This window comes from Cibotium barometz, chromosome 32 (genome assembly GCF_041138505.1).
Source record: "Cibotium barometz isolate CiBa-2024 chromosome 32, ASM4113850v1, whole genome shotgun sequence".
NCBI classification, from domain to species: domain Eukaryota; kingdom Viridiplantae; phylum Streptophyta; class Polypodiopsida; order Cyatheales; family Cibotiaceae; genus Cibotium; species Cibotium barometz.
The window spans coordinates 608,720-680,808 of record NC_141077.1 but is presented as its reverse complement, the minus strand read 5'-3'; the positions used below and the strand labels follow the sequence as shown (position 1 = coordinate 680,808).

Genomic DNA, 72,089 nt, shown 5'->3' with positions numbered 1-72,089 from the left:
CATACAAGGGTTCTCTATAGTGTGAACCCAACTAAATGAGCTGGCGCTATAACTATGCCAGTCTCTAGAATGGCTGTCACACAGCCTGTCATCCCACTAGCCGCATATCACCCAAGATCTCACCAACCATGCCAGTGGTGTAAGTGTGGGGCCTATCCCCCAGGCGGGTCATCAGTGTCCACCGCCTCACTAGATGAGCTTGATATCTCAACACTTCCCCTCGAGCTCAACTCCATCTCATGTACACCAAGTGAAGCTCTGAATCTGTGGAGCTTCTCTGTACCCAATGCTTTGGTGAAGATGTCAGCTACCTGATCCTGTGTGCTGACATAAACAAGGTCAAGGTCTCCTGCCAAGACCTTCTCTTTGACAAAATGGTAGTGGACCTCTATATGCTTTGTGCGAGCATGAAAAACTGGGTTCCTGGCCAACTGTATACTGCTAATGTTGTCATAGAAAATGACAACTTGTCTACACTGATAGACCCAAACTGCAAGTAGCTTTCTCAACCAAGCTACCTCACATGCTGCCATAGCAGCTCCTCTGTACTCGGACTCTGTACTGGATAGAGCAACCGTAGGCTGCTTCTTGCTGCTCCAAGTCACAGCAGCACTCCCCAAAGAAAACATGAAGCCACTAGTAGATCTTCTATTTGAGATACTACCAGCCCAATCAGCATCTGTGTACCCATGTACACATATCTCTGTCCCAGTCTCATAAAATAGTCCACAATGCAAAGTAGACCTCACATACCTCAGTATGCATCTCAATGCATCCAAATGCGGTTTTCGTGGAACCTGCATAAACTGACTCACCAACCCAACAGCATAGCTCGTCAGGTGATTATCATGTAGATCAAGCTTCGTACTATGCGCCTATACACATAGTAGGATCCTCCAAGATCTCTCCTGAATCTGCACTCAACTTGCCATTCTGATCCAATGGCACGAAAATAGGCTTATAGCCTATCATACCATACTTGGACAACATGTCCAAGCCATACTGTCTCTGCAGTAATCCAATACCATGTGGTGACCTAATCACCTCAATGCCCAAGAAATATCTGAGCTCCCCCAGATCCTTCATCTCGAACTTCTGTCTAAGCAAGATCTTTACATCAAAGATCTCTGCATCATGGTCCCCCATAATGATCAAGTCATCTACATAGATGACAACAAGCACAACCCCTCTATCACCATGTCTCACATACAGCGAGAAATCTGCATTGGCTACATGAAAGCCAATAGTGACAAGATATTTAGAAATCTTGTCAGACCATGCTCTTGGTGCTTGTTTTAAGCCATACAAGGCTTTCTTCAACCTGCAAACATGCTTGGGGTGACTCACATCCTCATAACCAGGTGGCTACAACATATACACCTCTTCTTGCAAATCCCCATGCAAGAATGCATTCTTTACATCCACCTGATGTAAAGACCATTGCTTTGATGCAGCCATTGCTATCACAACTCTCACTGTGGCCATCTTGGCAACTGGGCTGAAAGTTTCCTCATAATCAATGCCATATGTCTGCGCATACCCTTTGGCTACCAATCTAGCCTTATACCTGTTTATGCTTCCATCACTGTTATGTTTTCCTTTGTACACCCACTTGCATCCAATGGCTTTCTTGCTTTCAGGTAATTACACTAAATCATCCCAAGTTTCATTTCCATATAGTGCATCCATCTCCATAGCTTTCTCCCAACACACATTTCCAACAGCCTCATCAATGCATGTGGGCTCTATAACCTGCACACCCTTTGCCATATATGCATAGTGATGTGCCACATAACCATCATAGGTGAACCTCTGCACAGGGTTTTTCACTCTCCCAGATCTTTGCAGCTTTTCATTCATGGCTTCCATAGCCTTCTTTACACCAGGTGTTCTCATATAGCTGGGATCCCAAGCTCTTCATCAAGGCTCATATCTGAGCCACTAGACTCTCCATCAACATGAGATTGCCCTGCAGAAATGCCAGGCATACCAAGGGGCTCAACCACTTTCTCTTTTCCTTTACATGATGTACTAATCACATTTGCAGGACTGGTATTATGACGTAGCCTGCCACTCCATGGTCTATTAAACACACCCACTAGATGAGGACTCTCCTGGTCCACTCAAAGACTGTGATTGCTGACCTGCATTCTGTGCAACCACACTTCCACTCACATCAGCCCCAACAGCTTCTTTTTTAGCAGCATACACGCTGCTCATCTCATCAAAGACAACATCCCTGCTTACCCTCAACTCACGTGTAGCAGGGTTATAACACCTATATCCCTTTTGCTCAAGGGAATATCCAATAAGCACACATTTTTTAGCTTTTGGATCTAGCTTAGTTCTCAACTCATCTGGTACATGCACATATGCAATGCATCCAAAACTTTTCAGATGAGACAAATCAGGTTTTCTGCCAGTAAACCTCTCCTCTGGAGTTACATCATGTATGGCTGCAGTTGGAGTCATGTTCATGATGTATACTACTGTAGAAACAACCTCAGCCCGATAGCTATGCGACATATTCTTCTCTTCCATCAATGCTCGTGCAATCTCAGCAATGTGCCTGTTTTTCTGCTCAGCAACTCCATTTTGCTCGGAGTGTATCTGCATGTAAACTGTCTCCGAATACCATTCTTCTTCAAAAATTCAGAGAACTCATTGGAGAAGTACTCTCCCCCTCCATCTGACCTTAGGCACTTTACATATTTCCCTGTTTGCTTTTCAACCAAAACTCTGAAATTCTGAAAGTGAGTGAACACCTCACTCTTCTCCTTCATGAAATATACCCACACTTTCCTTGTGTGGTCATCAAATGTCACATAATACCTGCAGCCTCCCATAGACATGGTCTTCGTAAGACCCCATACATTTGAATGCACAACATCTAGTGCATTTCTGCTCACATATCTGCCCCCTCCATCTGACCTTAGGCACTTTACATATTTCCCTGTTTGCTTTTCAACCAAAACTCTGAAAATCTGAAAGTGAGTGAACACCTCACTCTTCTCCTTCATGAAATATACCCACACTTTCCTTGTGTGGTCATCAAATGTCACATAATACCTGCAGCCTCCCATAGACATGGTCTTTGTAAGACCCCATACATTTGAATGCACAACATCTAGTGCATTTCTGCTCACATATCTGTTACATGGAAATACATGCTTTGTTTGCTTTCCAAATTGGCATGCTTCACATATTCTCTGCATACCTTCCACTTTAAATTTTGGCAGCCCTGTCACAATTCCTTTAGTCTGCATAGACTTCATTCTCTGCACATTCACATGTCCAATTCTTTTATGCCAAATGTCTGTGTCTGCAACAATTCCTGAACCATTTGCAAACATCGCAGCACTCATTTCAGGCATGTCTACATTCAACGTAAACATTTTGCCCACTCTATTGCCTTTTGCAACCAACTTGCACTTGTCTTTAAAGTCTTCAACATAACAACCATCAGGGTTAAACCGAACCTACAAACCCTGCTCAATCATCTCGCCAACTGAAACCAGATTCTTTGTTATGTTCGGAACGTAAAGTACATCTACAAGGTACTTCACTTTGCCATCCTGCATAGACAATGGCACATCTCCAACATGGGCAATTGGATGAGCAGTGTCATCCCTTGTTTCCACAAAACCTGGTAGTTCAAGGTTTTTCATCTCCTTGAACCACTCCCCATGACTTGTCATGTGGTTCGAAGCACCTGAATTCACATACCATACATCATCTTTTTGTGCTGCTTCAACATTTTCAGACATGGCATTCACGACATGCTGCATAACAAACAACCATTCATTATCCTCATTGTTTCTGCTTGAGGATGCATAGTTGTTCTGCTGCACTTTCCCATTTTGCATGTCAGCCTGCTTCTTATAACATTCTGCCTGCACATGTCCAGGCTTACCACAATAAAAGCATTCACGTGCATCATTATATTGCCTTTGCCAATTTCCACATCCTCTTTGACTCCCCGTGCCTTTGAATTTGCCTCTTCCACCTGTGTGTTGTTGATGTTGTTGTTGTGTATTCTAGGACTATTGTTGTTGCTGCTGCTGGCCATAATTCTGATTACCTGTTCGGCCACCTCCTTGACCGCATCCACGGCCTCCTCTACCTCGTCCTCTACCTGAACTTGTGTAGAAGGCCTGTTGCTCTGAACTGTTTTTGTTTTGTGAAGACTATTGGTCTTCACCCAAGCTCTTCTCTTCTATAATCAGCATAGACACCAAATTTGTAAAGTTGGAAATGTTTTCGCGAGTCTGAATAGAGGTCTTGAACACCTTGTATTGTGGCCCGAGGCCACGTAGACAGACTTCCACCTTATCATCATCATCTACTGACAAACCAATAGATGCAAGGGATTCCACAATACCCTTTATCTTCAATACATAGTCATTCATAGACATGCTTTTTTCTCCACAGTATGAAGTTCATTCTTCAACTATATCTTACGTGCCTTGGTATTTGTTTCATAGAGTTTTACCAAGGTGTCCCACACCTCCTTGGGGGACTTGGCATCCTATCATGGTGTCCTGTATACTAATGGAGAGCCAATACATAACTTTCCTGGCTCCTTGGTTCCAGTCTTTAAACTCTTTCACATCTGCAGAGCAGTCGGGTATCTCCGGTGCCTCTTCATGCTCACCTTCTATGTAGTCCCAATAGCCCTTTCCCATCAGGAAATTCGTCAACCTGAACCTCCAAGCATGGAAGTTGTTCTTATCAAGTTTCTCAGCCACCACAATCTGGGTTATGCCATCATTTGACATCTTGCCAGACACACAATTTTACAAGAAACAACACTCTGGTTTGTCCTGCACAAACTGCTATATTTTCTGCAGCGGTACTGTAGTACTCTCAAATGTCACAACCAGTGACTTTAATATGCATACATACACCCAATGGCAACTGTTGACCTTACCCCCGCAGTGCTCGAAAACGCCTGCTTTCTGAAAAATGGAGGTCAAGACGCGCCCGAAACACATTTTTGGCCTGAAAAATTTTGTCCGATCTGTCTGATAGGATAGTATAAATGCCCTATAGCTTTACTCTCGCGAAGAAAGCTCCTCAATCAGAGATCATTTGTAGGTGCCTCCCGTAGAGCTCCCGACAAGGGTGTAGTCACCAACCAACACAAATAGGGAAGAGTAGTTGAAGCTCTTACCCTCGTACCACTTCCTATGGTTCTCTTGCTCGCAGCTCAGCCCTTAGCACAAACCAGGCTCTGATACCATGAAAAGATGCAGGGGGGAAGAGAGCTTGAGCTCTTGCAAGCACACACACACTCACAAAACCCTAATAGAGAACACACAAGGTGAGAGGTTCAAAATCTTCTTCTACTTCACTCAACACTCAACATACTATATACAAGATAAGAGTACACACAATATGAAAGGTGTTGAAAGATCGGTAGAGGGGGAGGAGACACACACATAGGAGCAAACCCTAATGTATATTCCAAACCCTAACCATAGAGGGAAGCCATGTCCACTCTCACACAAAGCATAATGCACTAATCCATAATCCACACAACACACAATGAGTTGTGTCCACACTCTACTAACCCTAGCTAATGTCCACACACTATGACCAGCTGGACACGCGGTCATTTATGTCTCACACATGTTCCTACCTAATCTGCCAGCACATAGCATAGCTGGCTCACACTGACATCGAGCTTGAATCTCAACAGCCCCTCTCAAGCTCATGATGTACTGCCGATGAAGATGTAGATGAGCTTGGGATATCAAGACTCTCAACACTCCCCCTCAAGCTCATCCCATGTACTCCCAACATAGTCCGGAAGTACTCAAACTTCTCCCTGCTAAGTGGCTTCGTAAAGATATCAGCCACCTGCTCATCAGTCTTCACATACTGAAGATCAACTGAACCATCCAGCACCTTTTCTCTGACAAAGTGATAATGGACCTCTATGTGTTTGGTCCTCGCATGAAACACTGGATTCTATGCCAACTGTATACTGCTCATGTTGTCACAATGAATGACAACTTTCCCATCAAGAGGCTCACATAAATCTGCCAAGAGACTCTTTAACCATATAGCCTCACAAGTAGCAATGGCTGCACCTCTGTACTCAGCCTCTGTACTGGATAAAGCAACTGTAGGTTGCTTTTTGCTACTCCAACTCACCACAGCACTTCCAAGTGTAAAAGCATATCCACTAGTAGACCTCCTGTCATATGCGCTACCTGCCCAATCAGCATCTGTGTAGCCATGTATGTCCAAGCTTTTACCACTCTCATAAAATAAACCATAATGTGCTGTGGTCTTCACATATCTCATGATGCGTCTCACTGCATCCAAATGTGGTTTCCTGGGGCTCTGCATAAACTGGCTGACTAGCCCCGCTGCATAACTCAAATCTGGGCATGTGATAGTCATGTATATGAGACTACCAACCATCTTCCTGTACATAGAAGGATCATCCAATTCCTCGCCATAATCAGCCCGCAACTTCACATTTTGCTCCAATGGTGTACTCATAGGCTTACACCTTGTCATGCCATACTTTGCCAACATATCCAATGCATATTGACGCTGTACTAACCAAGTACCTGCATGATCTTTCACCACTTCAATGCCAAGGAAGTATCTCAACTCACCAAGATCTTTCATGTCAAATTGCCCACTCAAAGCTTTCTTGACATGCATCACATCTGCACCATGATCACCTGTGATAATCAAGTCATCCACATAGATGACTAGTAAAACAAGCCCATGCTGTGTCTTCTTCACATACAGTGAATGATGTTGTATGCCCCAACCCCTGCCGGCATCACGTGGTGCATGTCAATCGCCACCTTTTGACTAAGAGCATTCAACTCCAAGTCCTTAATCACACCAAGACACTTCACCTTTGAGCTATTAGCCATCCTCACGCTAAAAATTGACTTCCCCGTGATCTCCAATCCAAGCTCATGCATAGCCTCTTCAATTATGATGCAAACTTGAGATCCCCCATAAATATAGACCTTTCTCACCTTCCTGCCATGAATACAAACATCAACAATAGGCAATATGTCAGACACCTTATTCAATTGAATAACATTAGTGTGAGGCAATTTGAATCTGACTCTCCTGACACTAGCAAGTTTATGCCACTGTCTCCTCATACTAGAACTCACCTATAAAAGTTGAGCATAAGTGATATCAAGCCTTCTTATGCTTCACATCATTCAAAAGGCTATAAGGAGGTTGCCCTTCGCCCAATAGGAAGTCATCCATATCAAAATCTTCCTTCTCCTGGCCCTGGTCCTTGCTTGCTTGCTAGATTCCCCCTCTTCCATAGTCTGCTTTCCTTTTTCTTGTCTCTTTGTGGCTCTAGTCTCTCTACCTGCATCTGACCTTTGAACCCTTGTCCTTTTTTGTGCAAGTATATCAACCGCTTCCTCATCTTCTACAACTACCTCAATCATACCCACATTACCTTGCGGAATTCGAGGTTAACCTTGTCCTTAATTGCCATCTCTATTTCATGCATCTCGATTATCCTCGGGTCTCTGTATAATAGGATACATACCTCCCAGGTTCTCTTCGTGGGTTGAGGACATTAAGGTGCTATATGGCCTCTCTCTCCATAATTATAGCAAGATTCAAGTTTCCAATCTGCTCTATCAATATTTGAATTTCTTGATGAAGATCTTCTTGGCCCCTATTTGGTTCAATGGCTCTTGGAGCCTCCACACAAAACTCTCTTTCCACATGCATGTCTACAGGTAAAGGCTCTACCACCAATCCTCATGTTGCATGATCGTGCCACCCTTGTAAACCTATTCCTCTCTCCTTCTTGGCTAATTATTGCTTCCTTACCTTCTTTCTCCATTGCTTTATAGCCATTCTCACAGCCTCAGCGTAAGTATTTGGATCTTTAAGCTCCACTCTTTCTCTGATGATGCTTCCATGGAGCAATCCCACAAACTTGTCTTTGTTCCAAAAATCAGGCGGTACTTGATTTTCTCCCAAATCCCTTTAAACCTATTGACAAAGGCTGGAATTTCTTCCTCCTCGCCTTGATACAATCTGCTTATCTCTCTCCAAAGATCCTCTAGATTATTAGCCTTTCCATACCTTGTTCTCAATGCTCCTCTCAACGGTTCTCAATTCTCTCTTTCTTCATTCGTAGCAACATCTTCAAACCACTCTTTGGCTCTTCCTTCCAATAACAGACCCACCATTCAAACTTTGTAAACATCATCGTCCTTGTTACTGTGCTAAAGTGCTATCAACTTGACTCTTCTCCAAAACTGGTCTATATCTTCACCTTTCTCCCCTTTGAATGGCTCATATCCAATACATGCCATGAGTCTTGAGCTGATCTTTAGATGGATTCCAATCTATTGATCAAAGTCCTGTATAAGAACTCTCTACTCCTCAGTGGGGGCACCAGAGTGTGTGATGATTCTGAGAGATGGCCTCTATAACACCTCTCACAACTTCACAAGAAAAAGAACCAAGGATAAATATTCACAAGAACTTCAATCAAATCCTTTAAGAGAAGCTATAGATGTATGAACATAAGATAGAAGCAAGTATTATTGAGAGACTGGATACAAAGCTTCATAGGCAAGAATAATACATCAAGCAGCTGTAGATAAATGACTATATGAAATAAGATTGTGAGAGAAGGTAGAATAAAGAGAGCTTAGATCAGCTTCAACCAACACTTGGGTCTCCCACAGACCAAAAGAACTCCATAAATTACAGCATCATTGCTCTTAGGAAAGCTCCACTTCTGGAAACTACATCAGAGGGTTGTCCACTGCTCAAGTTACAACAATGAGACTGTAATAGACCAAATCAACAAACAAAAGCATGATCCAAAGACTCTTTTATTTTTCACAAATCTACTCAAATCTGTTCTCTTGCAAACCAACACAATCTAGTCAAAGCTATCTCTAGAGACCTGCAATCTTCTATGTAGAAAGAGGGTCGTGGTGTTGCTATAGAAACAAAAACAAACTTGAACTCAAAAAATTGACTCCACCATCACGTCTAGAGCATGCCAAAACCCTAAGATTGACTCTTGGTTCACCTGTTTTGACTCCGGATGAGAAATCTGTGAAACTCTGTATTCCTACCCTTCTTGCAATTGTGACGCCCTCTACTTCACTTCCACGACTTCTTCTCCCCTTCTTCCAACTTTTTTTCTCTAATTTTAGCCCCACAAAGTTTTTGTTTTACTTGCTCTAGACTCTTTTACTCTGCATGCTATAAAAACCACCCAAAATTGCATTAAAAATTTGCTAAATACATAAAATAGTAGCTACCTACTTTCTAAAGATGAAAACCATATTATTTCCATAATTGAAGACCTCTAAATACATCACCCTTGATGTCTATTATTCTTTCTAGAACAAAACACACATGACCCCACGACAATTGTTGCCACCACCGCAGTGTGTTAACCTGCTCCTCTGACAACCAAAACTATTTTTCTTGTTGTGGGTTTTGCCCAAAACCCCATCTTATGAGGCACAAAAAACTCCTCACAATGTGAATTGAGATGAGTAGTTGGTATGCTGTTGAAAAAGATGTTGTTGGGGCTGATGTAAGTAGAAACGTGGTTGCACAGAATGCAAGTTAGCAATCATAGTCATTGAGTGGACCAGGAGAGTCCTCATCCAGTGGTTCTATTGATAGACCATGGAGTGGCAGGCTACGTCATAATACCAGTTCTAGAAATGTTGTTGGTATATCACATAAAGGCAAAGAGAAAGTGGTTGAGCCTCTTGGTATGTATGATATTTTTGCAAGGCATTCTCTTGTTGATGGAGAGTCTAATGGCTTAGAGATGAGCCTTGATAAGGAGCTTGAGATTCAATTATGTGGCACATCACTATGCTTATATGGCAAAAGTTGTGCAGGTTGTAGAACAACCCACATGCTTCGATGAGGCTATTGGAAATGTGTGTGGTGTTGAGAGAAAGATATGGATGAGGAGATGGATGCATTGTATGGAAATGAGACTTAGGATTTGATGCCATTGCATGGAGGCAAGAAAGCTATTGGCTATAAGTGGGTGTATAAGGTGAAACATAACAATGATGGTAGCATAAGCAGGTACAAGGTTAGACTGGTAACCAAAGGATATGCGCAGACACGTGGGATGGATTTGTTGAGATATCAATCTTAACATGAGCTCACACTCATGAGGCGCCTGCATGACTATTCGACATTTATATCACTAGTAGGTTTGGTAGTTGGCACCGACATATCTTTGCCAGATATTTGACAGCTAGACTACTCCACATCTACCCACTCCTCTTGTAAGATTCCTCCCCAGCCTCTCAAGATGTCCAGTATCTTCCCTTGTAATCAAATCCCTCTTCAGAAATATAAAAGATCTTGTTTCTACCTGTTTTTACCTAGAGAGAGAAAATGTTCTAGAGAGAGATTATTCAGATTTTAGATATTTTTGGATGGAAAAATCTCTTCTTAGTAAAATAAATTCCCCTGAAACAGAAGGTCAAAAAGATTTTCAGAAGGTGCATTAGAAATCAATTATAATATGTTCAAAAGGCTTTATCCTAGGGGTCCAAATTTTTTGAAAATTTTAAATTACAGTTTTGAGGGGCCAATCAGATTCATCCAAATGTGTGGAGGAGATAAATAGAAGAAATAAAGAAAATCCCCCCAAAAAATGAGTAAATACTCACATAAGATGAAGAGTGGACTAAGGACCAAAGGAAATACTAAAAAAATGAATTTTTGACACCTCAGATGTGGGGATTCCCCCTCATGAAGGAGGCGCCTATTTCACATGTGTGGTGGAGTTTTAAATTCCCAAAAATTGAGATATTTCATCTCTCCTCTCTCCTAATTCAAGTCTAGTTCCAAAAAGTAAGCTAAACTGACCCAAAAATTGAGATATTTCATCTCTCCTTTCTCCTAATTCAAGTCTAGTTCAAAAAGTAAGCTAAACTGACCCAAAAATGGTCAAAAATTGACCAAACTGATCTAGAAAATTCTAGAATCAGTTTGCTTGGTTAGAAGCTCACTTTTTCCTATAAATAGAAGCCTCCCTCTTTGTTGAAGCTTAATAGTGTTTTATGCACTGTTACTCTACTCCACTCCAGAGTCAAGAACTGTGAATTTCTTAATAATTCACTAGTTTTTGACTTTTCCCTCTTCTAAAGAACTGGTGGCCACTCTTGTTGCAAACAAGAGTAGATCCCTCAAACCATCAAGCCAAAGGAAAGCTCCCACATTTTCATGTAAGTTAGAAATCCTACTTTTTCTTATTCTTTTAATGGTTTTCTAATTTTTTTTGTTATCTTAAAATGATAAACAGATGCTATGCCTTGTTGGAAAGGCTTTCCCCCTCTCTTCTTTCTTAAATTCAGTCCTTCTTTATCCTAGTTAAGTAATCTAATTGTTGAGACTAAGTTGAGACCTTTGATTTTGATCCGAGGATCAAGAATTCAGAATTCGAGGAATTCTGCTTGGGAATCCAGACCTGTGATCTAGAAGTCTTGGGATACAGAATTAAGATATACTCATTGTATTCAAAAGAAAATCAAAAACTGAAAACTTGTATAGAAACCTTGTTTTCTTAAAGGACTGTCTTACGCCAGAATGCTGGAGGGAGCATTTGGTATATGTGTTTTTCTAAGGGAAGTTCGGTTGCAACAGCTGGCGGGGAGTGTTCAAAGGATAGCTCACGCGGCAAAGCTTTGACCAGCCTCAGTATGGTTAAAATGGTGTGCTTCCGGTGGTACGATGGACGAGGGCCAACGAAGCGATCCCTGAGTGAAGTGCCAGGACACCTAAGGAGGATCTTGGAGGGTTCTAACCAGGTGATGCACGAACTCACGGTGCCGAGGACACCCATGCGTATGTCATGGAAGATATTATATGATGGATCAATGTTTATTGTAATCTATTACTGTATCTCGTTGCTGGTCTCAACGGAGAGTCCAGAGTGATACTGTTTTGTGAGAAACAAGGATCAAATAGAAATTTTGAGTTATGATATCTGTAACCAATAATTGTTCATCAATGGATTGTTTTATAAATTAAAGTTTAAAGAGGAGTGTGTGGGTGCATATTTGTATTCTAAAGCAAAAGTTAAGAAAGGCATTTAATTATGGGTGGATGAGTACTTGTATGGGTCTACCAATTCCAGTGGGTGGTGGCTAACCCATGGGCCAGATGGGGTTAGGCTCGAATCAGTAGAGTTTTAATAATAAAATTGATCAATAGGAATACGGTTAGAACTCGAATAGTTAAATAATAACCTAAAGACTTTTCAAATGAATAGATCAACGGCTGTGCCTGATTGAATTGGGAAAAAAGCGTTGATTCCTTCAAGTTAAGTCTGTAATAGTTTTCCTTATATCTAGTTTAATTAGATGAAGGTTTACTCAGAAAGAGGTTTTGTCCTCCGGGCTTCCTTGAAACTAAAATGAATGAGTTCTTGAAACTAAAGCAGGATAGTCGGATAATTGAAGAGTACCATCAAGCTTTTGCCCTTCTCCTCAAATATTCTCCTTAATTGGATGAAGAGCAGCTGATGGTGGCCAGGTTCATTCGAGGAATGAACGAGCCATTGAACACCTTAGTAAAGAATGCCAAACCTGTCTCAATGGCTGAAACAGTAAGAATGGTAAAAGACTTTGCCAAAGCCTTTGTTGTTAAGGTCCCGCCAAAGCTTGCACCCTCTAACTTTAAAATATTCCAAACCCCAGGAAGTACTTCAAACTTTCCTCCCCCAAAGAGGCAACAAGGCCCAATTCAGAATCAAGATGCGGGAAGATTCAGAAGTGAAGGAAGACCCTTCCCCTAGAACACTTTCTCAGGAGCCCCACGTTTTTCAAGGATTCATAGGGATGAGCTCAAAAGTGAGAACAGTTGTTTTGGATGCCAGGGTTTTGGTCACCAGCTGAAAGACTATCCGACTCCTACCATGTTGAGGGGACAGGGAAGTCAAGGACCGAGAGTGCAGAGACCAACCCCTTCCTATCATTCAAATCAGGGTCCATCTCGCCCAAATCAAAGGAAATCCCAAGAGAACTCCAGCTCACCCATTTGCCTCTATTCAGAGTAGCCTCAGAACTCCTTCCCAGAACTGGGGCAACCAAAGAGAAAGAGCTCCACCTCAGAGTGCAACAGCAAGAGCAGTTAAAATAGCAGAAGTAGTGGAAGAAGAAAGAGGACAGATTTATGCAGCAATTGAAAACCAAGGGCCAAACCGTCAATTCTTCGTCATTCATACTCCAGCTGAGAACCAGGGTAAGCCTTTTAAGCTAAATTTGATTGATTCAGGCAGTACTCATTCTTTCATTTCCCTTGGATGCTTGCGTAAGCTAGTCTTAGATCAAAAATCAGGGAAACCTATGCAAGTTGAATTGGCAAGTGGGAAGATTCTTTTCACTCACCTTGAGATAGACCGTATTCAGCTCAATTTAGATGGGAATTTAATTGACTGTCAGTTCTCAGAGTTATACCTTTGGGAGTTTTCGATGGGATCCTTGGAATGGATTGGCTCCACAAAAATCAAGCTGACATTCACTGTCATAATGGAACCATTTCCTTCCGTGACCTTCACGGAAATAAAGTTCAAGGAATCGGAATTTCAGGATCCCCAAGTCTACCCTTAGTAAAGGCTTCTAAGTTACTAAAAGGACTTAGAAAGAAGAATCTCATTTATGTTGTTAAAATAAATCCAGACACAAAATTAAAAGCTAAAGAACCTGAATGGTTAAGTGAATATGATGATTTATTCCTAGCAGAATTAACAGTGATGCCTCCCATTCGGGAAGTAGATCATGTGATAGAATTAACCCCTAGAGCTTAGCCACCAGTAGCCCTGTGCACGTACAAAATGCCAGTTCCTGAAGCCATCAAACTCAAGGAACAGCTTAGAAAGCTGTTAGAACAAGGGTTTGTAAGACCTAGTGTTTCACCTTGGGGTGCGCCAATTCTCTTTCAGAAAAAGAAAGATGGAACGCTAAGACTCTGTGTGGACTACAGAGGTCTCAATCAGCTGACAGAGGTCTCAATCAGCTGACAGAGGTCTCAATCAGTAGAGCTGACAGTTAAGAATAAGTATCCTATCCCTAGAATTGATGAGCTTCTAGACAGGCTAAGTGGAGCCCAGATCTTCACAAAGATAGATCTCAAATCAGGGTATTATCAGATCAGGATTAATGAGCAAGATATCCTGAAGATAGCCATCAATACTCGGTATGGGCATTATGAATTCACTGTCATGCTGTTTGGATTGACAACCCAGCTACATTCAATCGATTAATGCAAGACATTCTCAGAGAATACTTGGATGATTTTGTTCTTGTTTTCTTTGATGATATTCTGATTTACTCAAAGAATGCAGCTGACCACCATGAAGCTCATGTCAGAAAAGTTCTTGAAGTTCTAAGGAAGCACTAACTCTTTGTTGCAAAAAAGAGTAAATGCACTTTCTCTGTCGAACCATGTTGAATACTTGGGCTTTCTGGTATCAAAAGATGGAATTTCTCCAGATTCCGCTAAAGTCCAAGCAATCATAGATTGGCCTAAACCAAAGACAGTGAAAGAAGGCAGAGAATTCTTGGGATTGACTGGTTGGTATAGAATTTTTATACCAAAGTATGCTCTCATAGCTTCCCCTCTGACTAATCTCTTCTCAAGAAGAATATCCCATTTCAATGGTCTGCCAGGTGCCAGAGTGCTTTTGATAAACTGAAGACCGCCTTGGTAACCAATCCTGTTCTAAAGCTGCCAAATTTCTCTCTACCCTTTGAGGTAGTGATGAACTGATGCTAGTGGTTTTGCCTTGGGAGGTGCACTCATGCAGGAAGGTCATGCAATGGCCTATGAATCCCGAAAACTCAGAACGCATGAGAGGAATTATATTGTCCATGACCTGGAACTACTTTTAGTAGTATATGCCTTGAAGTTGTGGAGACATTACCTACTGGGTCAAAGATTCACTTTGATGATAGATCATCAGAGCTTAAAGTGGATCTTCATTCAGAAGGATCTCAACATGCACCAAAGACGGTGGATGCAGATCCTGCAGGAATTTGATTTTGAAATCAAGTACCGCCCAAGCAAAGAAAATGTGGTAGCTGATGCCCTCAGCAGAAAAGCCTCCTTGCTTGCAATTACTGTAGTGTCAAATCCTTTGATTATTGAAGCAAGTGAGAAGATCATGTAGGATAGATTCTTTGGCCCTATTTCTACCCTACTTATGCAAGAAAGCAAAACTCCACAAGAGTTGAACCGAGTTCAAGGGTACAGCCTGGATGATGGAATTATGTATTATAATCTCGCAGGCTATGCATTGATGAGGGAACTAAGGGTCAAATTCTGAATGAATCCCATGACAGCCTTATTGCAGGACATCGAGGTTTCAGCAAAACCTACATGTCTGTGAAGAAAAGCTTCTTTTGGCCTGGTCTAAAAAAGGATGTGCTTAATCATGTACATTAATGTCTGACCAGTCAGAAAGTCAAGGCCGAGAGAGTAAAATGCCTGAGAAGTTACATCCATTAGACATCCCCCAGATGAAGTGGGAATGCATCAATATGGATTTTATTACTGGATTACCCTCAGTGCAATGAGGTTACAACTCCATCTTCGTAGTAGTTGATAGACTAACCAAAGTTGCCTATCTGATTCCAGTAAAAGAAACCTACACTGCAATGGACGTGGCCAGAGTGTTCCTCAAAGTTGCCTATCTGATTCCAGTAAAAGAAACCTACACTCCAGTGGACGTGGCTAGAGTGTTCCTCAAAGTTGCCTATCTGATTCCAGTAAAAGAAACCTACACTGCAGTGGACGTGGCCAGAGTGTTCCTCAAAGAAATCTTCACATTGCATGGCCTACCCAGAAGAATAGTAAGTGATCAAGATCCCAAGTTCACGTCAAGATTCTGGACTGCATTTTTTTGAAGAAGTAGTAGGAACTTTCTTGGATCTCAGCACAGCTTACCACCCCAAGACCGATGGTCAAACTGAAAGGGTGAACCAAGTAATCAAAGATATACCTCGGTCATGCTGTGGTGGCAGGGAACCCAAGAAGTGGCTAAGTTATCTGCACCTAGTGAAGTTCACCTACAATGCTTCCTATCACAGAAGTATTGGGATGAGCCCTTTCAAAGCTTTGTATGGACAAGATTGCTTAACTCCATTAACTTGGTCCGACCCATTGATTAGGGTTGAGATGTCCAGACAGATGCTTGAGGACATGGAGCAGCAGATGCAGTCAATTCGCAAAGATATAAAAGCTGCCCAGATAGACAAAAGCAGTATGCAAATAAGAAGAGGACAGATAGAAAATTCAAAGAAGCAGATATGGTCTTCATTCGAGTACGCCCCAAAAGAAGTTCTCTATCTCTTGGGAAGTACAAGAAGTTATCCCCCAGATATTGTGGACCATATCTGATTACAAAGAAAGTAGGTGACTTAGCCTATGAGCTTCTTCTGTCTCCTCATCTCAAAGTACATAATGTATTTCATGTCAGCCTTCTTAAAAAGTATATACCAAGCCCGAATCATGTGCTTGATGATGAAATCTTAACTTCTTCAACCCAAGGGTAGATGGAACTCCAACCTGAAGAAATCCTTGATGTTCGAGAAAAGGTTCTCAGGAACAGAATTCTGAGAATTATTGGTCAAATGGAAGTTCTATCCTTTTGAAGATGCCATCTCGGAGAAAGAAGCCGAGCTGTTACGAGATTACCCCCAGTTTGCAAGATGAGGACATCTCGCGTTTTTCAAGTAGGAGAGAATGTAAGATTCCTCCCCAGCCTCTCAAGATGTCTAGTATCTTCCCCTGTAATCAAATCCCTCTTCAGAAATATAAAAGATCTTGTTTCTACCTGTTTTTACCTAGAGAGAGAAAATGTTCTAGAGAGAGGTTATTCAAATTTTAGATATTTTTGGATGGAAAAATATCTCTTCTTATTAAAATAAATTCCCCCAAAACAGATGTTCAAAAACATTTTCAGAAGGTGCATTAGAAATCAATTATAATCTGTTCAAAAGGCCTTATCTTATGGGTCCAGATTTTTTGAAAATTTTAATTTAAGGTTTTGAGGGACCAATCAGATTCATCCAAACGTGTGGAGGAGATAAATAGAAGAAATAAAGAAAATTTCCCCAAAAAATGAGTAAATACTCACATAAGATGAAGAGTGGACTAAGAACCAAAGGAAATACTAAAAAAATGAATTTCTGACACCTCAGATGTGGGGATTCCCACCTATTTCATATGTGTGGTGGAGTTTTAAATTCCCAAAAATTGAGATATTTCATCTCTCCTCTCTCCTAATTCAAGTCTAGTTTCAAAAAGTAAGCTAAACTGACCCAAAAATGGTCAATTTGGAAAATTCTAGAATCAATTTGCTTGGTTAGAAGCTCACTTTTTCCTATAAATAGAAGCCTCCCCCTTTGTTGAAGCTTAATAGTGTTTTATGCACTATTACTCTACTCCACCCCAAAGCCAAGAACTATGAATTTCTTAATAGTTCACTAGTTTTTTACCTTTCCCTCTTCTAAAGAACCGGTGGCCACTCTTGTTTTGCAAACAAGAGTAGATCCCTCAAACCATCAAACCAAAGGAAAGCTCCCACATTTTCATGTAAGTTAGAAATCCTACTTTTTCTTATTCTTTTAATGGTTTTCCAAATTTTTTTGTTATCTTAAAATGATAAACAGATGCTATGCCTTGTTATAAAGACTTTCCCCCTCTTTTCTTTCTTAAATTCAACCCTTCTTTATCCTAGTTAAGTAATCTAATTGTTGGGATTAAACTTTTCATATTATTTCTCTTTTAAAAGTAGAAATTGATTAGTTTAGAATGCTTTAAACCAATTGGGGTTAATTTTTACACCTATCCACTCCTCTTAGCATGTTCACAATATGGACCACTTGTATATACTCTATTATGTGTGTTAGTCACTTTATCTTCTTTGTAGACCTCTTTTGTTATGTGAAGAAGAAGAAGAATTTTCAGCCTCTCACCTTGTGTGTTCTCTTCTAGGGTTTGTGTGAGTGTGTGTGTGCTTGCAATAGCTCAAGCTCTCTTCTCCCCTGTATCTTTTCAATGCGGATGCTAACCCCATCGTCCCCTATGCTAATGTGTTTAGAGCATTGTTTCTTTTGGGATGTGGCCTTCTTTAGCATGTCCTACAACCGCGTGATGACATTCAATGGGATAGTGGATATCTTTCCATGTTAACCGCTCAACACGTTGAGGGAGGGCATGCCTTCAATTGTGGAGTGAGAAACTAATTGTAAAGGGTAATACTTGAAGTAATGGTTAATTCCATAGCCATGACATTGTGGTGTCACTGGAAAGAGTTTATTTTAAGGGCATTCAGCCACTCTATGGGGTCCTTGGTAGAGGAAACATAGAAGAGGTGGTCTCCCTACAGGTGCACCTATAGTGTGCACAAGTGGTTTCTCGGGGGGTTCACTATATGCTATATCAAGTGCGTTCAAGGCCTATTTTAAAAACCCCTTATTTGTAAATTTTTCATGAATAAATCACACCCTTTTACTATTCAATCTGTAAATACCTCCTTTAAATGCTACCCTTCTGTATGTAAAAATTGTGTAAAAATGAGACTTTTAAAATCCCTTCTGCTGAACTCACGTGCTATGCTTACATATTTATGAGTGACCCCCCCAAGAGTGGTTTAGGGTCCATGTGAGGCACTGGAAAAGGGAGATGATGTGTTAGGGGTGCCTTAGGGATGGTGGAGCACATGGGCTTCATAGGTTTAGCAATGGATCTAGTTGGAATCTTTCCATGAGCAGTAGGGTGCACCCGGAGAGGCAATGGTTGGAATGGAAACATTGGTATTGGAGAAGGTCACGGTGGTGCTATGTGTGAGTAGCTAGTTTGGGGTGGTGCCACTAGTAAGGCTTGGGGCCCAACAAGAGAGGGAGGTAATGTTAGGTTATCATTGGCGTAGTGGACAATTTTATGGAATAGCTTTCTTGCATGTTGTCATCAAAAAAGATCGCCCATTTATAGGCCTGATCAAAGGTGGAGGGGTCCTTGACCAACATGTGGTCATGTAGCCTTGGATTGTGCAAGCCCAAGAGGAAATGGTTCATTCAGTTCTTGTCACTTAATTTTTCCTCTCTTCAAAATGCGAATCAAAGTATTTAATGTGTGCGATGTAGTCATATAATGTTTCCTCGGGGTTTTGTCCCAATCGGAACAATTGTATGATAGGGCTCCATTTGGCCCCATATGGTGCAAAGCCAAGTATAAAGGCCTTTCTCACTGATTTGAAAATGCCTTTGTGCTGAGGGTCCAAGGATTGGAACCATTGCATTGCCTTGCCCCATCAAGGCTGAGTCCAAGGAGATGGACTTTGGTTGCATCGTCAAAAATTAATGCCTCACATATTCGGTTAAATATCTCGATGTGGAATACAAGGTCTCCAACTCCATAGAATTTTGGTAGAAGTTTGAAAATTTTCACCATCGGTTTTGTATGTGATATTTGTGGGTGCAAGTGTTGTGACACTCTTCTTCCTAGAGCTTATGCTAAGCTCAAAGTCCATATTAGGAAATCTGGAAAAATCTCAATTTCCATTTTCATATGTTTAGGACAAATTAGCTAATAATAGGTCAATAAAATGTATTAACTTCTTTTATTCAAAGTGCATATTTGTGATAGTGAGGCTTACAATACTCAAAGTATATTATATTTAAGGACAATCTTATAGGAATGCTTTATTTAAAATGAACATTGCATACCACAAATTTTGTGATCACAAATCATCATGTTGCCTCATAATACATCAAAACAAAATATAGAAAATTACTTTACTTTCTAATTAATTACTCATCATTGAGTGTGTCAACTTGATGACATCATTATCTCCATTTATATAATTACCAATATTTGTTGAGTTAGCCAAATATAATAATGGAGATAGAAAAAATGACATATGCAAATCTAAGAGAAAAAATGATTGTTCATTAAAGATAAGGCTTTAATAATGATACTTACAAATTGCCATGGCTATACAAGACCAATGCTCATAAAAATATAGTTGTTGTAGATAGACCAATTATTAAAAGATAATGCCTAAACAATGACACTTACAAATTGCCATAATTATCAAGGACTAATACTCATTTTAAAAAAATAGATTGAATGAAACATAATGACAAATGATGGAAACTTAATATTGATAACACATTGCAATCAAAACTCATAATTCAACAAAAACTTGTGATTTGGGTGATTAGAGAGCCTAATCAAGAGGGTTTTTGCTTAAACCTATACTCTTTTTATTAAATTTTAGCTTAATATTATTATTTTTGCTTAATTCCTTTGCATAGGTAGGTTAGCATTATTAGATAGAATACTAATCAAAGAAAAAAACCATAAACTATCTCTTAATTTTCACTAATTATCACTAACCTATTGGTAGTGTGATCAGTGAAAATTAAGGGATAGTTTATGGTTTTTTTTGTTTTGATGAGTATTCTTTCTAGTAATGCTGGACTTAAAGAGAGCAAAAAACTAGAAAATTGATTGGTCTGGCATAAGTGTTCTAAACACTTGTCTTGACTCAAATCCATGCTTAGTTTACTCCAATTAGGCCTTGATTAGCAAGAATTATAACTAATTTGGTCTCTTTTATCTAATTTTTCCTCTTTTGAGTGGATTAATTAGTGCCCTAATTAGTGAATTTATTTTGGGATAATCACATCTTTGGATTAGCATAAACATTGCTAATCCATCTACCAAATCTCTATGCTTAAATGCCTCACCAATTAGGAGTAATTTAAGGGAAAAGAAGAGGGTTAAGGAGTGATTAACAATGAGATTAAGAGAATTAATCTTTAGTTAAGCTAGAGTGCCTCTAAATTAGTCAAAATCCACTAATTTAGAGGTAGCCTCTAACTATAGCCCTTACCCACCTACTAGCATTAATAAGGGGGTCTCAGTTGTCTCCCACTCACTTCCCTCCAATTTGAAATTGAAATTGAAATTTCAAATTTCAAACTCAAACTCAAATTCCAACTTGCCACGGCCATTCCAAACTAAAGCCACGGGCGTTCGCTTGTAAGCATATGACCATAGCTATAAAAAAAAATTCAAAAAAAAAGTTTGAAGGGCCGTTCCACACTTGCCACCGTTCCAACCTAAAGCCACGGGCCTTCGCTTGTAAGTGCCGTGGCCGTACCCAAAAAATATTTAAAAAATTCAAATGGTTGTTCCACACTTGCCACGGTCATTCCAAACTACAGCCACGCGCATTTGCTTGTAAACGTATGACTATACCCAAAAAAAGTTTTTTTTAATTAAAAAAAAGAACGGCCATTCCATGCTTGCCGCGCCCGTTCTAAACTAAAGCCACGGGCATTCGCTTGTTGTAAGCATACAATCGTATCCAATTTTTTTATTTAAAAAAAATCGAACGACCATTCCACACTTGCTATACGGCCATTCCAAACTAAAGCCACGGATGTTCGCTTGTAAGCGTACGGCCATACCCAAAAAAACTTTTACAAATTTTTTGAACGCTCGTTCCACACTTGCCAACAGTCGTTCCAAACTAAAGCCATGGGTGTTTGCTTGTAGGTGTACGGCCGTACCAAAAAAATCAAAAATTAAAAAAAAATTGAATAACCGTTCCACAGTTGCCCACGATCATTCCAAACTAAAGCCACGGGCGTTAGCCTATAAGCTACGATCATACCCAAAAAACTTTTTTTCTCAAAAATAAATTTTGAATGACCATTTCACACTTGCCGCTGTCATTCCACACGAAAGCCATGGGCGTTCGCCTTGTCAGCGCGTACTACCGTACTTAAAAAAATATTTTTTTCAAAAAAATTAAATAAAAATAAAAAAATTTGAATGACCGTGGCACACTTGCCGCGATCGTTCCACACGAAAGCCACGGGCATTCGCTTGTAAGCATACGGCCATACCAAAAAAAGAAAAAAAAAGTTTTTTTTTCCAAAAAGAAATCAAAATTTTCCAAATTTCCAAATATTTAGAGGTACTTTTGGTCTACCTTGCTGACTCATTACGGTGGTTTTTACATGCATAAAACGCCTCAAAAGACCATTTTTTACCTTAAGGGTGCGTTCATGCGCAAGGAAAAAGTGAGGTAAAACTCATATTTCGGGCTTGCGCACGCACTGTTAAAGCTTTTTTAAGCTTCCCCGCATGCCATGGACACCTTTCAATTATGGTTGCAGGCCCCCAATGCCTCTGTTCCATTTGGCGGCACCCTGATCTCAATTGCTCATTCACATGTGGTTTCCATGCCACACATGCTTGGCCATTTTGGCGAAACGATCTTTGAGGAGCCCTCATCTAGTGGGGCCCCTCCATACATGCACCCTGGTGTGGATAGATGCCCTGAACACATTCACATACCCTCTTCTCTATGCACGATGGATCTATTCCCACCCCCTACCCTTGCATCACCTCCCCTTACGCCCACAAATTGACATTCTGAGCTTAAGGAAGGGGAGTGCCACAACACTTGCACCCACAAACATCACATACAAAGCCTATGTGGGCGAAAATTTTTAAACTTATGCCAAAATTCCACGGAGTTGGAGACCCCGTATTCCACATTGACATCTTTAACCAAATCTGTTGTTAGGCATTTGAAATTTTCGACGATGCAACCAAAGTCCATCTCCTTGGACGTAGCCTTGAAGGCAAGGCTGTGCAATGGTTCCAATCCTTGTACCCTTGGCACAAAACCCTTTCAACACAGTGAGGGAGGCCTTCATTTTTGGATTTGCACCTTATGGGCCCAAATGGAGCCCTGTCATCCAACTATTCCAATTGGAACAAAAACCTGAAGAAACATTACGTGACTACATCACTCACATTAAGTACCTTGATTCGCATTGCGAAGAGAGGGAAAAATTGAGAGAAGCAATTAATGGATCATTTTCTCCTGGGCTTGCACAATCCAAGGCTTCACGACCTCCTATTGGTCAAGGACCCCTCCACCTTCGATAGTGCCTACAAATGGGCGATCTTTCTCGATAACAACATGCAAGAAAGCTATTCCACGCAATTGGCTGCCGCACCAATAACAACCCAAATCTCATTTGTAGCGTTACCTTCCTCTCCTCCCAGGCCCCAGTCCTTACTAGTGGCACCACCCCAAGCTAACTACTCATACAACGCGCCACCATGACCTTATCCAATACCAATCTTTCCATCCCAACCGTTGCCTCTCCAGGCACACCCTATTGCTCATAGAAAGATTCCAACCACATCCATTGCTAAACTTGTGGAGCCCATGCACTCTGCCATGTTGAAATGAGTGATGCTAGAGTGCCAAGTTGGCATGGCAGGAACTTAACAAGATTTTTACACCAATTCAAAGAGCTCAAAGATCAACCTTCCCAGACAGTTCTACAAGCTCGCCAAGAAGGAGACAAAGACCATGGCACAACACATCAGTAAATTCAAAGAAGAAGATTGCTATCACAAAAAGAAGCTGGAAAACTACATCGAGGTCAAAGTTGTCCCAATTGAAGATGAAAGATCCCTCTCCCCTCCGCGCAACAAATTCTGAGGTGCTAGCAGCGGAAGTAGCACTTCTTATGTGGGGCAGGGTCCCTCACTCGGGGCCTTGCCCATGGATATCCGGACAAGAGACTAATCTCTCGGTTCTTCCAAAACCGAACCCGAAAAAATTTCCCTCGCCCGGAAAGCACAGGCGATTCCTCCAAGATATTTTTACTCTAACGTAGACAAGGTCATCACTAACCAAACTGATCCGATCGAACCTAAAAAGACACTCGATCAGATCACAGAAGAAACTTGCACTTGGATCATAGAGACCAACGCTTTTTTCCTCATTAAGAGGCTCAGCTGTTGATTCTTTTCCATAGAACAATTTTTATCTGGGATCTACTTCAACTATCGTACCATGATAGAAATTGAGTCTCATTTTAGGGGTCCATTAGTCCAACCTAACCCCATCCAGTCCCGTGGGTTAGCCAACCACCCAACCATTGTAGTGATGGGATCCATTTAAGAATTTGGTTAGGTTTTGTCTCGGGTACCAGGGAAAAGAGTTTCCAGGTCCCCTAGCTAGATATTCATGCAAACTTAAAACTAGACACACTACTTACACACCCAATATGAAATTGCCTTTTTCACAGATTCAGCTATCTTTAAAATAATCTTTTAATGAAACTATACTATCACTGATCATAAACCTCCAAAATATTCGGTTGAATCCTAATTTTCAATTTTTCCTTCATTGGAGTACCTATGGCATCATTGGCAACTAGAACGCTCACCACCTGACCACTCAAGGGCCTTTTCGATAGTTCCTAGCTCATAGTACCCGGGAATTTATTCACTTATAAAAATCAAAATGGAATCTCCGTTGAAAATCAGCAAGATCAACCAATAGATCCATATAAAAGAGCCATGAACTCATCCGTTGAGGACCAGCAAGGTCAATCAACCAGATCCATGCCTGAATTTAGAAAACAACTCTTACTCCTTGTTCCAATATCTTCCACGATGCACGTGTGGGTATCTTCGGTGACCCAGAGCCCGAGCACCGTATGGTCAGCACCCTCTAGGATCCTTCGCAGATCACCTAGCGCTTCACTCATAGGCCGCTTCCTTGGTCCCTCATCCACCGTACCGGAAGCTCACCATTTAAATCGAACCGAGACTGGTCAACAACTCGGCCCATTGACTCTCCATCACAGTTGTTACAACTTTATCAGATAGGTCTCCACGACCTCATTCACAAGACGGTCAAAATGCTTCCCCAGCATTTTTGACATAAAACAGTCATTTAAAAACAGGTCATAAATACAATTTCTATAACGAACTCTCGTCTTTCCATATTGTTCCACATCAATTCTCATTTATTTCATATGTATTCCCATTCACATCACATCATTTTCCATCTCATCACATCTTTTCTCATTTATCCGCATCAGTTCTCATCACTCACATCTACCCATATCCACATCTCATCACTCACATCTACCCATATCCACATCTCATCACATCATATTCATTCACATCACATATCACATCTATCCCAATTTACATCACATCCTGATTCACATGACATCACATCTCATTTATTCACATCCCGATTCACATCACATCACATCTATTCACATCAATTCACGTCTATTCACATCCATCACATTCATTTACATCATATCGATTTACATCCATCACATCACATTCATTCATATCCATCACATTCATTCATTCATATCCACCACATTCATTCTCATAACCATCCCATCACATACATTCTATCCACATTATATCACATCACTTCTATCCACATCATATCTCATTCATACACATCTCATCTCATTCACCCACATCCATCCAATCGTTCACATGTATAACTACTCACATCTATCCATACATTCATATCTATCACTTCACATCCGCATACATTCATGTCACATCACATCTCTTCATCACATTCTTTCACATACATCCACATCCATTCTTTCACATACTCATCCACATCCATTCTTCACATACACATTCACATATGATTCCATTCTTCACATACACATCCACATCCATTCTTCACATACACATTCACATCCATTCTTCACATACACATCCACATCCATTCTTCACACACACATTCAGATCCATTCTTCACATACACATCTACATCCATTCTTCACATACACATCCATATCCATTCTTCACATACACATTCACATCCATTTTCATAACATATCATCCAGTCACATCCCATATCATTTATTTACATCCTGATTCACATGACATCACCACATCTCATCCATTCATTCACATCTATTTGATTCACATCACATCTCATCATATCTATTTCACCTCACATCTCATCACATCTATTTCACCTCACATCTATTCACATCACAGCCCATCCATCCTATCATTCACATCTATTTGATTCACATCACATCTCAGCACATCTATTTACATCACATCCCATCCATTCATTCATTCACATCTATCTGATTCACATCACATCTCATCACATCTATTCACCTCACATCTCATCACCTCTATTCACATCACATCCCATCCATCAATTCATTCTTATCTATCTGATTCACATCACATCTATTATCACATCTATTCACCTCACATCTCATCTACATTACATCCCATCCATCAATTCATTCACATCTATCTGATTCACATCACATCTATTCATAGAATTTAAACATAGAATTTAAGAGAATTCTAATTTTGATATAAAAATTCTTTATGCATCTATTTATGCATAAAAATCAACTTTAATGAGAAAATAACACTTTTGTAATAAAAAAATTCCTTTATGCATCATTCTATGCATAAAAATCAAATTTAATGAGAATAACACTTTTAAAATAAAAATAAATCCTTTATGCGTCTATGTATGCATAAAAATCAATTTGAATGAGAATAACACTTTTGAAATAAAAATAAATCCTTTATGCATCTTTCTATGCATAAAAATCAAATTTAATGAGAATAACACTTTTGAAATAAAAATAAATCCTTTATGCATCTTTCTAAGCAATAAAATCAAATTTAATGAGAATAACACTTTTGAAATAAAAATAAATCCTTTATGCATCTTTCTATGCATAAAAATCAATTTTGATGAGAATAACACTTTTGAAATAAAAATAAATCCTTTATGCATCTTTCTATGCATAAAAATCAATTTTAATGAGAATAACACTTTTGAAATAAAAATAAATCCTTTATGCATCTTTCTATGCATAAAAATCAAATTTAATAAGTAGAATCAGTTATATCCATGCATATTCATAGGTGAATATGTACATGGAGTAATTAGAATGTTTCTTTTAGATGCAAAAATGGTGGGAATTACTCTTTTGGAATAACATAAAAACAAACTTTCTTTTCCACAAAATTCTTGAAAATTTTGCCATAACCTCCTTTGTATGGCTCACCATTTCTCATTTTTATCATTCTTTATTTAACTTAAATTAGCCCAAATTAGATTTATAGAACTCTAATCTACACAATTTTCTAAATTCAAGAGAGTAAACAATAAAAAAAGTTTAATTAATCCTTTAGTTAATCTTTCTAGGATTAAGAAAGGCTGGAATGTAAAGAAGAGAAGGGGGTGATCTTTTCATCATCAAGGCATAGCATTTGAATTTAATTCAATTAACTGTAAAACATAAAAATCAAGAAAACCATATATTTAAAATTAAACAAGTAAGAAAATTCACTTTGGAGAGGATTAGGCCAAAAACAATTGAATTATTAAAAAATTCAATGTAGATGGCTCAGGACAGGAGCATAGTAACAGTGCATGAACATCATTAAGCTTTTACAAAGGGAGAGGCTTCTATTTATAGGAAAAAGTGAGCCTCTAACCAAGCAAACTGATTCTAGAATTTTCCAGATCAATTTGGTCAATTTTTGACCATTTTTGGGTCAGTTCAGCTTACTTTTTGGATCTAGTTTTGAAATAGAAGAGTGGAGAGATAAATATCTTATTATTTTTGAGTTTAAAACTCCTCCACACATGTGAAATAGGTGCCTCCTTGAAGATCCCCCTTCTCCTTACCAAGGTGTCAAAAATGTATCATTACACCCAAAATATCTCTTTTTTTATAGTAATATTCATAGTTTTTTACTAATAAACCTTGTATTTAGTCAACTCTTCATCTTATGTGAGCATTTACTCATTTTTTGGTATTTTTCTTTTATAAATTAGATTTATCTCCTCCCCACACTTGGATTGATCCTATTGGCGCATAGAAACCTTAATTAGACCATAATCCAAAAATTTCTAAAAATCTGGACCCTTAGGCTAAGGTCCTTTATACCTATTTTCAATTAATTCCAATTGCACATTGGAAAGTTCTTTTTGAATTTCTGCTTCACGGGAAACCATTTTAGACGCTAGGAGAAATTTTATATCCAAAAATATCTCAATTTTGAATTACCTCCCTCTAGACATTTTCTCTCTCCAGGCCAAAACAGGGTAAAACAGGATCTTTCTTTTATTTCAGAAGGGGGAATAATTATAAGATCAGAAGGGGAGGTTCTTACACCTATACACCTCAAAAGCTGGAGGGAGGAAACTTACAGAAGATGTGCTCTTCTAGAGAAAGAACCATTGTACTTTTCACCCCTCTTGTCTCTACAAAAAGTGTGATGTAATCAGCCTCTGAGGCCATATGATGCACTCAAGCTGAAATTCGTGGCCAAAGTATGATGCCAAAGAAGCATAAAGGCCAAGGGATCCTAGCACAAGGGGAGAGAGAGGAACAATGATGATTCTTGTATAATTTTTTTTAATATCTTGTCTTCAGCATTATTATACTGTGGAAAAGAGGTTGTTTTAAACGAACCTTGTGAAAAGCCCAAAATTAAGCAACATGTTTATTTATGTCAAACAGTGTGGTAAAGTTAATTAGAAAACAAATTGATGTGAGTAGGGTGGAAAGTGGGAGGATGGAATGCCTCGATGGCACCATCCTATGGACGGGTGGACCCGATTAGTTGGGTAGCTTTCCAACAGATTAAGTGAAAGCCCTATGCTAGATAAATAGGTTCTCAGGCAACTCTATTCTAGAAGACTAGGCTAGCAGCTGTGCCTTGCATGGATGAGGAAAAAAGCATTGTCTCTAGGAATCAAGATTAGTAGTTGCCCAAATTATGATCAATTACCCTATGGGTGATTTGATTTTTAGAACACCACACTGCCCCTAATACGAGATAGGACTAGGTCTTACCTACAAATCCTATCCTTGAATCTTGCATGGTCAAGGTGTTGACGAGTATGAAATTTTCTCCAACTTAAGACTTAGTAGACTATCTTAAGTGTTTCCCCTATTTTGGAAGCGGGGAACCTTAAAACAAAATTTGAAATGTAGGTAGTTATTATAATTATGCTTATGGTTATGTGTGTGGGGGGGACGCGGCCTAAAAGAAAGAAAATGTGTGACCGACCTTTGATGATTTAACATTAAAAGTCACTATCTCACAAGCTTTGGCCTAAAAATTGAAAAAAAGAACGTTTCACCCTTTGCCTTTACACAGCGTGGAGAAGAAAAACGCATAGCGAAGAAAAAAGCAGGGAGGAGAAGAAAAACATAGGGAGAAGAAAAAAGCAAGGAGAAGAAAAAAGCAAGGGTGCAAAGCAAGACAGGCATAAGTAAATCATCCTCTCTCTCTCTCTCAACTTTCCATATCAAATCGTCTCAACTCTCTCTCTCTCTCTCTCTCTCTCTCTCTCTCTCTCTCTCTCTCTCTCTCTCTCTCTCTCTCTCTCTCTCTCTCTCTCTCCCTAGAAAATTGTCTCACCCTAGCAGAGCCTTGAGACAAATTGCATGATGGTAATGTTGATTCCCTAAACCAGAATCAATCTTTCCCTCCCTCTTTCTCCACCAAACATAATGTGAAAAATATCTTGTTGTGTAGAGATTTGGTAGAAGGAGAGTTTATCTCCTCTCTCTCTCTCATTCTCTCTCTCAAAGCTTTGGCCATGATTCTCTCTCTCTCTCCCATGCACATACATTAGGGAAGCTACGTGCCATTAATGAATTTTTAGTAACTAATCTATATTTATAATTTATATTATCAATAATTATACTAATTAATTAATATTTATTAACTATTTAAAAATTAATATATTAATCCGATTCATCACTAACAAAATTGATTATACTAACTTTTCATTCGTAGTCACTAATTTCATTAACTTGTGAGATTAATGCATTTAATCTATCACTATTTGTAAATGCATTTCATTAAATTGTCTCGAATCTATAATATATTGGCAAATCATTTAATCTAAGATATCCAGAGATGTACCGAGATCGCTATCGATAATGAAGCTTTATACGATGTGTGTGCATAGGACAAAGCCCAGTGAGATTTCTAGGTGTTGTGCAAGGGTGAGGGAAAAAGGTGTGCCCGTGGTCATAATCACCTCTAGAGACTCTCTCTCTTCTTCTTCTTTTGACAGATGTTTATTGGTCAGCATCTCTAAAGCGAGTTTTGTACTAAGTAGCCCATTTAGCTAGATTTGTGAGATTACTACTATGAGTGTATCTTTGAGTGGTTGGATAAGCTCGGGCATTTGTAGCACTGCCCCTTGGATCGGTGACAAAGTTGAGGGGCGGGGTGGAGTGTCATGATGATGAGGCTCCGTGGGTTGAGAGGGTTGGGAGAATTGAGCTTTGATGTGCCCATGGGTTGGGTGTGGTCAAGTCCATAGGATTTTGTTGTGAGGAGGGGACTTGCCTGCCCGTTGGTTGCCAAACCATCTTTGTTGATTGGACAGGTACTAGCATGGTGGATGTAGTTTGGGAGAATTGCTGAGGGGTATGCCTTGGGAGACAAATGATAGAATTTCCCTCATGGAAGCCTTGAGCTTCTAAGAGATATTAGGGCACCCAATGCTATTGAGTGTGCTGAAGGTACGTGGTTGGCAAGGCTTCTGTCGAGGATTTGAGCTATAAGGTGATTGTTGACATGAAGAAGAGGCTTTTGATTATGGCTTGGGGAGCCACAGGTGTGTGTTACCTTCATGGAAGCCTTGTGCTTTGCGCACATTGGTAGGCACCCACAACGCTGTTGGCTTCATTGTGCTTGGGGTTGCGAAACCCGTGGTTGTGGGACATTTTGTCACAATTTCTTGGGGAGTTGTTGTGGTGAATGAGCACAAGCAGCATGCTTGGGTAGCCAGAGGTGAGTGATGCCTTCATAGTAGCCTTGTGCTTATAACAGGTGGTCAGAGACTAACCAATGTTGAAACTTTGTCTTAGGGTTTGTGTTTATTGGCTTAGTTATCTTTTTGTGCTTGGGTTTTAGAGATGGATGTCTGGGGATCCATAGTTCTGTGTAGCCATCGTAGAATCCCTAAGCGGCAAGAAGATTATTTGGCACCCACCATTGATTGTCATGATCAAGATATGAGGTCAAGGTGCTTGCAGTGTGGGTGGCTGAGGTTGTAGAGTTGAGGGTCAATGTCGACGACAAGGGTTAATTGTCATTCATGGATGGTGTCGACATTGGCTGATCGACCGATTTTGATGATTCATGGGGTGTAAGAATAGGAGAGACTACCGGTGATTAGGATGGGGTGTGAGGGGGAAGGGCAGTTGGGGGTGAGGGTGTGTGTATCATTTCCTCTTGGGGACACAAGAGGACAATGGCCATTTTGCCATTGATTTCCATGATGGTCGTTTCTTCGCGCGGCCAATTGATTTGGAAGTGAGTGGCATCAATCCACTCTTTTCCAATTATTATCCGGCCTTGGAGTGCTCTTGCATCTATAACATGAAATCTGCACTGCAACTGGTTATTTCCAATAGAAATTTTAGAAATGAAATACCCAACACTCATGAGACGCATTTCATGTGGGATTTGAATGTAAGTGTCTTCTTTTGTTAGTGAGGGTTTTCCACCAAGAGCTTTCCACTCCTCTGAGAATTTGAGATTGGTGTGGACCATAGGATATATGTGGGCTTTCCACTGTTGTAGACCATTATCGGTTGGGAGTCTAATCCATATTCTTGGTGGGTTGAGTTTTGGTGGTAGTTCAGGGACAGTGGAAGACTTACCAGCTAGTGTGGGTGGAGTGAGAATACCCTTTGTGGAAGAAGTTGGTGGGGGCAGAGGATCAGATAAAATGCACTCCCCGTTACCTTGCCCTAGGGAAGCTTGAGGGTAGCTGTGTTGTCAGTTGAGTTAATTGTACTTGTAGCGTTCTGGACCCAGTTTTCACCAAGGATGACTACTTCTTTTGTTTCACCTATGGGAACCACATAAAACTTACAAGCCAATGGGTTAGATACAATATCCAAGGCTTTGTATGCATTGTCCCCACTAGGTAATTGAACTTCAGCATGGGCAATTTTAAGAGAGGGTTTGCTCAGAGAGACCCATGTTTCCCATGGCAAAAGATTATGGATAGCTATGGGAGATAGCAAGGCATGTTTTCTTTGCAAGGGGAAATCTATCCAAACCCAAAGGGTGATTATTCAGGCTATGGAGCTACACTTACACTCCGGGTGTTAAGTGAGGCAATGGACTTGTGCAGGGTTTATGAATGGTATGGCCATTTGGGAGGACAAATTGTGTGCTAAGTTTTCAACCTAGGAGGGTGTCAAGTGTAGCAAGGAGTTAAGCCAATCGTGGTTGATTTTGTCACTATTGTGACAGAAGAAGCGGCCATGGATGGCACCCACGCATCATCAAGGGCTTGATGATAATCCTCGAAAACCAAGAGATCATTGGTCCTGGTGGTGGTCACAAGGTCTTTAGCAAAGGGAGATTTGGACATGGGATGTGAGTGCCAGGTATATAAATTGACCTTAAGCATTTGAAATTGTTTACAAAGGTGAACATGATGCAGGTCCCAATCATGAACTAGTCGGGCTTGTCTCATGTGAAGGGTCGACATAGGATGGCATCATAGGCAGCATTACAAAATTCCATGACCACAAATGTGAGGTGGAATACCATGTCACAAACTTTGAACTTGAGGTCATGCACTAGGCCCACAGGTTTTGCAGAGTTCTCATCCTCAAGCTTAATCTCACCAATTTGGTGGGATCAAGGTGTGGTTGGCCCCAGTTTTCCCAACATGTTTGTGTGAGGATTCTTACACCAGCACCTCCATCCAAGATGCCTTTGACCACATGTTTGTTTATAGGAAATGGGCAATGTTGTGTTTGTGTCATCACCTTCAAAGTATTGTCCAAGTGCATTGACGCTAATTGTTTGTGCACCTTTGTGTTGTGGGTGGTGGTGATGATGAAGTTTGGATGATGGGGCCCAAATTCATCCGAGAGGAATCTGGAGCTTCCTCCTCCACATAAGCCTGAGGTTTGGTATTCCACAACTTTTGACTACCTTTTAACAAGTGGGCATTTGGATTCGGGAGGAAAGAAAGGTAGAGAGGCCAAGGTCACGTTGATGTGTAAGGGATTCTTCAGGGGCGCGAGGCCTTGATCATAGGGTGGACCAGCAATAGTATATGGAAGTTCAATTTGGTCCTTATTTGACAGGTGTGGAGGTTGAGAGGTGGTTGGAGTAGGAGGATAAAGTACCTCAGCAAATTTGGTGTGCAGACCTCATGAGTCTCTATTGGACTTTGTGTCAATGTTCGCGGCATGTTGTTTGATGTTGTTGAAATATACAAGCGAATAGGGTGTGTGCGGGAACAAGCCCTTACCAAGAGGCTGTAAAAGAGAATCTATAAATGAGAGAGAAGCTGTGAAAAGGTGAGAAGTATCTACTAGGAGAGAATAAAGGGTAGCATGAGAAGATTTAGGATGTGTGGAGATATTCTGGGAAGAGGTGGAGAGAATCAAGCAAAAGAGGTGGAGTGAATCAAGGAGAGATCAGTGGGATTAGATGCTTGGATGTAAACTCTATAAATTGAGGCATTGGCCTAATGAGAATTTGCTGGTTTTTGATTATCCATGCCTACATTAAGCTATTAGTTAATTGCTCACTAATCTTATCTTAATCATTATCTAATCTCTTTGTTAATGATGTTGATTCTAGCATTTGATCCACTATAGCTCATCACATTGCTGCAAATTTAACATCGTATCAGAGCCTAGCTTAGAATCCATCAAATTTATGAGCCCATCATCTTGCTAATCACCTAGTTAATTAGGATTAGAAAAAAATCAAAATTTTAGCTCTTTTTCAATTAACCTCTGTACCCCCAGCTGCCGGAGGAGCTCTCTCTCCCTTTACAGTACATAACATTGGCCCAAAGCCTTTTAGCCAAACATAGCTACACTCCCTGTGCTTGAGCCCATCAAGATGAATCGTAAAACCGCCAAGAGAAGCTATAGATTTCTGCGTTTTTTCAAGCACCGTTTTTCTAAAGCAAAACTGAGATCCCTTCTGCACACCAAATACAATCGGTCTAAATCCTCTTTGCCCCAAGGGTTTTCAAAGGTGCTCTACAAGTTGGTGTAGACAGTTTTTGATTTCATCAAGTCTCTAAAATGAGATCCAAGCTCTACATCAAATTTACAGGTGACTTTGGTAAAACATAGATTAAGCATTCAATGTTTCGTCACAAATCTTGTGTTTCTTAGCTTAATCCTGTACTAGACTAACTGCTATTGATTGATTTGAAAGGAGTTGAGCTCATTTGAACTCTAAGGCGCCAGATCTGGACTCCCCACATACTATGTTTTCTGCACACAAAATAGAGGATTATTTTGCTAATCAGTGACTAATCAATGAATTAATCAGCACTAATCACTATATTTTGGTGCAATTGAGGGTTCAAATTAACCATTGGGTATCTGATACAGATCTCTATAACTTCAGATTGCAATTTGGAGATGGTTTGATACTCCAACCATTCAGTACAGATTTGTTACCCTTTGCTTTATGTAATTTTTGGTGAATTTATGCTGATAAATCTGTTGTTGTAATCATCACTTAAACACCATATTGAGTTGTAAAAGGGTATACACTACCCTTGAATCTTGAAATTGGATCAAGAGGTAAGCCCCCCTTCACATCATCATGAGCGCGACACAAGAGATAGCCAAATTTAATGGGGAGCAGTTTTATACATGGCAAACAAAAACCATGTATTTGCTCATGAGGAAAAATCTGTGGGGGCTAGTTGAGGGAAGAGATGAATGCCCAGAGGTGAGTGGGAAAAATGAGTGGAAGAGCAGGAATAAGAAAGCATTAGGACTCATCGCACTCAGTTTAAATGATGAAATCATTCATCACATCACAGGGATACAATGGGCAAAAGATGCATGGGATGAACTCAATAAGTTATTTGGCACTCAAGCAAAAAATTCAAAGATAAATCTGTTAATGCAATTCTACAAGGTGGATATGAAGGAAAGTGAACCTTTAATCACACACTTGAATAAATACAAAATAATTAAGCAACAACTAGCAGCCATTAGCAACAAGAAGGTAGAAGATGATGAGGCACTAGCAGTGCTTCTGAAGAGTGTGGACAAAGGTGAATATGAAAACATTGTAGCAACCTTAAAGAATGTACCTGAATTAAAGCTGCATGAGATAAGAGGGAGCTCTACTAGAGCAAGAGACCAAGGTCAAAGAGAATAAATGGCTGGACTCAACACTGGAGAGGAAAAATCATTCTTCACCCGAGGAGGATTCTCACGAGGACGAGGACGAGGAAGAGGCAGAGTAGGAGGAAGGACCTTCACTTGCCACAACTGTGGGAAGCCAGGACACATGGCAAGAGACTGCTACAGCAAACCCAGTGGAGAAGGAATGACATTGGCAAACTTCATGGAGGCTCCTAAGGAAGTGGAGTCAGATCATCTTTTCTGAGAGAGAGAGAGAGAGAGAGAGAGAGAGAGACCCCACAACCCAATGTAACCTGCCCCAATAGAGTAAAACCACCTCTGAGCCACCACCGATGATGTAGGCCATGTGGTAGATGTATTTGTGAGCACTTTAGTCAAGGTCACGGGCACTTGTAGTAGCCTTGGACACATAGAGAGAGATAGTGTGTCAAGGACTATGAGTTTAGGGACTTGAGCACTGGTCGCAGACTACCAAGTAAGAGGGAAACTTGGTATAGGGTCCAGGTGTGCTAGGATTATTCACTTGATGGGAGGTGTTGAAATATACAAGTGAATAGGGTGTGTGCGGGAACAAGCCCTTAGCAAGAGGCTGTAAAAGAGAATCTGTAAATGAGAGAGAAGCTGTGAAAAGGTGAGAAGTATCTACTAGGAGAGAATAAAGGGTAGCATGAGAAGATTTAGGATGTGTGGAGATATTCTAGGAAGAGGTGGAGAGAATCAAGCAAAAGAGGTGGAGTGAATCAAGGAGAGATCAGTGGGATTAGATGCTTGGATGTAAACTCTATAAATTGAGGCATTGGCCTAATGAGAATTTGCTGGTTTTTGATTATCCATGCCTACATTAAGCTATCAGTTAATTGATCACTAATCTTATCTTAATCATCATCTAATCTCTTTGTTAATGATATTGATTCTAGCATTTGATCCATCATAGCTCATCACATTGCTACAAATTTAACAGATGTGAACATGGGATTTGGGCTTGGTCATTTGTGGAACAGACATGGGAGGATGAGGAGGTGCATAAGGGCTCCTTTATGTATAGATGGCTCCTCGTTGTTTCCATTATGGTCATTTGTGGAACAGACATGGGAGGATGAGGAGGCGCATAAGGGCTCCTTTATATATAGATGGCTTCTCATTGTTTCCATTATGTGTATAGATAGCTCCTTGTTGTTTCCATTAAAATGATTTATATGCATAGAAAGATGCATAAAGGAATTATTTTTATTTCAAAAGTGTTATTCTCATTAAATTGATTTTTATGCATAGAAAGATGCATAAAGGATTCATTTTTATTTCAAAAGTGTTATTCTCATTAAAGTTGATTTTTATGCATAGATAGATGCATAAAGCATCTTTATATCAAAATTAGAATTCTCTTAAATTCTATGTTTAATTTCTATGAATAGATGTGATGTGAATCAGATAGATGTGAATGAATGAATGGATGGATGTGATGTGAATAGAGGTGATGAGATGTGAGGTGAATAGATGTGATGAGACGTGATGTGAATCAGATAGATGTGAATGAATGGATGGATGGATGTGATATGAATAGAGGTGATGAGATGAGGTGAATAGATGTGATGAGATGTGATGTGAATCAGATGGATGTGAATGAATGGATGGATGGATGTGATGTGAATAGAGGTGATGAGATGTGAGGTGAATAGATGTGATGAGAAGTGATGTGAATCAGATGGATGTGAATGAATGGATGGATGGATATGATGTGAATAGAGGTGATGAGATGTGAGGTGAATAGATGTGATGAGAAGTGATGTGAATCAGATAGATGTGAATGAATAAATGAGATGTGATGTCATGTGAGTCAGGATGTAAATGAATCATATGGGATGTGCGTGGATGATATGTGATGAAAATGGATGTGGATATGTATGTGAAAGAATGGATGTGGATGTATGTGAAAGAATGGATGTGGATGTATGTGTAAGAATGGATGTGGATGTATGTGAAGAATGGATGTGAATGAGTATGTGAAAGAATGGATGTGAATGTGTATGTGAAGAATGGATATGGATGTGTATGTGAAGAATGGATGTGAATGCGTATGTGAAGAATGGATGTGAATGAGTATGTGAAAGAAAGGATGTGGATGTATGTGAAAGAATGGATATAAATGTGTATGTGAAAGAATGTGATGTGATGTAAAGAGATGTGATGTGACATGAATATATGTGGATGTGAAGTGATAGATATGAATGTATGGATAGATGTGAGTAGTCGTACATGTGAACGTTTGGATGGATGTGCATAAATGAGATGAGATGTGTATAAATGAGATATGATGTGGATAGAAGTGATGTGATATAATATGGATAGAATGTATGTGATGGGATGGTTATGAGAATGTATGTGGTGGGATGGTTATGAGAATGTATGTGGTGGATATGAACGAATGAATACGATGGATATGAATGAATGTGATGTGATGTAAATGGAGATAGGTGTGATGTGTGATGTGAACGAATATGATGTGATGAGATGTGGATATGGGTAGATGCGAGTGAATGAGATCTGATGATGGGTAGATGTGGATATGGGTAGATGCGAGTGGATGATGTGAACGAATATGATGTGATGAGATGTGGATATGGGTAGATGCGAGTAGATGAGATCTGATGATGGGTAGATGTGGATATGGGTACATGCGAGTGGATAATGTGAACGAATATGATGTGATTAACCAAATTCTTAAATAGATCCCATCACTACAGTGGTGGGCGGTTGGTTAACCCACGAGACTGGATGGGGTTAGGCTGGACTGATGGGTCCCTAAAATGAGACTCAATTCTGTTATGGTACGATAGATGAAGTAAATCCCGAATAATAACTATTCTATGGAAAAGAATCAACGGTTGTGCCTCTCAAACAATCAGGAAAAAAGCGTTGGTCTCAATGATCCAAGTGCAATCTTTTCCTTGATCTGACTATGGGACTTATGGGTTTGGCCAGATCAGTTCAGAGAACTTGACCATAGCTTGTTGTAGTCTCTCAATATTGATAAAGATGTTATTGTAAACATACATCATAGTGAAATTCTGTACTTGTTGTCTTGATTTTCTTTTTGCTCGACCCTGTGTCTAATGTTAGTGTGCCCTCAACGTGATAAAACTGTCCAATAGCTCCCTGCACATTATCATTATTGATATGCTTGACATTGTGAATCACCTTGAGTGTAGGAAATAAAGTGCCAGTGATTCCTTGTCTTAGAAATGCATCTTTTACAACCTGACGGATTGCTTGGTACCTTTCATGCTTACTTTAGCCGCATCCCAAGCATGTTGAGTGTAGGAAATAAAGTGCCAGTGATTCCTTGTCTTAGAAATGCATCTTTTACAACCTAACGGATTGCTTAGTACCTTTCATGCTTACTTTAACCGCATCGCAAGCATGTTGAATTAATGAAGAATCGATGGAGGTGGTAATCTTGCTCACCACATTGCTGACAACAGCTTGGTGTATTTTACGATGATGAGGGTCAGTAATAATTGAGAGAATATCCTTGGTATTCAGAATGGCTTTGACCAAATCCTTCCATCCCTCTTCGCTAGAACCACACACCTCTTGCAGAAAATTCCAGGTAGCAGAATGTAAATCATGACTATTTTGTTTAAATCACTGAGTGCATAATGAAAGTTTATGTTACCCTCTAGCCTTTGAATCTTTGCTTTGATAAGTTCCTCTAGCCTTTGAATCTTTGCATCCTTCTCCACATTCTCTTGTGAGGATCTCTTTCATTTTATCTGATGATGTTTTAAGTCCTTCTTGACATTGTAAAAGGGTGAATTGTGATACTTGCAATTGAGATTGGAGAATATGGGTTTGCCAAGCTCCACTTGTAGTCAATCTTCTATAGTATCCTAACAAGCCAAGCTCTCCTTCACCAACAAATTACATAAAAGATGATAAATCACAGAAAGGAGGGTTTGCTCTTAATGGAGGGTCAATTGGATAGAGACGCCCATCAACCCAAAGATCTACATTTTTCTCCTTAGCTATCCTACGAGCTTGGACAAATTGTGCATCAGTAGGATGGGTTTTTTTAGAGCTGCCATACTCTTTAGGAATACGAATGTGTGAATCAACCTTCTGTTTTCTAGCTTCACAAGGGGCTACACACATAGCTTGCAAAGGCTCCATAGCTAAGCAGAGGAAGAAGCTAAAGCAGAGAGATCCTCAGAGAGAGAGAGAGAGAGAGAGAGAGAGAGAGAGAGAGAGAGAGAGAGAGAGAGAGTGTTAAAACTTTGCTGTTGGAGGTTTAACACAAATCCGTTTTTCTAAGTAGAAAATGATATTTTTGATATACAAATATACTAACATGGATTTTTTCATCAATAAATTACTTTTATGAGAAAAATTAAAAAATAATAATTTTTGGGATCCCCACACTTTCGGGATCTCATGGATGTAGTGATTCCTGATAGTTAGTTATGTTTATGGGGTTGTGGGGACCTGACAGTTAGTTATGGATGTATTGGCTCCTGACAGGCTTCTGACATGACCCTTGAATTACAAGCTTTTTGGAGGGAAAAAAGTATTTTCATCATACATATTGGTTGGGTGGTGTTTTTTCCACCTCAAAATGTAAAAAAATAAAAAATGAAAAATTTTCACTTTTTGGGGCCCACCTAAATATGAGAATGTTTTGTTAATGTGGAAGGGAGATATGGTGGGAGTTAATGAGGAAGGAGATTTCAAACTGACAAGAAAGATTCAATTTTTAGAGAGTGAAAATAAAAAATTCAAAAAGTAAGAGAGAAAAGTCAAAAATTAAGAGAGAGAGTATGAGAATATTCCCTTTAAAAAGTGAAACTAGGGGGGTATGGTTGATGTGGCAAGGTAAAAAATAGGGGTCATCATAGCCTTTGTCTCCCTTAAGCCCAGCTTTTTAAGCTCTAATCCCTTAAAATTAGGAATCCTTATAGGAGGCCCTTTTTGGGTCTAAAAAATTCCTAATGTAGTCAATGCCGAGGACTTCTACATTCTGAAGTGCTTTGCACCAAAGTGGTTGACAACTTTCACTCCCGCTAGGAGTACATTGTGCAAGAAGCTTAAAGCTTCTTACATGCATAGGGTTTAGGAGGGTCAACAGATGCACCTTTTTTGTTTTCCCCGGTTGTGATCCGTCAACCTGTCCAGGTGCACCCTTACGCTTCTTCTTACGTTGCATAGAAATGTCAAACAGGGTCTCTTCCACTTGACCATCGTCTTTGTCCTTCACTGCACTTGCAGTTTCCACATGTCCTGGGGAATTTTTCGACATGACAACACAATCATTTTTTCAGCATATTATCATTCTACATCAATGCCACTGAGGTATTCAGTATATACCTTCATGCTGTTGTTCGTGACCAATTTTTGCAGTCTTATCAACCTCTTCAGCCACTTTGAGTATCTCAGCTCCACTTAGTAGTTCATGGATAAACTCAGATGTGGTTTTCGATTCCTCATGTGAGGATTTTCATTTGTATTTGTGCCTGTGGCATAAGTTAAAGTACGTGTGCACATAAGTCACATGACATACCAATTCATTGTAACTTCATAGAGGCAAAGACTAGCAATAAAAAGCTCACCCTCAACGCGACCACATATGGGCACACAACAACCTAGCACTTTGCAATTTCATGAATTTTGTCCCTACACTTGCTGTGCGTGCACATCGATTTTTTCATACATAGTACCGAAAAAGGGTGGTACTTGTGTCTATAGGCCATAATGAAAAGTCCTACCATGTGGTCACTTAACAAGGGTTCCCCACACGTAGCACAGTCACCAACAACGTAGATAGACATAACCAGATGTGCTTCTCACAGCAGATGAGGGTACCAAGAGAGCCCTCCCCTCACATTGTATGAACTGAATTGTTATTCCAAAAAATGCATTTTGGTTTGATAATTCCTCAACTTCAAATTCTACAAGATCATGTTTTTCCTGTCATACCAAACACCAACCGAAGTTACACAGATTAGGGAAGAGAGCAATGTAAGTGGGATATCATTTATGATATAACACAACTTATGAATTGAAGAATATTAAAAAAAACTTGAAGAGTGCTTGAAAAGTGCATGTACAGTACCAAAATGCACTTGGAGTACTTAAAAGTTCTTGAGTAGTGCTTAGAAAGTGCTCAAAAAGTACTAGAGAGCACTTTTGAAAGTGTTTGCCAATACCAGAAAGCACTTGGAGTGCCAAAAAGCATTTCAAAGTACTTCAAGAGTACTTAACCACTTTAAAGTACTTTAAAGTATTCTGAAGTGCTTGCGACATAAACATTAGGCCTAGGAAACCACCAAGCACTCTCTGAAAAGTGCTTGTGCAGCTCTAAAAAGTACTTCAAGCACTTGAGAACATCTTCAGTGCTTGCCTGCAATGACTGCACGTCCTTCTTTAGCTGCACCACATCTTCATTCACACCAAATGTGGAAAGTAGTCTATGAACCGCACTTATTTCTGCCTCCATAGTTTGCTAAACATAGAAAACAATCCTTCTGTGTGCAGCCACATGTCCCTCTTCTTTTGTAGTTCACCTTTGACCTGAGCAAGCTTTTCTTTCTCTGTATCTTCCCTGGCATTGACTTTTTTTGCCAACCCCTCTACCAACTCCATGTAGAGGGGTTTGTCAGTCCCATTGCAAGGCCTTTTCATTGTTGTTGACATTGTATGAACAAATGTTGCACCATCCAAGAGTGACGGTTCTCCGCATGGCCCGTAGTCCACTCGAAATTTGTTTAGCTTTCGTTGAAGCCCTCCTTTCTGCATTTTGCAGTTCTCCAAGACGTTTCCACCAAATTTTGCCCTCGCAATGTGGTGCTTGATTGGATCAATTGAAGTTGCTGCACATTTCTCATAGGCAAAGCCCCGTGCAAACTTTGCTATCAGCTCACCATTAGAAGGGGTTGCTTGATAAACCTTTTGGTAGAGGAGTCAGCACTCATCAAGTAGTTCTGACCTGACCCTGTTAACGTATATCTTCATCTTCTTTTGGTAGAGGAGTCAGCACTCATCAAGTAGTTCTGACCTGACCCTGTTAACGTATATCTTCATCTTCTTTTGGTAGCGAGTCTTGAAAACTGACAAACCACTTCTCTTCAGGGAGGTTGTCTTCGATCAAATCCTTAGGCAACTTGCCCTCAAGACTAAGCCCGTACTCTACATGGAGCTCCTCCACCAAATGACAAAACTTTGTTAACTTTGGATATGCACGATCACGAACATGATATGGCAAGACAAATGCAATCTACCACTTTAGTGAACATCTTAATCCATATAGCAGGAGGGCGCAGAGAACCAGAAGCTTAAAGGGCGCTCACCTTTGATGGAAGATTTTGCGGTGGGAGGCGGTGGTTTTGTTTTTGGAGATGCACTTGGTTCTCCCCTACCATGGACTTTTGAGGGGGAGTGTTCCCAGAAGCTGATGTTTGATCTTTCTCTAGTCTTGGCCATAGACGTACGAGAAGTCATCTTCATCCTACTCTACCGTGGGTGTGTGTGGCGGGGAAGGTAGTGGTTTTGTTTTCGCAGATGCACTTGGTTCTCATCCCACGGACTTCTAAGGGGGAGTCTTCCCAGCTGCATGGTCATCTTCTCCAGTCTTGGCCACAAACTTTTGAGGAGTTATCTTCATCCTGCTGTGGATTGTGTGTTGAGGGGAGGAAGGTGGTGAGAACCAACTAGAAGGATGCACATCCTTCGCTTTTGGCAGAGGGAATGTGTCAAGAAGGAATGTGAGGAGAGGAATGAATGTGAGGGAGCTCTCGGCTCGTTTTCCTCTCTAGTTGCTCTAAACCGTAGGATGGGGTGAGCCACTAATTGTTTCTGCCAGTCCGCGCAAGCAAGAAGACCCCCACTCCCAGTCATACTGTCCCGACTCCTTCGTCACACCATCATGCACACTTAAGTGTGTCCTTTTTTAAATGTGTCCTTATTATTATTGACATTTGAAAAATCAAATGCACTTTAAATTCCCTCCAAAGTTGCACAAGTGGTAATACCAAAAAAGGGGAAATAGTGGTACCACCAATATGTGCTTTGACCCTCTTGTATGTCCCCAGTTGTACTCTTTATTTTGTTTTTGTTGTTTTTCTTTTCTGTCGCCTTAGTAGCGACTTTACATCCTCGTGAGAGGAGGAATAGTACTTGAATGATAATAATAGCATGAAATACCTAATGACCAATATCCAAGTGGTAGGTGGTGGTGTTAATGAGGGGTTAGTAAAATAATGGTGTTACTAAGCAAGTGGCAAGGGGGGGGGGGTTTCAGAGGGACAAGGAGGTAACTCACATGGAAACTGCTTGCGCTCTGAGATTTTGTATTTTGATGGTGTTACTAAGCAAGTGGCAAGGGGAGGTTCTAGAAGGACAAGGAGGTAACTCACGTGGAAACTGCTTGCGTTATGAGATTATGTATTTTGATGGTGATGTACATGCAACTATAGCATCTTCATCAAAACACCTTGATGAGTATCTTGGCTCTCGTGGGTGTTGATTTATTAGGGGTCAATTTTCTCTCTTTTTCTGTTAGTGGTTTGTCTTCTTTTGTCATTGTAGCTCATGGGACTAGGATCCTATGTTGATGAGAGTGGTAGTTGATAGTAAGGATCCATAGGAGTAGTAGTGTTTGAGTATATGGAAGTAGAAGCTATTTTGGATTATTTGGTGTCCCAAGCTAAGGTAGCATATAAAGAAGTTATGGGTAGGATTGATTAAGCATGAAGAAAAGTTATTTGGATGAAGAGGGGGTGATGAAGAAGTTCCAGGAAATGGGTCGCACCATTGACCAAGCTTGCGCCATCCATGGTCCCCCCATCCAGAGATGTACCTGGATGGCTGTTGATGATGAAGCTTGGTGCCCTCAAAAGAAAATCCTGCCGTAGTGACAACACAATGCCATGGGTGTGGAATCGACCATTACTTCAAGGATTGCCTTTTGCAATGAGTTTCTCACTCCACGGTCGAAGGCATGCCATCCCTCAATGTGTTGAGCGTTCACCATGGGCAGATATCCACAGTCCCATTGAATGTAGTCACACGGTTGTAGACCAAAGCACTCCAACACCTTAGCTTCCGAATGTGCCCCATCCAAAAAGAAACAATGCTCTAAGAAAATTGGCAAAGGTGAAGATTGGGTTACCATTAGAGGTGGCTCAAGAAATACCACATCATCCTGGCAAAATGTCACTGCCCCAAGCATCCCCATGGAATCCAACCAAACGACAAAAGCGGCTCACCGCATATCCTAATCCCATCATCGAGAAGCAACGTCTTTAGTAGGCCCAAGCACTGGTACATGATTTCCAAGCTGAACTCGAAGAACCACCCATGCATGTGACCTATGCGCTAACACCCGACAAAAGGCAATTCATTGTAGAAACATTTACTCGATGTCTAGGAAAAGAACATGCACTTCCGTGGCCACCGGTAGTACGGTAAGAGCCTGAGCTTATGCTTGAGGCTGGGGAAGATCCATTTGCCAACATGATGTTGACAAACCAAAAATCTTGTCCCACATGGGCCTCCTAACCCCTCATTGCCTATTCCGCAAGAGGCCAAGACCAAATCCCACATTCACATCGAGAAACTCGATGAGGATAGTGACACAGAGTCTGATGAAGACTCACAAGGTGCCCATACAAAATTTAATGAGGTATTTTATCCTCCCTATAGCACCTAAGTCTCAACCTCAACCCCCACCCCACCAAATAAGGACCAAATTGACCTTGCAAGTCCACCTTATGAACCATGCCCTGAACATGAGGAAGCTTCTCATCAACACGACCTTGCCGGCCTATTAGCCTTTCTTTCTTTCCTATTCCAAATGTCCATTGGAACCTTGTTAAAAGGAAATCTGAATTTATGGAATGACCTTAGAGATTGGATGGAATGAAAACTACAGGCTTCCATAGAGGAGAGAGAGAACTTAGATTCCTCGGACAAATATGAGCTCCATCATTCTGAAATACTTCATGAGAAAAACCCACAACCCAAAGGCGCACCGACAATTTGAGTAAACGCGCTGGGCCACTACTTTGAAGGTGAAGACACAAACACAATCATGCCCACCATTTCCTATGACGGACATGTGATCAGAGCCATCTTGGATGGGGGTGCTGGCGTAAGCATAATCACAAGAACATTATGGGAAAATTGGGAACAACCACCCCTTGATCCCACCAAATCAATGATAAGGCATGCGGATGGGACATTTGCACAGCCCCTTGGCCTAGTGATGGACCTCAATATTAAAGTTAATGACATGACCTTCTGACACACATTTGTAGTCATGGGGTTTCGTCACATGGCGGCAGCTATGACATCCTGGAAGACCCTTTATGAGACTGACACGACTAGTCCATGATTGGGACACAAATCATGTCTACCTTTGCAAAGGGGATCAGACGCTCAAAGTGAATTTACATACATGGCAAACACATTCCATGATGATAGGTCCCTTCATCGAAGATTCTGTGACCATAGCCAGGAGTAACGATCTCTTTGTTTGCGAAGCTTGTCTTTATGACTCGTGGGAGCCCTACACAATCGCTTTTTTCAATGACAATAAAGCCATTCACGAGACTGGATGAAAATCCTAGAGCTAAAATTGATGCACTCCCATATCGCAAACTCGGAACGCAATTCATGGTCCCAACTAGCCAACCAGTACCTTCATGACCCCCTCCCCTACTAGGCCTTTGCCTTGCTTAACACCCTGAGTGTAAGCGCAACTCCCCAACATGAAACAGCAACCCTTCGGGTATGGTTAGATTTTCTCTTTCACATAAATATGCAAAGAAAGCGTGCCTTATTATCTCCCACACCTAGCCACAATCTTTTGCCATGGGAAACATGGGTCTCCCTTGGAAAATCGTCTCTTCACCAGTGCTCATGCCAAACTGCCTAGTGGTGGACAACGCATACAAAGCCTTGGGTATTTTACACAAATGGTACATATAGTCTATGATCCAATGGCTTGTAAGTTTTATGTGGTTCCCACAGGTGAGACCGAAGAAGCAGTTATCCTTGGAGGGAGCTAGGTACATATAGTCTATGATCCAATGGCTTGTAAGTTTTATGTGGTTCCCATAGGTGAGACCGAAGAAGCAGTTATCCTTGGAGGGAGCTAGGTCATGAATGCTACATGTACAATCAACTCAACAGACAACTCTGCTACCTGCGAGCTTCCCAAGGACAAGGTAATGATGATCCTTTGGGATGGGGAGTGCACCAAATCTGATCCTTTGCCAGCACTAACTACTTCTATAAATAGTACTCTCTCTGAATTCATGGGGCTTAATGCTTTGGATATTGAAAATTTGATTCTTCAATAAATTTTGCAATTGTAAATTAGCAACTTGAATAAAATTGCAAACTATTGAGACTTCGTTGAATATCTTAAAATTCCTTTTCAATGGGAATATTGGCTTCATAATAAAGAGAATCCTTGTACATCATTGATAATGTTTGAGCAGGAGTATGGTGGTCAACAAGATGACATTTATGCTTGTGTAATGCTGTGTGTCTTATTCTTATCCTAGACAACACACTTATAGGCTCTCCTCTCGCATTGTATTGATCTGTACATGCATTTGTAAAATAGGTGACACTGTTTAACATGTGTACATACATACACAATACATATGCATTACACATATGTTGCCTTCCTTTCCCACACCTTCTGCCTTCTATATCCCTAATGCACCCCCCTAGATACCATAATTAAACTAAGATGGAGGGTTGCATAGCCACCCCTGCACCAACCTCTTTCGAGAAGATCTAAAGCAATGATATGTTGATTATTTGACCACATGATAGCTGCACTACTGAGGCTGAATACGAACCTCATGTTGTGGACCTATGGTCTTGAGTATTGCCTGCCCACCATGCGAGCAATGAGGAATCATAGGTATGAGCAACATAGGTGTGTCCATGAACTACATAGGATTCTCAGGCACATGTAAAGTGCCATTCCAATCATTGTCACATCCATTTATGATATTATTGAATCAAAATCAATACAATGCGAGAAGGGAAACCTTAAAAATTGCATGCCAACCTCCCAATCTTATATCGCATAACTTGCAAAAATTAGTACAAATCGAGGGGGGGGGCTCAATGTGCTCAATGCATTACAACACGAGGAAGGGCTCCCTCTGATGTGACCCCACCCCTTCTTGCATTGTAATTCATTGAGCACATGAGGTGCCCCCCCCTCGATTTGTACTAATTTGTGTTGCAAGTTACATACTATAAGATTCTTTTAAATGTGAAATCACTACAACGCGAGGAGGTTGGCATGTAGTTGTTAGGGGTACCCTCCTTGCATTGTAGTGAGTTCACACTTAAAATAATCTTATCGAATGTAACTTGCAACAAATTAGTACAAATCGAGGGGTGAAGCCCATCTTCAACGTTTTATGAGGTAAGTTAGCCCATCTTCAACGTTTTATGAGGTAAGTTATATGTGTTGTGTGGCTTCAATGACCTTAATAAGCAACAAGTCCATCCTCGACACATGCCAATATCCTCGCGTTGTGGTGAATTTATCCCAAAAACAATCTTATATCGCGTAACTTGTGACAAATTAGTACAAATCGAGACGGGGGAGGGGGGGCTCAATGTGCTCACAATGCATTACAACGCGATGAAGGGCTCCCTTTGATGCGACCCCACCCCTACTCATGTTGTAATGCATTGAGCACATGAGGCGCCCCCCCTCAATTTGTACTAATTTGTCACAAGTTACATACTATAAGATTATTTTAAGTGTGAAATCACTACAACGCAAGGAGGTTGGCACATAGTTGTTAGGGGTACCCTCCTGGCGTTGTAGTGATTTCACACTTAAAATAATCTCATAGTATGTAACTTGCAACAACAAATTAGTACAAATCCCCATCTTCAACGTTTTACGAGGTAAATTATATGCGATGTGTGGCTTCAATGACCTTAATAAGCAACAAGTCTATCCTCAACGTATGCCAACCCCTCGCATTGTAGTGATTTTACCCCAAAAGTTACAATCTTATATCACGTAACTTGTGAAAAATTAGTACAAATCGAGGGGGGGGGATTAATGTGCTTAATGCATTACAATGTGAGGAAGGGCTCCCTCTGATGTGACTCCACCCCTACTCGTGTTGTAATGCATTAAGCACATGAGGCACCCCCCCCTCGATTTGTACTAATTTGTTTCAAGTTACATAGTATAAGATTATTTTAAGTGTGAAATCACTACAACGCGAGGAGGTTGGCATGTAGTTGCTAGAGATACCCTCCTAGCATCTAGTGATTTCACACTTAAAATAATCTTATAGTATGTAACTTGCAACAAATTAGTACAAATTGAGGGGTGAGGCCCCATCTTCAACGTTTTACGAGGTTATATGTGTTGTGGGGCTTCAATGACCTTAATAATAAGCAACAAGTCCATCCTCGACGCATGCTAACCTCCCCGCGTGGTGGTGATTTTACCCAAAAAAAACAATCTTTAGTTTAAATTGAGGGGGGGGGCTTGTTGAAAGAACGGTAGAGGAGGAGGAGACACACACACAGGAGCAAACCCTAATGTATATTCCAAACCCTAACCATAGAGGGAAGCCATGTCCACTCACTATGACCAGCTGGACACGCGGTCATTTATGTCTCACACATGATCCTACCTAATCTGCCAGCACATAGCATAGCTGGCTCACACTGACATCGAGCTTGAATCTCAACAGCCCCTCTCAAGCTCATGATGTACTGCCGATGAACTCTCAACAGGGCTCAATGTGCTCAATGCATTACAACGCAAGGAAGGGCTCTTTTTGATCTGACCCCACCCCTAGTCATGTTGTAATTCATTGAGCACATGAGGTGCCCCCCCCCCCTCAATTTATACTAATTTATCACAAGTTACATACTATAAGATTATTTTAAGTGTGAAATCACTACAACACAAGGAGGTTAGCACGTAGTTGTTAGAGGTACCCTCCTCGCATTGTTGTAATGATTTTGCAATTAAAATAATCTTATAGTATGTAACTTGCAACAAATTAGTACAAATCGAGGGGTGAAGCCCCATCTTCAATGTTTTACGAGGTAAGTTATATGTGATGTGTGGCTTCAATGACCTTAATAAGCAACAAGTCCGTCCTCGATGCATGCCAACCTCCTCACGTTATAGTGATTTTACCCCAAAAACAATCTTATATTGCGTAACTTGTGATGACAAATTAGTACAAATAGAAGGGGGGGGGGATCAATGTGCTCAATGCATTACAATTTGAGGTAGGGCTCCCTTTGATGTGACCCCACCCCTACTCACGTTGTAATGCATTGAGCACATGAGGCGCCCCCCCTCAATTTGTACTAATTTGTCACAAGTTACATAATATAAGATTATTTTAAGTATAAAATCACTACAACACGAGGCGGTTGGCACATAGTAGTTAGGGGTACCCTCCTCGCGTTGTAGTGATTTCAAACTTAAAGTAATCTTATAGTATGAAACTTGCAACAAATTAGTACAAATCGAGGGGTGAAGACCCGTTTTACAAGGTAAGTTATATGTGTGTGGAATCAATGACCTTAATAAGCAACAAGGCCGTCCTCAATGCATGTAATGCCTCACCACTCATAGGAGTTTGATGTGCCATTGAGATCACGAACCATGTGCCCAGGGCATGTTAATGTCGTCATTTTATAAAACTCGAGCAAGGCCTCCTTTCATGATCATTTAATCATGCGCTTAGGTGCCTCCTCGTTTTAGGAGGTCTACCCATTGGCACCCCTTTAGTTGGTATGTTTAAAGGTCTACGTCCACATGTACGTTCTCTGTTAGCTCCACGTAATTCCATGCATTCTAGAGAAGTAGCCACCGAGCCCCACGACAAACGACGACATGCAACAACAAATGACTATGATGCAAATGATGAAGAGAACTTCATGGTCTCCCAAAGAGGATAGTAAGTGACCGGGACTCTAACTTCACTTCAAAGTTTTGGCAGTCTTTATTTCAAGCCTTGGGCACTCAACTTTTCTTTAGCACAGCTTATCATCCCCAGAGATTGATTGGCCAGACTGAGAAAGTCAATCAGGTAATTGAAGACATTCTCAGAGCATATTGTGGATGGGAACCAAGAAGATGGATTCAATACCTTCCTCTGGTAGAATTTGCCTATAATACATCTTCATCAGAGCATAGGAATGTCACCATTCAAAGAACTCTATAGGCAAGAATGCTTATCTCCTTTCAATTTCTCTGATCCAACCATAAGAGTTGAGGCATCCAAGAAAAGGCTTGAAGAGATGGAGGAACAGACCAAGGCAATCCAAAAGGATATTAAAGCTTCTCAAGATCGGCAAAAGCATTATGCTGACACCAAGAGGTCTGAAAGGATCTTCAAAGAAGGAGACAAAGTTCTTCTATGAGTGCGACCCAAACGTAGTTCTCTGTCACTTGGAAAATAAAAGAATCTCAGCCCAAGGTATTGTGGTCCCGATACGGTTATCAAGTGTCTAGGTAAAAGTGCCTTTAAACTCCAGCTCCCAACCCATATCAAAGTCCACAGCATATTTCATGGATGTAAGCTTGTTAAAGCCTTATGTACCCAGTCTCGATCATATTCTTGATGATGAACAAGTTGTAATCCCTACTCAAGGAGTCCTTGAATTATAGCCTAGTAGGATCATAGATTCTAGAGAAAGGCAACTCTATAATAGAACTCTTGTAGAACATCTAGTACAGTGGAAAGACTACCCTAAAAGAGAGGATGCAACTTGGGAAGATGAAGCTACACTCTTAAAGGATTACCCCCAATTCATGAACGAGATGAGGACATCTCGATCTCTTTAAGAGGGGAAGGATGTAACATGCCCATCTTGATTAATAAAAAAAAGGTCCCTGTAAAAGAATGAATTTATGAGCTTTTATGGTGTAAAAATCAATGATTTTATTAAACGAGTCATTTTCACTTATAATCTTCAAATTCCGAGTCCAAATTTGGAATCTGCGCATGATTTATCCCTAATATAGGATTCTATAGCATCCAAAACAAACACCAGATCAAGCTTATACACGAATTTTAGTTATTTTTAGTTTAAAAAATGACGACCTTTAAACCTTAATAAATGCACGACCGGGCATCTGATTGATGGCGGACGGTCTGCACCCCAACGACCACGGGAACATCTTGGACATTTTTGTTGAAAAATAAAATTTCACCCCCCGAGACCTTCGGCACGCAAAAATCAAGGTTGGTGTCCCAAATTTGGGGATGTGCCCCAAAAAGGACTGTACACACTCACCAGGGTGCTTGTACAATGGCTGCGTAAGAACCAAAGGCCGACCACCCATTGTATGGTCCACACTTACCGCCATGTGGACATCCATGCTACCTTTGACCAAAAGGGTACATGCATATCACACCTTTCCTTGTGCACCATTTTAACCCAAAAGAGTTATTCTCATCAATTTTGATTTTATGCATAGAAAGATGCATAAAGAAATCTATTTTTAGTTCAAAAGAGTTATTTTCATCAATTTTGATTTTATGCATAGGAAGGTGCATAAAAGATTGATTTTTAATTCAAAAGTGTCATTCTCATTTAAAATGAATTTATGCATAGGAAGATGCATAAAAGATTGATTTTTATTTCGAAAGTGTTATTCTCCTTAAAATGGAATTTATGCATAAATAGAAGCGTAAAGAAATCTTATATCAAAAATGAGAATTCTTTTGTATTCTATAAATAGATATGAGGATGTGAGGATGTGAAACGAATCCGATAGATGAAAATGAATCCGATAGATGAAGATGAATGATAAATAGATATGAGGATGTGAAACGAATCCGAGAGATGAAAATGAATGATGAATAGATGGAGATGTATGTATGTGAAAGAATGGATGTAGTTATATGTATGTGAAAGAAATGATGTAGATATGGAATGTGGATGTGGATGTATGTGAATGTGAATGAGGATGTGGAATGTGGATATGGATGTATGGATGCAGATGTAGATGTATGAATGTGAGTGGGGATGTGAAGGTATGAATGTGGATGTGGAAAGGGAAGTATGGATGTGGATGTGGATACGGATGTATGAATGTGGATGTGAAAATGGATGTATGGATGTGGATATGGAAATGGATGTATGGATGTGGATATGGAAATGGATGTATGGATGTGAATGTGGATGTGAATGTATGAATGTGGATGTGAAAATGGATGTATGGATGTGGATGTGGAAATGGATGTATGGATGTGGATGTGGATGTATGAATGTGGATGTGGATGTGGATATATGAATGCGAATATGTATGTGAATGGATATGAAGTCGATATGAACGAATGGATGAGATGAGATGTCAAGTGAATCAGAATGTGAAATGAATAATATAATATGTGAATGAATGAGATGTGATGAGAAATGGATGTGATGAGACGTAATGTAAATTAAGAAAGATAGGAATGGATGTTATGTGAAGTGAATGAATCTGATGAGATGGGATGGAAAATGATGTATCTCGTCAAGAATGGATACACTTATGAATTGGGTTTAGGTTAAGTAATGTGGATTGATGTGGAACAAACTGGAAAGATGTGAATTCATTATAGAAAGTGTATTTGTGATCTGTTTGTAAATGATTGTTTTATGTCAAGAATGCTGGGGAAGCATTTTGACTATCTTGAGAATGTGGTTGTGAAGACCTACCTGATAAAGTTGCAACTGCTGTACGGAGAGTCAATGGAGGATGTCTCGCGTAGCAAGGTCGGCCGAGGTCTTGACCAACCTCGGTTCGATTTAAATGGTGAGCTTTCGGTACGGTGGATGAGGGACCAAGGAAGCGGCCTATGAGTGAAGCGCTAGGTGACCTGCAGCAAAGGATCCTAGAGGGTGCTGACCATACGGTGCTCGGGCTCTGGGTCGCCGAAGATACCCACACGTGCGTCGTGGAAGATATTGGAACAAGGAGTAAGAGTTGTTTTCTGAAATCGAGCATGGATCTGGTTGATTGACCTTGCTGGTCCTCAACGGATGAGTCCATGACTCTTTTATATGGATCTGTTGGTTGATCGTGCTGATCTTCAACGGAGATTCCATCTTGATTTTTATAAGTGATTATATTACCGGGTACTATGGTCTAGGAACTATTGAAAAGGCCCCTGAGTGGACAGGTGGTGAGCGTTCTGGTTGCCAATGATGCCATAGATACTCCAATGAGGAAATAAGGACTAAACGAGAGATTTTGAGGATTGTGATCAGTGACACAATGGTTTCATTAAAGGATTGTTTTAAAGATAGCTGATATTGAGAAAAAGGCAATTTCATTAAAGGATTGTTTTAAAGATAGCTAATATTGAGAAAAAGGCAATTTCATATTGGGTGTGTAAGTGGTGTGACTAGTTTATATTTGCATGAACATCCGGCTAGGGGGCTTGGGAACTCTTTTCCCTGGTACTCGGGACAAAACCTAACCAAATTCTCAATTGGATCCCATCACTACAGTGATTGGGTGGTTGGCTAACCCATGGGACTGGATGGGGAAGTGTGGATAACTTGCGTTGACACCTAAACAAGCTCAATGTTGCATATCAACACCAACCAAGGTGCATATCAACACCAACCAAGGTGCGTACATACCAATTTTGTCAAACCCCCTTCTCTGCATGCCAGCACATGGTGCAGCTGGCACAAGCTGACATCGAGCTTGAATCTCAACATGCCCGGCCTCCAATACTAATGAAGAAGAGCCTCCTTAGTGTTAAAGACCTCCTCCTTTGATGGTTATGACCACTATTAGTGTTAAGCAACACTATTAGTGCTTATAAGCACACTTTGAGAAGCTTTGTACACTTCGTAAGATTCCTTCCCAGCCTCTCAAGATGTCCAGCATCTTTCCGTGTAATTAAATCCCTCTTCAGAAATATAAAAGATCTTGTTTCTAACTGTTTTAACCTAGAGAGAGAAAATATTCTAGAGAGAGAATATTCAGATTTTTGGATAGAAAAATATCTCATCTTATTAAAATGAATTTCCCTGAAATAGAAATTCAAAAAGAACTTTCCAATGTGCAATTGGAATTAATTGGAAATGGGTATAAAGGACCTTAGCCTAAGGGTCTAGATTTTCAGAAATTTTTGGATTATGGTCCAATTAAGGTTCCTGTGGGCCAATAGGATCAATCCATGTGTGGGGAGGAGACAAATCCAATTTGTAAAAGAAATTATCCAAAAATGAATAAATGCTCACATAAGATGAGTTGACTAAGGACAAGGCTAATAGTTAAAACGGGACAAAACCTAACCAAATTCCTAATTGGATCCCATCACTACAGTGGTTGGGTGGTTGGCTAACCCATGGGACTGGATGGGATTAGGCTGGACTGATGGATCCGTAAATCGAGACTCATTTTTTGTTTTACGATAGATAAAGTAAATCCCGGATAGAAATTGTTCTATGGATAGGAATCAACAGCTGTGCCTCTTGATGGGGAAAAAAACGTTGATCCCAATGATCCAAGTGCAAGTTTCTTCCTTGATCTGACTGAGTATCTTTATAGGTGCAGCCGAATCAGCTTGATCAGTAATGGTCTTGACTACGTTAGAGTAAAAAGTTATCTTGGTGGAATTGCCCGTGCTTTCCGGGTAAAGGAAGTTTTTTTCGGGTTCGATTTTGGAAAAACCGACGGATTAGTCTTTTGTCCGGATATCCGTGGACGAGGCCCCGAGTGTGGGACCCTGCCCCGCGCAAGAAGTGCTACTTCCGCTGCTAGTATCCCGAATCCATTGCGTGGTATAGTTGGTATCAGAGCCAGGTTGGCTAATAAAGATCAACTGAGAAGCCAAATATGTCAAAAAATTATCAAGAAACACAAAAAGGTTGTAATTGTGTGATATAATTCATACAATTTGATATTCAAACTGAAAATTCGTAAATTAGTAATTGGGTCTTCAGATGGAAGTACCGCAATTGTATGGAACCCTGACTTGCTTGAGGCCTAGACATGATGGTATTTACCTTATAGTTCCAAGTATCATGACTACCCGTATATACCGAGGGTATAACTGCAGCTCTTTACCGGCAGTATATACGAGTAAATCTAAGACTTGAAATTATAAGCATTAATGCTATCCAGATGATGATTTCGAATGGGGTTGATATGATTTTTTAATTCTGTTAAGAACTGATGAATTGATTTGGATTCTAATTGAAAAATGATGATTTCTGAAATTTAGTTGAAATATAATAACCTAAGCAAAACCACAATGAGGGTGAATGGGACGAGTCCCTGTGATGATATTCATATCTAGAATGATGATAATGATTTCAGCCAATCACTATGAGATTAGTGGATTGTGCTGTCAAATTGCTACTGTTAACACTTGACACGGTAGATCAAGTTAAGGGATGACAAATTGAGAACTTGCTCGACTTAAATTCCCGTGGAGGAATGTTCAGAAAGAAATTTTTCGGTCTAATGGACCATTATCGTGTTAAAGATATGAATGATATGATCTGAATGAATTGTTATTTAATGATCAGTTCTATATAAGGGATATTTATCCCAATATTCTGTTGGGTTGACCAGAATATAAGGAACCCCAGAATAAATTGGATCTTAAGAAAAAGAGTTGTCCTCTACTTTGCGAGATGAGGACATCTCGCATTTTTTTAAGTGGGGTAGAATGTAAGATTCCTCCCCCAGCCTTCGAGGTATACAGGAGTAAAAACCTCCCTTTCTGATCTTATAATCACAGAAGTATTGGGATGAGCCCTTTTAAAGCTCTGTATGGACAAGATTGCTTAACTCCATTAACTAGGTCCGACCCATTGATTAGGGTCGTGATGTCCAGACAAATGCTTGACGACATGGAGCAGCAGATGCAGGCAATTCATAAAGATATAAAAGCTGCCCAGGATCGACAGAAATAGTATGCAGATAAGAAGAGGACAGTCAGAGAATTCAAAGAAGCGGATATGGTCTGCATTCGAGTACGGCCCAAAAGAAGTTCTTTATCTCTTGGGAAGTATAAGAAGTTATCCCCCAGATATTGTGGGCCATATCTAATTTCAAAGAAAGTAGGTGACTTAGCCTACGAGCTTCTTCTACCTCCTTATCTCAAAGTTCATAATGTATTTCATGTAAGCCTTCTAAAGAAATATGTGCCAAGCCCAAATCATGGAAAGATGGTAAAACTTCAGTGGTAAGATACACCGTCGACTTCTAGGTTACGCTAGTTCCTTCTTTTATATAAGTCGTAACTCTTACTTGTCGCTCGCAGTAATCTTACTTCCATCGATCTCCTTTCTTTCTTAATCTCTTTTATGGCTTGGCTTGGCAGCAGGATTTGGTTTTATCCATGATGATTTATCACCTTCAAGATGCAAGCGAGTCTGTGAAGAAGGATTTTATACAACTGTATGAACGTTTACTTTTCCCTCGCTTGGGAACTTCTGTAGCTCAGACCAAATGATGGCGGACCTATCGAGACATAACTAGGGTAACACCGTGGGGTCAGCATCACTTTCGTAACAATGTCCGCTTGGCTATGGTTATTGAAGCTTTGGGTTTGGGTCCCCGATACTATTGCCTGATGAGATCAAGGCATGGTGGATTTTCTGAGCGGGTCTTCTTACGTGTTTTCTTCCTCACCAGAAGATATGCCTTCATCCCATTTTTGGCTTGCCTCTTAGAGGTCCTTTTATGAGGTCACCTCATACCAATGAGGTAGGTGCTGCAATAACCGGCCGAATTATTCCCATAGATGAGTTACCTTATACGTGTGCTGCTTGTGAGTGCTGCTTTTGTGACCATATATGATGGACGGGCTTATGAAATTGTAAAAAGTTCTTCTATCTTGCTATTGTATATGTTCCAAGAGTGAATAAAGTTGAAATCTTTGTTCTTGTCTTGAGTCTTGCTCTCTTTGAGACTTTTCTTGGTGGTTACTCTTAATTAAAATTTCTCTTAGTCTCATATTCGTGCATCTTGCGGAATTACCCCCAGTTTGCGAGATGAGGACATCTCGCGTTTTTCAAGTGGAAGAGAATGTAAGATTCCTCCCCAGCCTCTCAAGATGTCCAGCATCTTCCCGTGTAATTAAAAGATCTTCAGAAATATAAAAGATCTTGTTTCTAACTGTTTTAACCTAGAGAGAGAAAATATTCTAGAGAGAGAATATTCATATTTTTAATATTTTTGGATAGAAAAATATCTCATCTTATTAAAATGAATTTCCCTGAAACAGAAATTCAAAAAGAACTTTCCAATGTGCAATTGGAATTAATTGGAAATGGGTATAAAGGACCTTAGCCTAAGGGTCTAGATTTTTAAAAAAATTTGGATTATGGTCCAATTAAGGTTCCTGTGGGCCAATAGGATCAATCCATGTGTGGGGAGGAGATAAATCCAATTTGTAAAAGAAATTATCCAAAAATGAATAATTGCTCACATAAGATGAAGAGTTGACTAAGGACAAGGCTAATAGTTAAAAAGGGGAGATATTTAGAAGTAAATACTCACATAAAATGAAGAATTGACTAAAGACAAGGCTAGTAGTTAAAAAGGGGAGATATTTAGAAGTAAATACTCACATAAGATGAAGAATTGACTATGTACAAGGTTTATTAGTAAGAAACTATAAGTAATATAAAAAATATGAGATATTTTGGGTATAATGATTCCATTTTGACACATATGTAAGGAAGGGGAGTCCCTTCAATGAGGCACCTACTTCACATGCTTGAATGAGTTTTAAACTCAAAAATAATGTGATATTTTTATCTCTCCTCTCTCTTGAACCAAACCAAATCAAAATGGAACCAAACCGAATCAAAAAATAACCAAACTAGGTCCAAATCTAGTCCAAATTCAACTAAACCGAATCAAAAAGTAACCAAACTAGGTCCAAATCTAGTCCAAATTCATCCAAACTGAATCTGGAAAATTCTAAAAATCAGTTAGCCTTGGTTAGATCCTCCCTCTCTTATAAATAGAACATGAGTCCTTTGAAAAAAATAGGAGAATTTTACTATACTAGAATTATGCTGAAATAATGCTAATTTTTACTATTCTCTAAAATTCTCTCCAAATTGGAGAAATTGGAGCTTCCCTCTTTCTTCAATCCCCATTGGTGGCTCCATCAACATACTAAACTAATTGATTGGTTGGGGGCCTCTACCGTGAATAAAGAATCAAGCAATTTGTAAGGTAAATGGTGAATTTTGATCTTTTCTATAATTTCTCAATGTTTCTCTCTTCTCAACCCCTCTCAAGCTTGAGAAGCTTAATTGGAATGGTTTTTGAATGCTATTGAAGTTAATTGATGAATGGTAGTAAAGAATTACATAAATTGATGAATGCTATTGAAGTTAATTGATGAATGATAGTAAAGAATTACATAAATTTTCATTTATGCTTAATTCTAATGGTTTTTATGTAATTTCTCTCTCTCACTCAAGAAATGTCATACTCATGACCTATTCTCAATCCAAATGAAGCTTTTCATAAAGCTTTTCCTTAATCCAAGATTAATCTATGCTTGAGCCCAAATTAATAGCTTTTTTTCTATGCTTTTAGTTTATGTATTTCATGAATATTGATGATTCAATCCATTATGGGTTAATGATCCAATTAGGGATCATTCTAATCATTCCCTTAAAGATAAGCTTTATCTTTTAAAATAATTGAGATTTATCAGTCATAGCAGCGAAGCTATGGCAAAATTTTGTAAAAATTTACACATAAAATAATTTCATTCAAAGCATGAAAAGAGGACTTCCTACCATATTCTAGGAATTATCATCCTAGATTAATTGAAATAATTTCATTGTAATCATGGAGAAAATGAATTTTTATATTATGCATAATTGATGAATTAAGAAAAAGAGAAATTCTAGTAATTAAATTTTATGTTAAAAAGAGTAATCCCCATCGTATGAGTATTCTTAAAGGGTTATTTTCATTCTAGACTTAGAAAAATATATACTAGAAATATTTATTTATAAAAGTGTTACTTTTATCATATTTGATTTTCATGCATAGAGGTATGCATAAAAGATTATTATTTTATTATAAAAGTGTTACTTTGATCATAATTGATTTTCATGCATAGAGGTATGCATAAAAGATTATTATTTTATTATAAAAGTGTTACTTTTATCATATTTGATTTTATGCATAAATAGGATGCATAAGAGAAATTCTTTTATTCTAAAAGTGTAATTCCTACTAAATTGGATTTATGCATGGATAGATGCATAAATAATTTAAATTAATCCAAAAAGTGTTATTTTTATTAATTCTTATTTTATGCATAGAAAGATGCATAAAGAATTTAATTTTTAATTCAAAAGTGTCATTCTCATTTAAAATGAATTTATGCATAGGAAGATGCATAAAAGATTGATTTTTAATTCAAAAGTGTCATTCTCATTTAAAACGAATTTATGCATAGGAAGATGCATAAAAGATTGATTTTTAATTCAAAAGTGTCATTCTCATTTAAAACGAATTTATGCATAGGAAGATGCATAAAAGATTGATTTTTATTTCGAAAGTGTTATTCTCCTTAAAATGGAATTTATGCATAAATAGATGCGTAAAGAAATCTTATATCAAATATAAGAAATCTCTTGTATTCTATAAATAGATATTAGGATGTGATAAGATGTGTATGAGATGTGATAGGATGTGATAAGAGGTGTATGAGATGTGATAAGACATGCTAAGATGAGTTAGGATGTGATAAGATGTGTATGGGATGAGGTAAGAAGCGTATCTGATGGGATACGATGTATATGGGTTGTGATAGGGCGAGAATGGATGTGGATGTGTATGTATGAATGTGAATGTCTGTGGATGTAGATGTGGATGTATGGATGTGAATGTGGATGTGGATGTGGATGTCTGGATGTAGATACGGATGTGGATGAATGTATGTGGATGTGGATGTATGCATGTAGATGTGGATGTATGGATGTGAATGCGGATGTGGATGTGGATGTATGGATGTAGATACGGATGTGGATGTATGTATGTGGATGTGGATGTGGATGTATGCATGTAGATGTGGATGTATGAATGTGAATGTGGATGTGGATGTGGATGTATGGATGTAGATACGGATGTGGATGTATGTATGTGGATGTGGATGTATGAATGAGGATGTGAAAATGGATGTATGCATGTAGATATGGATGTATGGATGTGAATGTGGATGTGGATGTATGTATATGGATATGGATGTGTATGTATAAATGCGGATATGGGATTGGATGTATGATGTGGATGTACAAACATGGATGTGTATGTAGAATAATGAATGTGAATGTGTATGTGAAATAATGTGTCGTCGATATGAGTGAATGGATGAGAATGAGTACACATATGAATGGAATGTGGAATAAGTAATGTGGACTGAGGAGGGATAATGTGGAAAAACGAGAGTTCGATATAGAAACTGTATTTTGTGACCTGTTTGTAAATGAATGTTTTATGTCAAGAATGCTAGGGAAGCATTTTGACCGTCTTGTGGATTAAGGTCATGGTGGAGACCGAATTGATAAAGTTGCAACTGCTGAGACGGAGAGTCAACAGAGGACGTCTCGCGTAGCAAGGTCGACCGAGGTCTTGACCAGCCTCGGTTTGATTTAAATGGTGAGCTTCCGGTACGGTGGATGAGGGACCCAGGAAGCGGCCTATGAGTGAAGCGCTAGGTCACCTGCGAAGGATCCTAGAGGGTGCTAACCATATGGTGCTCGGGCTCTGGGTTGCCAAAGATACCCACACGTGCGTCGTGGAAGATATTGGAACAAAGAGAGTAAGAGTCATTTTCTGAAACCGAGCATGGATCTGGTTGACTGACCTTGCTGGTCCTCAACGGATGAGTCCATGGCTCTCTTATATGGATCTGTTGATTGATCTTGCTGATCTTCAACGAGGATTCCATCTTGATTTTTATATGTAAAAAATATTATCAGGTACTATGAGCTAGGAACTATTGAAAAGGCCCTTGAGTGAACAGGTGGTGAGCGTTCTGGTTGCCAATGATGCCATAAGTACACCGATGAATGAATGATTGGAAATATGGATTCAACCAGAGATTTCGAGGATTATCATCAGTGACATAATGGTTTCATTAAAGGATTGTTTTAAAGTTAGTTGATACTGAGAAAAAGGCAATTTCATATTGGGTGTGTAAGTGGTGTGACTAGTTTTATGTTTGCATGAAATTCCGGCTAGGGGGCCTGGGAATTCTTTTCCCTGGTACCCGGGACAAAACCTAACCAAATTCCTAATTGGATCCCATCACTACAGTGGTTGGGTGGTTGGCCAACCCATGGGACTGGATGGGGTTAGGCTGGACTGGATGGGATTAGGCTGGACTGATGGATCCATAAATCGAGACTCATTTTCTGTTTTACGATAGATAAAGTAAATCCCGGATAGAAATTGTTCTATGGATAGGAATCAACGGCTGTGCCTCTTGATGGGGAAAAAAGCGTTGATCTCAATGATCCAAGTGCAAGTTTCTTCCTTGATCTGACTGAGTATCTTTATAGGTGCAGTCGGATCAGCTTGATCAGTAATGGTCTTGACTACGTTAGAGTAAAAAGTTATCCTGGTGGAATCGCCCGTGCTTTCCGGGTAAAGGAAGTTTTTTCCGGGTTCGGTTTTGGAAAAACCGACGGATTAGTCTTTTGTCCGGATATCCGTGGACGAGGCCCCGAGTGTGGGACCCTGCCCCGCGCAAGAAGTGCTACTTCCGCTGCTAGTACCCCGAATCCATTGCGTGGTAGGGACAGGGATCTCACACACTTGAAGATGTTGATGAAGCTTGATGACAATGAGGCTTATGAACACCTCATGGTGTATGCCCACCACTTCAAGGATATGGGGAAAACCCTCACAAGAGCACTTAATTGATTAGTACTCCTTTAATGATAATCATGAAAGCTAACTAGTGTTTAAAAATGTTGAAATATACAAGTGAATAGGGTGTGTGGGGGAACAAGCCCTTGGCAAGAGGCTGTGGTAAAACAGAGATTAAGCATTCAATGTTTGGTCAAATCTTGTGTTTCTTGGCTTAATCCTCTACTAGACTAATTGCTATTGATGGCCTTGAAAGCATTTGAGCTCTAAGGCCTCAGATCTGGGCTCCCCGTTTACTCTATTCTCTGCACACAAAATAGAGGATTAATTTGATAATCAATGATTAATCAATGCTAATCACTGTATTTTGGTGCAATTGAGGGTTCAAATTAACCATTAGGTATCTGATACATATCCCTATAACTTCAAATTTCAATTCGGAGATGGTTTGATACTCCAACCATTCCGTACAAATTGGTTACCCTTGATTTAATGTAATTTCTGGTAAAATTATGCTGATAAATTTATGCTAATCATCATTTTGCATTTAACCCTTGGTTAATGCCTACAAATCACACTCAAATTCAAGATTGTTCACAACCAGAGTTGCATTTGGGAATGTGCATAAGAATGAATGCTATATGCATTATGTATTGGACACATTACATCAGTGTAAAAATGGGATCAGGTAACACCTCCCACATAGATTTAGGTTTGCATTGCATAAGGATATAAGATAAACATCAAAAGCCCAAAAGAACTGTCAACAAAACATTTAAACATGTTGCTCACATGGAGCAAGAAGAACTGTGAGACGGACAAGCTCATGGCCCCAGCCATGAAAGAAGAAGAACATCTCTTTCCAAGAGGAAGATCCACACCAAGAAGAAAAGCTAGAGGAAGCATTGAAGGAAGACATGGACACGAGAAGATAAGCTGCCACAACAAGAAGACTGAAGACAAGAGAAGATTTGAGGCTCCAAAGAGTGAGGAGCCATGTGAAAATCTCTGAGAGAGAGAGAGAGACCCCACAACCCAATGTAACGTGCCCCAACAGAGTAAAACCACCTCTGAGCCACCGATATATAGGCCACATGGTAGATGTATGTGTGAGCGCTTTAGTCAAGATCGCGGGCACTTGTAGTAGCCTTGGACACATAGAGAGAGAGAGTGTCAAGGACTATGAGTTTAGGGACTTGAGGCACTGGTCGCGGACTATCAAGTAAGAGAGAAACTTGGTATCGGGTCCAGGTGTGCTAAGATTGTTCACTTGAGGGGAGGTGTGCTAGGCACTGGTCGTGGACTATCAAGTAAGAGGAAAACTTGGTATAGGGTCCAGGTGTGCTAGGAGTATTCACTTGAGGGGAGGTGTTGAAATATATAAGTGAATAGGGTGTGTGCGGGAACAAGCCCTTGACAAGAGGCTGTAAAAGAGAATCTGTAAATGTGAGAGAACCTGTGAAAAGGTGAGAAGAATCTACTAGGAGAGAATAAAGGGTAGCATGAGAAGATTTAGGAAGTGTGGAGATATTCTGGGAGAGGTGGAGAGAATCAATCAAAAGAGGTGGAGTGAATCAAGGAGAAATCAGTGGGATTAGATGCTTGGATGTAAACTCTATAAATTGAGGCATTGGCCTAATGAGAACTTGCTAGTTTTTTATTATCCATGCCTACATTAAGCTATTAGTTCACTAATCACATCTTAATTATTATCACTTTGTTAATGATGTTGATTCTAGCATTTGTCCACCATAGCTCATCACATTGCTGTAATTTTAACAAATTACACTTTTATAAAGCTTTTATACAAGCTTCCATGGCAGAAAACACAGGGGCAACCTGGTTGTTCCTCTGTTGCGCACGCGTCAGGCCACCATTAGGGCTGAGACTTGAGTAGAAGAGCCTTCAGACCATGGGATTCAAAAGCCCTAAGGTCTTGGGGCTTTTTCTTCCACGCACAAGAGGAATGACTGTACGGAATCGACACAGCAGGCAAACTGTGCCGATTTGAACCAGTCACAATATCGTAGCTCTGAGTGACGAAACCCACTAATTAGTGGTACGAATCAAAGCGCCATGATGTCCTTCACACTTTCTCTGTTGAAAGCTCGCCATGATTGGGCCTCCACAAGATGCTAGAGCTCCTCCACTGGCAGGGGGTTCAGATCCACAAAAAACGGGATAGAAGATGACCTAGTCTACACCACACAAGATGAGACCTGATCTACCCAAGCTCTAGATACCATGTTGAGAAAACGTGGTGCTTATGCTAGATCAAGAAGATGTGGAGGAGAGAGACCCAAAATACAAGAATGACTCTTGCTTATTAAGTTGCTTACACATACAACTAGGCTTCATGCTTCATGCTTCATACAAATGCCTTTGGCATGTGCCTTTAAATAGCCTTGCTAGTGGCCTAGGGTTAGGTGGCTCCCTTAGGACCATTCACACCCACACACCTTCTACACCCTTGTTCACTAAGGCTCCAAGGCCTATATCTTAATACTAGGGTCAAAGAAGTCAAAAATGTGCACCCAACCCTCTTCCTATTAGTCCATTCCTAATCAAAAGTTAATCCAAGAGGCACTCTTTTGGTCCAAAAAATTCCTAATGACAAATTTATGCCCTATACGTAGGGCATCGCTCCTCAGATCATCGTGGTGACCAACATACATAGGCACATCAACACCACCATCATTGCTTAAACATCATATGCATCTTCATAATGTTCTTTGGGTTGTATCCTCAAGTACTGCCACATTTCCATATATTCTTTATTTTGGCATCTCCTCCACTAACCGTGCACACAAGCATCACAAAAACAAGACAAGTTTCTACATCTCAATGCATGCTTATCTATACTTGAGTAACCATTCATACTTGAGTAACCTGATTTCCCAAAATACCCAATTCACTCCTTTTGTGGACGACATGTGGTTTCCACTATTTCTCATTGCATTGAGAAATTCCACCACATTTGCTGCATTGTCTAATGTCCATCCATCTGGCTTCCACTGCCCACTTGTCAATGCTCTCTTGATTACTGCTCCAGCCCCATCATGCTCACCCTGGCCATGTCCTAATCCAAATTAGTTATGCATCATCTCAAGACCAGTGAGTTCGAAGTACCTCACAACAAAGTAGAATGGACGCCTTGCTTTAAATTGTGATGCCGCACCATCAGACCACACCCAATGCCACTGTAGATTGCTACTTTGTTCTTTCAACCACCTGTTATGCAAAAGAAAACAATGTTGCACAAACAAGGTGTCATGGACCACTTGAAATCCAAGATTTGGAGGGTCATACTAGGGCAAGATGGAGGCTATGGTGGGTAGAAGGTGATGTGAGCCATGGATTAGGGTGGAGGAATGTTGCTAATGACTAAGACAATGAAGGATTAGTGCAAAGTAAGATGACCATGACTTGGATAGGATAGAATGCCCACTCTTCTCATTACTTAATCATGTGGACTCCATTAATGCCACCTCATCCAAGCAATATCTCAAATATCTCCTCTCTACTAGAGGTTGTTCACACACCTTCACACACTCCCCCTTGATACATACTCCTTGTGCATCTAGGCACCACATTTTCAACACTCCCCATTGGTGCCATCTAGGACACATCTAGGTGTGAGGTACACATCATAGGCATCTTGACCTAACATACTACTAGGTATCGTGCCCTTCTACATAAACTAGTAGGCATCTTGGCCTTACACAATTTACCATGGCTACATCATCGGTGCCAACGGGTACAAACAATACAAATAGTACAAGGGGTAGGTGAAATTCCATAGCTTCAAAAAAGTCTTTCAGTGTCCTCCCCTGGATAGGAGGGTTCTACCACATTCGCTTATTGAGGTTGATTCTTTGACCAGCAGTTGCTTTCCGTGTGTCCGAGTTTCCCACACACCGTACATTCAAGCTTTGGTTTGTTCTTGAACTTGCATGTGTTGATTGTGTGACCCAACTTGCCACAATGATTGCATCTAGGCTTAAATTCCCTTTTACCAGAGCATAGAGTGCCAAGTCCCTTGAAGAGTACGCTCCATTTTCATACTTGCTTTTCATCTTTTGCTCATGTTCAAGCAATGAAGCTTGTACATCATTTAAGGTTAAGTTAGAGTTGTTAGACAAGATTTCAGTGTCGGCGTACTCTTCTTTCCTTTCACAACTAGCAAGCAAAATAGCTTTAGCTTCATCATCATCAAGTACTTTACCAATGGTAGTAAGTTGTTGTTTGATACTTTTATACTTGTTGATGTGGCTTGTTAGATCAAAACTATTACCTAGGTTGAGTTGATACAATTGCATGAGCAAGTAAACTTTGGAGTGCTTTGCTTTGTGTACCAAACAATGTGTTTAGCTCTTCCCATGCCTCCTTGGCCTCATCATCTAACGCAAGTGCTATGAGTCCCAATGCTCTATCATTTTTCTCATTCCATGTGCTTTCTATGCTTGCTTGAGTATCCCTCCCTTGAACTATACCCCATAGATTTTTCTTCATGAGTGCATACATGATCTTTGACTGCCATGTGTGAAATCCCACCCCATTAAACTTGATGATTTCATCTTGGGCCATGGTGAATAGGGGGTCTTACCAATGTCCACGTCTATGCGATGGTACTCTTAGCAGTGTCTACCCTTTACAATGATTGGCTCAAAGAGACTTATGACCACTTTGCCTTAATGTGGAGGATTCTCACATACATGCCATATTCATTTACTGATTTGTAGAATGCCTCAAGTTGGTAGCATACACATCAATGATGGGATGCACAACACACATGATGGGATTCACTAGCGAGAGCTAGGCATCACAAGGCAATTTAAAGATGATTTCTCATGAGTACATGGATACAAAGGGATATTTGAGCAAGCCTTCCACCAAACACTTTAGAATGACTCAAAAAATGCTTGTACTTATGTCTGGATTAAACCTACGAAAAATCCAGCCATAGTCACTACAAGGTCTTCTTATATCAGAGAGCTGTTCCAATGCTATGGAGAGTCAGATATCAATACAACCGTGGAATTTTTTTAAAAAAAAAGCAGCTCCATAATACTAGATTGCAGCATTTTTATCTCCTAACCCCCCCACAAATGCAGTGCAACATAGTTGCCTCATTATTCAGCAAATCTGTGCTTAAGGTTTTTTTTTTTTTAACATTCTGCACTAGCAACGTTCGGTATCTAGCAGAGAGAATTCACTTTGCAATTAACTGATTACATGGCCCTCCACTGTGGGTGTCTAACCTGTGTCTTTCAGAGGTTTATGTCTGGATCTGATTTGCCACTTTTGCAGTTTTCTTTCATCATTTTTCTTAAGACAAATGGTTGCTCGCATCATTTCCTCTTGCTCTGAATCTCCATGCTGGACTATCTACACTAAGTAGCATGTACCTTAACAATACATATTTACCCACTTCAATTTAGAAAATATATATCCTCAAGACAAGACAATGAAGAAAATAAGCCCTTAAGCTAAAGTTTTCCGACATGCAGTCAACCTGCCTCGAAAACATTTGCAGCAGTGAACAAGACAAAGACATCCATCTGCATGACAATTTCTGCACTCACTTGCTTCATGTGTGAAGATATTCCAACATACATTACTGAGAACCAGCACTATACTTCAAATCAAGGGTGCCATATACATCACTCCACCTACTATACCTACAGAAATCTAGAAGGCAGTAGGAATCTATACAAAAAGCTGGCACCTGTCAGCATAAACTAGGAGAAGGGGTAGACTTAACGGGCAAAACAGTGCTGTAAAACTTTCGACAGCCTGGACACCGACCATCTTCAGAAGCAATCCTGTGATGGCAGAAGAGACAGAGCTGGAACCCACACGAGCAAGGCTCAAATGATGAGTCGGTATTGTCCAGCTCCTCTGCACATATTGGGCACAGAGAAGGGACAGAGGGTGGTTCTTCAATAACCTTTCGGGCAGAAACCCACTGTTGTTTCTGACATATAAAATGTGCAGGAAGGCTTTGTTGTTTGTTAAGACTAGGAAGGGAAGTTGGCCGGTACGCATCATCTGGTCTCCATGCTCTCCCACTGGAACTCCGCGACATTGTTTCATAAGGGGCAGGCGCGTTACTGGTGGCAAGCTTTAAGGTTACTGTCAAAGTCGCATGCTGCCCTTTTTTCTCTACCATTTCTTGCGTTAGACTCGTGTTGTGGACAAAATCTTGAAGGCGATTCGAGTGTAGGGCATCAGCTGCTGCTTCCCAATCATCATCTTCTGATTCGAGGCCATGCTCCTCGCTCTTAAGAGATGCTTTCACATAGGAATCAGCATTGGACTTGCTGTTTTCTGATGTGTATGGATAGGAATCATCATTTTCACTTATTTGGCCAAGAGAGTGCTCATTTGTTGCAGAGGTTGCATTCATGCATGAGCTACGTGTACAATTCCTATTTACCTTGGGATACTCTTCCTCAAATTCACTGGTGGACCTTCCTCTGTCAAGCCCATAGTCCTTTCCCACTCTTGTAACCTTGCTCTTCGGACTTTCTGAACCACATGATTTGGGTGAAGAGCCTGCTTCAGAACAATCAGACAGGCAACTGCTAGATCCGGGAGGGCTCAACTTCTCCTTGCTCAAATCTTCCTCTTCACAACTCTCCGGACTTCGAATACGTAAATGCGAATGTGATGATGCTCTGTCCAATTTTTCTGAAGTGTACGGTTGCAACTTCCCTGCTCCAAGAGATGAATTGCCATGGTTCTCAGTGTGCACAAGTTCTCCAGGGCTATCTTTGTTCAGCTCCTCCACCAGTGGGATCTGAGTGTGTGGCTCCTGATGATCAGCTTTGCCATGAGTAACCGTAGAAACTACAACAACACAAAATCTCACCGGATCAGAAGTGCTGTAAACAAGCGCATGGGCAGAAGTTTCCCATCAGCTTTCGCTGTCTACGACCACCATCTAAACGACGTCTCTGGGGAAAGCCCCTTTTATAAAATAAATTTGAGAACCCTAAATATATCAAACACTTAAACATCAAATCCCGCACTCGCTAAACCATCAATGTTGCGCCCCCCAAACCTATTTTCATTTAACGTAGGAGAGTAAACCTCAGAACATTGCTTTCTCTTTGTCACTCTCAGTTTCCTCTTTAGATAGCCTAAGATTGCAAACCATTGAACAGTTCACAAAGGCGTTGCTTGTAGGTACTGACCCTGAGAAAGCCATTGCTCCCTGCGAGCATCCAACTTACATTGCTTGAGCTTGGCGTTCCGGTTCACCTGCTTAATCCCAAATCCAGACCAGCCTGTGAGGTGGGTTTCGGTCCTTCTACCGCCTCTAAGCTCTCCAAAATGCAGAGCAAAAAAGAATGCTTACCCGTTTCCTTTTGCTTGCGTCCTTGACATGCACAGACACTGGAGAGGCCATGTCCGGACAGGAGGAGGCCGCCGTGGCAACCTGGCAGAAGGGCGCGTCCATGAGAGAGAGAGCAGCGGGAGAGGCCATAACAACGACACAAGAACATGCAAATCCTTCGCAGTATCCAACGTGCGCGTCGAAGCTAGAGAGCTGCTGCTACGTGCGAAATTAGGAATTTTTACAGGAGGAACACACAGCAAATTAGGGTTTTTCACAGGCGGATCAAACAATCTCAGAATCGTGTTTGTGTCATGTATATAGGCCTCTTACTCCTTCAAAATCATCACCACGCACTGCCCCCCATGCCTGAGATCCGAGCCCTAGGCTCGGTACCGAGCCCTCTCTGCTCTATCATCACTACCGTTAGTTCCAAATCATCCTACGATCCCTGCTTACCCTGGCCTATCTTAGATTGAACCATGAGAGCTCTACACGTGCTTGTAAATTTACCGTCAGATGCCAGATGCTCATTTGAACCGTTCGATACTTTCTTTCTCCAAGATATTTCCCTCAAAACCCATTTGCAAAAGGGCGTCCTCCCATTCACTCTACTATTCACTCTAGTATTCACCTCTTACAAGAAAATCAATTTTAATTCTCACGTGCCATATGACTAGCCTTTGAATGCCGAGGAGTAACAAGTGTTGTAATTTGGGCATATCATACAAACTTCCGAAGAAATATCCTTGTGATAATTGCAAAGAAGTGTAATATTCAGCCCGATTTGTTTTGGTGGTAATATATTCAGCCCGATTTGTTTTGCATTAATTTAACGTGGCATAAATTAATGCAAATACTAAGGCTAAAAAAGAATGCAAAATTGCTATGTCGCATTGCTCCCCCACACGTCACACTCATCTCTTCACCGTCTTAGTCTCCCCTCTATCTACTTCCCTCAGCTCGTGGCACGCTTCCGCACTTCCCATAGACAAAAAGTCTTTGCAAAAAGAAAGAGAGACAGAAAAAACATGAGGAACCCTTTGGAGAAAGAGGAAGAAATCGCCAAGAACACTTCAAGAGAGAACTCTGATTGAACTGAGTAGGAGATTGAGTGAGAGAGAGATAGAGATTGCAATGTCCCTAAAAAAGGTAAGGTTAAAAAAATACTAAAAAACATAATTGAAGTTGTATGGGAAGGCACGTGAAGCGTTACTGCTTGCAATGTTACTAAAAAAGGTAAAATTTTTAAAAATACTAAAAAAACTATCCACGCTCTAGCAATGCGTGCCATACCACCAAAAAACCTTCGGAAATACAATATAATTTATTGGTGGGCTCACCAAATTCGATTTCGGTGGCCTATAATAAATTAATTGCACTCACAAAACGTTGTGGGTGCATATTTGCAAAGAAGTGTTGATTGATCCCCAATAATAATATGGGTCTCGACTCCCAAACGTTTTTTGTATTGATTAGTAGTAAAAACTTACGAGAGTAGGTGGAAGAAAAATGACTTAACCTTAGGACCTTATGTGATGTGACATTTAAAACAAATCATGAATTTTCAACTTTGCCATGTCTCCTGATGCTTCGTCTTCGTAACCGCCTCAAGATGTCGATAAAAGGTGGATTGCAGCTGAAGCCATCGAGATCGTGGCCTCCAACAATGAGAGAGAGAGAGAGAGAGAGAGAGAGAGAGAGAGAGAGAGAGACGGAAGGCGGTCTCTGATGTTTTAATGAGATGAATATGGGAGGTTAGGCACCCCAAATGTCTTAACTTCATGTAGTTAGTGTAAAATTGCATAAATTGCTAGTTTTCAGGGTGAAAATCAATTTGGAATCAACTATGAAGGATTGAGATTTACTACTCACTTTCTATGTCAAAAATACCTGAGCCCCCTTGATTTTTATGAAAGTGTAAAACTCCCATGTTATGTTAAGCACTTCCCCTGCACACATGACAAGTTCCTACATAGGACTACTAGGCTACTCATATGGCAAGTAGGTCTCTAGTACGAGAAGTAAAGAATCAAGGGAATGATAAATGGTTTAACACCATCTTTCTCCCTATTAATAATAGTACTTCTAATAGTACTGACAAGTACTATTCACTCTACTATTCGGAAAAAATTATAACTCTCGATTTAAAAAGAGGACGACAAAAAAAAACCATAGATATTTTTTATTTTTCATGGCAAAAAATCCTATGGATTCACATTTGAGAAAAACATACTTGAAATGTCATTTAAAAAAAACAACTGCAAAAGACGAATTGAACTACCTGGGATACTCATCCATACTCATCCAGCGATATCATTATGGGCCCCTATTCACTCTTTTAAATTCCTATGGAGATCGAATTTGCTTCATGAGTGCGAGTGGGACTGATGCATGCACTAATGAGACTATGTGGGCGGCCAATCGCTTATATTCCCATCCCTTTTGCACGCGGTGTGGCCACTCGGCTAACGGGGCCATCCTCCTAAGCCTTCTCCTTGCGGCGCCAAATCCAGCAAATCTAGCTTCAAGAGTTGAGACTAATGTCAATTTTGCCTATGATGTAAATAATTTTCTAGTTTACGCAAATCAATCTCCTTTCCAACTCAAAAACCACCATTATATGAAACTCTGGTAGATTCATGCAGCATCAATAATGTTTCATTTTGTGAAACGTCTCAACAAGCGAGCGAGAGACAGAGAGTAGCGACTTTCAATTTAATCGCAAATTTTCCTAATTACTGCTAGAAGCCTCTCTTTCCTACAATTAAACGGACGATGCATGCAGTCATTC

The 72,089-nt window shown here is 40.2% G+C and overlaps 1 protein-coding gene across 1 annotated transcript; it reads right to left on the bottom strand.

Annotated features, from left to right (window-relative positions):
- Positions 1-67,421: 67,421 nt before the first annotated feature.
- On the bottom strand, positions 67,422-69,608 carry LOC147619710 (uncharacterized). Its single transcript, XM_086825536.1, has 3 exons — positions 69,317-69,608; positions 69,153-69,219; positions 67,422-68,805 (listed from the first exon to the last, which is right to left on the bottom strand). The coding sequence occupies exons 1-3, from the start codon at positions 69,443-69,445 to the stop codon at positions 67,685-67,687; spliced, it is 1,317 nt and encodes a 438-aa protein (XP_086681662.1). The 5' UTR covers positions 69,446-69,608; the 3' UTR covers positions 67,422-67,684.
- Between the last annotated feature and the right edge of the window lie 2,481 nt (positions 69,609-72,089).

What these genes read in the sequence shown, in the direction of transcription:
- LOC147619710 (XM_086825536.1), bottom strand. Translation starts at nt 69,445, where the DNA reads ATGGCCTCTCCCGCTGCTCTCTCTCTCATGGACGCGCCCTTCTGCCAG. An exon ending in ACGCAAGCAAAAGGAAACGG is followed by an intron (nt 69,220 to 69,316) that starts GTAAGCATTCTT and finishes GGGATTAAGCAG; the next exon opens with GTGAACCGGAACGCCAAGCT. An exon ending in GGAGCAATGGCTTTCTCAGG is followed by an intron (nt 68,806 to 69,152) that starts GTCAGTACCTAC and finishes GTGTTGTTGTAG; the next exon opens with TTTCTACGGTTACTCATGGC.